The following is a 72,089-nucleotide window of genomic DNA, read 5'->3' as shown; positions in this document are numbered from 1 at the left end:
TTGTGGGAGTTGTGTTTCTTAGATCACTGACGGCAGGACTGACCTGTTCCGCAACTGTGGAACGACTGTGACGGCATGCTCCCCTCTCCTCCTCTTCACTGCTGGCTCACTTCCCTTCTCACCCTTCAAACCCCCACCCGTCCAAAACCCACCCACTCCGCTCTCTAAAAGCAAACCCCCCCCCCCCCGAGGGAGCAGCTCGACCAAACCCAACGGCCTCACCAAAGTTGTGCGGCCGGCAAACTTTTCAGGAGCCAAACGTCTGGCTGATACCACGGAGCTCTGCAGGGTTTCACTGCCACACTCGCCCTCCTCCCCCTTTTTCCTCCTTTTTGTACTTTAGTCCTACGTTCCTCCCTCAGTTCCCTCCCGCGTTTACGCTGACTACTTTCCGAGGCTGATGCACTGTTCATGACTGACCTTTAGACAATGGAAACCTGCAGCTGCAGAAGTTGCCGATTAGGTTCTACAGGTTGCACATGGCAGCGCTGACCTTCACAAAGCAAATCAGCATTGTGGCGTCTGCTAATCCAACAACCCCATTGCTGCTTTTCAGCCTGGTAACACACACATGTCTCGAGTCCCTGAAGAAAAATATACATGTTTTATCCATTACTTTTTGATTAAATGCTTCAAAGAGAACTGATAGGAAAACATATAAAACACTGTTAAACACTTGCAACTTCTTTGTTGCCATTTGTGACAACACAATCTTTTTTTTTCACAGATTAGCAAACTCCTTGTGTCCCGGGACAAATGCTGTGCTGACAAACTACTGTGTTCAACTCCATCACAAATTGGATTGAGCAGAATTTCTCATCTCACTTTTCAACAAAAAGTTAAATGTAATTCTTTGAAAGAGCAAAGCAAAAAAAAAAGCACACAAATCAATACGTTTACACCTCAGTTATCAGGAATGTGCTAATTGTTCTCTGCTTCGCTCTGAAAATTTGCCTCCATTCAGAGCAAACAAAACATCTCACTGAATCAAATGTTTTGTGATCATTATTTGTCACTGAAGTTTTCTATTTTTTGGTGAAAAAACAACCTGACACACACACACACACACACACACACACAAGCTTCATATAAATAAATCGATCGACCTTGTGTTGAGTCTTTTTGTTGCAGCCATTTAGAATAAATGATTCCTATTGATATGTGAGCATGAGGAGAGGCTCACATGTATATATATATATATATATGTTGGAGGTGAACTGTGACGACAGTTTGGATGTAAAGAAGAGTCTGGAGGAATAAAGAGCTGTGATAATGAGAGACAACAGTCATACCAGAGGAGAGAGGGAGATGATGGACAGGAGAAAAGTGCAAGCAGAATAAGGAGTGAGGTGTAAGACGGGGGAAAACAGCACTTTCCAATCAACAACAAACCTGAAATGAAGGAAACTCTGGCAAATGTAGCCATCAGTGATACGGCAACATATTTCCTGAAACAAACTGATACAGGGGATTTTTTTTTTTTTTGTTAAAGACAAAACTGTTGTGGTAGTAACTGCAATTTGTTACTAACAAAAAAGGCACTGATAAAATATTGTTTTTTTTGTTCATTCCTTGTTATGAGTCAGTCAAAACTGGCTGAAAGAGGAAAGAAAAAATGGCTGCATTTAAACACTGTGTTGTGTCTTTGTAGATACAGTGTGAGTGTGAGAGCTGAATATTTAAAATATATATTTTTTCCCTCTTTTAATCCAGAAAACATTTTAATTAATTGTTAGAAGAAAACATAGTCTGTTTAAGAAAAAAAAAAAAAAAAACGCATTGATGCATTGAACTTAAGAAAACCAATAAAAACTAAAATATAAAAAAATGTTAGAAAACTTTTCTCTATTAAATCTGCAGTATCATTGCAGACTGAAAATGACCTAGACTTCAAGATAAACCTCCAATCAAAGCCTCCTCTCTTAATCAACACTTCCCTCACTTTGAAGCTCTTTTCTTTTCATTTCACAAGACTCTGCTTTTCTTTTCCTCTCACCCCCTGACCAGCATTCTGTCAGAAAACAGCTAACACTGCTTAAAAGGCCAACGGCCCACAGTGTAAACACACACTCTACCTTCTCTATCCTCAGGAACATGAGAGCTGGCTCTAATTCACAGGCTGGTAAAGCTGTGGTGGACAGCAATCTTGATCTGGCAGGATTAGGCTACTTTTATTTCCCCGAGAGCCACGGGGAGGAGGTGGAGGGAGGTGGGTGCGAGCATTTGTGTGTGTGTGTGTCGGGGAAGGGGGGGGGGGGTGGGGGCTCAAATCCTTCTACAAATGTCAAACAACGACCGGTGACCAGAGGCCGCAAAGATACACAGTCACACAAAAACACACACCGAGTCTCACACATTCATAAACACTCCCCGAAAAAAAGCCTAAAGTGCCACCCAGAAAAGAAAACTCATCGCTCTCTGTCTCATCACTCTGTGGAAGATGGGAATGTGGGGGCATAAGGAGGAGGCCAAGGAAGGAAGGAGGGAGCAAAAGAGCTAGGGAGGGAGGGAGCGAGGGAGCGAGGGAGCGAGGGGGGGGGATTACACAATTATTCAGATAACAGCTGGGAATAATCTAGTGGCAGATGTCTCTCGGTCAACAATGCCCACCGCACACGGGGTGCACACACACACACTAACAGAGTTTCAATGCACAGCTAGTGGACACAGGAGAGGAAAAAAAAAAAAAACAGCAGCAGCTGACGGGGCAGAGCAACAACACAGACATTTTAGAAATTAGCCTCTGATGCAGATTAATTAGTCTATAAAAATGATCGCACAGCCACCTGTATTCAAAGAGACACACACACAGTTACTGATAAACATAACCTAAAACCTGCAGGATTTTGTCTGAGGAGGAGGGTCAGCCATCAGCCGCTGATTGACAGTTAATTGTAGCTGTGCACACTCACACACGCACACGCACGCACACACACACACACACACACACACACACACGCACACAGAGCGCAGCAGCATCCTTCATGTCACAGAGAGCGATCTCTAAGACTCCCGATAGTGGCTCTCGCAGTCACATCCGTCGCCTCCTCCCTCGCCTCCTCCTTCCCCCTCTTTCCCTCAAAGGCCACTATAGAAGCCATAAGAGTCTGCACCCCACTGGGCAGAGCCTTGTACAGTCTCTTCACCTTGAGAGCCACGGCAGAAGAAGAAAAGAAGACGGGGGAAGGCAGAAATGCACACAGCTCATATTTAAAATGTAATGAAAAAACTATCCCTGAATATTTCCTGATATCGTTTTAGAATTTTTTTTTTTAAATTACCCAAGCTCTTTCTCTTTTTGAACATCAATATGTCTGGTAAGGTTTCATTTTGGTGGAGAAGAGGGAGGAAAAAAGCAGCCAGAGCAAGTGGTGAGACGGAGCTCTGTCAGTCTGTCAACCCAGGCAGCCTATTGTCATTTGGTTTAACACCGGTTAACAGCTCGTCCTGTCAGGGGGATGGATCATCCCACAGCGCCTCACATGCTAATGGCTTAAGTAGGCATCCCATGTCCCCCGGAACTAATACCACAAATACTAATGCCATAAAAGAGCTGCATGTGCACGCCGACGCAGCCGCCTCACTTTCGCCTGCGCTATAACCAACGTCCTGATACTTTACGGATTAGAAAACATAATGAGATGCATTTAAATGCTTATTACCTCACCGGCCTGGGATAGCAAGGAGCAGGCAGTGCAAGAATTCTTATGTCTTATGTTTAACAAAAAAAGAAGTTACTGCAGATTAGAACTCACATCGAGACGAAACGGCGAGCAAAGAAAATATGACATGAATGATTGGTTGCAGTTTACATAAGGATTTCTCAGAGACGTGTAAGATGTAAAACTTATTTGATAGGTGAGTTTATGGAGCTGGAAGTGAATCCCTGTGCACGTCTCCTCCTACACTTCTGTGAATCTCAGCATTTTATCCGAGCGACCGCTCGTCCGCTCGGCAGATTTTAATGCCGCAGCACTATACGGACAAGCGAGCAGGAGCTGTGTGACGCTCCTCTACAGTCAGACGGTTCATGAAATGTGAAAAAATGTGCGTGCGCGTGTGTTTGCGTATCCGTAATGTTGGGAGTCTTGCGCCTCGCAGCTGTCACCTACCCTTCACAGCCATCTTTTCAATACACATTAAAGCAGCGCCGCAGAAAGTTTAGTCACACTGTTGTTCTGAGCGAAGCTTTCCACTGATCTGCTCCCTCGGTTCCCCCCCGCTCGATTGACGGCTGCCCTGTCAGTTTGTCGCAGCACTTTAGAAAACACCAACGGCTCTCTGATGAAGTGCTTACAAAAGGTCATAGGGTGGAGGCGACGGAGGGGAGGGGAGCCGACTACTGAAAGAGGGAGGCAGGAAAAAAAGGAACAGGAGACGGGACGGAGTGAAGGAAAATCCATAACACAAATACAGCTGTCAGAAGCAATGCAGAGTTAGCAGGGGACACAATGACCGATGAGATCTTCTTTTTTTTTCGTGAAGACGTTCGGCTTGAGCACAACAGGCGTCCTCTCAGCTTCCACACACACACACACACACACACACACACACACACACACACGCACTCCCTGCGTCCACTGACCATGTCATGTGCTCAGTACCTGGCTGCGCTGCTGACCTCGTGATCCTCTCTATGTTTTCCCTCCTCAAACTCAACAGCTCCGACTGTCCTTTTATCATGTGTTCTCTTTCTCACACACTCCTCAGCCCTTTTCCTCTATAAGCTCCAGCTCTGTGCTCCAACCATGGCCTCATGTGCCAAACACACTCTGGAGAGGTTGATCTAATGCTTCCTCAGCTATAATGACCCTCGCCTTAAACCATTCCACTGTCATTCCCCTCGCTTCATACACACTTTACTTACTCATATATGCTCTCTGAGCCTCCCTGGCTTCCCTTTCCCCTTCTGCCCATAGGAAACTGTGTCTTCCGCTCTGAGCTGTTCGGTCACTCCTCCCCACATCATCAGCTGTTAATGTGCCGGTGCTCCATAGAGCTGGAGAAACTAAAGCCTAAAACCAGCCTGCCTCCGAGGCACACGCGCACACACACACGGATCACAAAAGTCATCTGAAATGCACAGACATGATAATGACCCCAGGCTAAAACCACTGTGTCAGGCAAAAATGATTACCTTATCAATCAGTGAGAGGAAAGTGCAATCATTTTTAAAACACAATGAGCTTCTTTCAGCACATATTTAATGGCAGCTAATTCAACGATAGAGAAGGCGACAGTGACCCTTCTCTTTTGCAGGTGCCTTCTAACTTCCAGCGTGACACCTCGTCCTGACAAACACGTCTCATCCTTGACAAATGCATGTGGGATTTATTCCATGCACACACACACACTGTAGATAAACACACACACACACACTCACTCACATGAGTGTTCAGCCCTCAGCTTCGCCTAAATAACCGGTTCAATTAGAACCACATGTATAATCAGGCCTCTGTCTAGTTTCACTGGGCCGTCAATCATCTCACTACACATTCTCCCACTTGCTGGCTGACCATGTATAATAACACCTTCATTTAATCCATTAATTTGTCAATTATATTCCATTAATAATTTTCTTTAGGGGATGACAAGCAGTAATTGCTATTGTAATGATATTCAGTGATTGCGTAAATAGCTTTTTAAATCAAATGTTCAAAGTTTCATTGTTTAAAAAAACGAAATATATGATTTTTTCTTCACAGTCTCCGCTCTTTATAACCGGTACAATATTTATCCTATATCCACATGTACAAAAGCCAACATATGTATTCCGTTCAAACGTCCACACCCTTCAGTGACGGCGGCTTCAGCACCAACACTTGAAATCATTCCGTTTAAAAAAAAACACACTTTCACTCTCTTCTTGTTCTTTTTTCTTTACTCAAACTCTATATTAATAGATATTGAAAATTTAACCATTTCAGCTTTTAGGCAGATAATGCACTAAGTGCTCCAACAGAGGTAAACCGGTGAGTATCTATCATGGGGGTCAAATCATACATGTATAGCAGTGTCATTTGCGGGTGCTCTTCAGCATCAATTTGGAGCCAAAAGCCCACTCAGACTTGTGGGTTTGGAAAAGCAGGAGAGCTTTAATGAAGAGAGGGAGAGCGATAGAGAGACACACCATGAAAGCTACCGACGCACGGAACATTTAAAACTTCAAATACTGTCCATTTTCACTCAAGCAGGACAGGTGAATTGAGCAAAAAGGCACTCTGTTGGAGACACATTCCCGCACTCACATACATGCTCTCGTCCACATGTGCTTGTGCTGGAGGTAAGGACTCTCTGAGTGAGTTTATGGACTAACACAATCATGTTGGTGGCTTTTAATCCTGCTGAAGGGGTTTTAAAGTACATGAAAGTCAGAGCCATTATTGCCTGTCACTGCATGGTCACATACAAGAACAATCACACACACACACACACACACACACGGACCGAGCTCACAAATCATCATTTAAGTAATTGTCTGCACAGATCATGAAACTGATAAATAAATAAAAAGAAATCCGCAGCACATGCAGTGATTCTCACAAACAATGAGAGAGAACAAAAAAAGAAGTAGCTGATGAGAGTGAATGGGGAAAAAAAGGAAAAGAGGAGGAAAGTGTTGAAGCAGCTCAACTGAAATATGGAGGCGAACACAAGCACGGAGCTGAGAATGAGACTCTGACACATCTGGCTTCATACAGTGAACACTCTTTTTCACCATATCTGCCGCTCAAACACTCCTTTTCTTTCTCCTTGTCTCCTCTTATAATTTCACGAAAAAGACTGACATTGACGTGCTTCTCAATCAGCAAAGAAATATTAACTCCACATTGACTTTAAACACAGCTGAGAGGTTTGGAAGAGGATAGAGGACAAAAATGATCATTTTCCCTCTCTGGTTTTTTAGTCTTCTTAGAGCAAATTTTTATTTCTCTCCCTGTGTGTGTTTTTTTTTACATTTGAAAGTGATAATGAATGAGAACAATTGAATTATGAATTTTGAAATGGATAAGAATATGAGCAAATCATTTCCACAACTCTAAAAATCACTTCTTGAACTCATATCAACTACTGAGCAGAGGGAAAATAGGCTGAATTTATTATTTTAAAAATTTTAAAAATTCAGATTGTCTTGTGCATATTTGCAATTTATGCAAATAAAAACGGTTTCTAATTGATTATCCTCGGGTTTACAGTTAGTTTATGACAGTGTCATATTAGAGCAACATTTAAGAGTGAACATATAAATAAAACCCTGGCTCTTGTATTTCAGCTAATTAACACACTTTTAAATTATTTTCCATTTTTTTCCATTTATTTTAAATAAACTTCCACATGTCTGTGGAGACATTACAAACACAAATGTGTCCCTTTTAAGAGGAAAATAACCCATTTTAGATTTTATAATCTTTTATAACTTTTTCCTTTTTTTTGTAATAAAGTCATAATATGAATTATTTTGCACATACCGCCACAAAATACCTGCTTTCTGTGTTGACACCGGAAACGTGACAAGGTCATAAAACGTGATGAAGAGCTTTTTCATTCCCGCTGGATCTTCTATTAAAGTGCAATTAAAAGTGTGTCATCGCGTGCAAACGGAAATGCCAGCACAGAGGACGGAGAGTCGTGTGTGTGTGTGTGTGTGTGTGGGGGGGGGGGGGGGGTTGATGGGGAGACACAACAGGAGCGAACGAGAGAGAGAGAGAGAGAGAGAGAGAGAGAGAGAGAGAGAGGACACAGTAAATAAAATTCATTATGCCAAATGCCCCCGCACACATCAATCACGGGGCAATAATGCCTGTGTCACAGTGTTCACTCACGGCCTTGTGTGTTTTTCTCTCAGTGACAACTAACAGCAATTAATTGTCATTTCATCTCTCCTTCTTTTCTCTGTCCTTTTTTTTTTTTTTTTTTTGCTGCCTTCCATCATCACGCGGGATCTGATTCCATCTGACACGGATCTGCTTCACGTCTGGTTTTATTTGAACACAACTGTACTTTTACTGAATCAGTGAGGGGGGGGGGGACTGATAATCTCACCATGATCCGGGTTATTTTTTAAATCACAACAGGTCCAGTAAAAGTGTAATTATTTGTTTAAAATATATATATATATATATATTCTATAGTGACTCGGCCTACGTTTCGGTTTATGCGAAAAAACAAAGGGAAACATCATACAGAGACTTCAGACAATTCTATTTCTTATTTTGTCGGCTTAAAAAAATAATTCAATATAATCCCTGTTATTTCAGAATAATAAAAAAAATAGGTTTCACTAACTGCGGTTAAATCGAGTGACTTTAACTGTGTGAGAAACTTCTCTGTGTAAAAGCATTCACCTGTTTCTACATTTATCTTTTATTTATTTAATCTGCTCACATTATGAGGCGGAAACGCACATAAATCTCCAGTGAGGTTTCACAGCGCGGTTGAAATTAAAAGAAAAAAAAGTCAAGATGGTTTTGAAAAGAGAGTATTGTCTTCTGACCTATTGACCACTAAGCGTTTCCCCTTTCTTTCTTTCTTTCTTTCTTTCTTTCTTTCTTTCTTCTTTAAGACAACGAAGTCTTTTATCCTCAGTGGAGCTGCTGAGGCTTCGTTTATCATTATCATTATTATTAATTTTTGTTTTTCAGAAAATAAATAAACCCTCCAGAGCAATAAATAAATAAAACGGACGTGGAACGACTGGGAGTTTTTAAACAGGTAAGTAGAAAAAGCGAGGGTGTAAAATTATCACCACATAACATGTGTCGGTGTTTATTATCTAATCCCTTAACGAGGCTTATGAACTGCTGCGAGAGTTTGTCGCCTAAATTAAAATCCAAAAACGTGTTAGTCAGTTTAAACCTGTGAGAGACAACAACAACAACAACAACAACAACAAAAGAAAAACTTCGGACAATGACACCACCACACAGCAACTTTCATAAACTGTAAGAGTCATAAAACACAAACGTGCATTATCTCTTTAGACAGAAATAACTAGGAGAATAAAAGCGGGTGAATCGTTAGTGTCAAAGTTGCCGGAAGAAAAATGTGTTTCTGTCGCAAAATAAAAGACAAAGTAAAAGTTCAAAGCGGGTTTTTAAAAAAAACGTGGCTGATGCTGTGAAGTTTCCGCGTTCAACTCCACGAGAGTCACAGTGACACATGGAAGCTCGTGCACCGTGTTCACCTCCGCTCTGCACCTTTATTATCTCACTTAGCGGAGTTTGACGAAACAGAACAAAACGAAAAACAACGCGATGAAAAGTTGCACTTTGTTTCCTGTTGAGAAGTGAAGTCTGTGTGTGTTTGTGCAGCAGAGAGTTTCACAGGGAGAGAAGAAGAAGAAGAAGAAGAAGAAGAGAGGGAAGTTTAAGGAAAAAGCAAAAGTGTAGATAATGCATCAACCTGTTCTCTTGTTTTCTGAAGAAGTCAACTTTCACGCCAGTGGTTGGACCATGTGGACAGCCCCGCTTCTGCTCCTCAAACCCCCGGCGCGTCTCCACTCTCTCACGGCGACAAAGCAGGGGGGGGGGGGACAAACCGACGGACGGGACGAAAAAAAAAAAAAATATATATATGTATATATATATAAAACTATATATATATATAAAGAAGCTGGGAGAAAAGATATAGACAGAGAAATGTGGGATCTAAGAGCGCGCGACCATTACTTTGGACGACAAAGCGTGCTCGATTAGTCCTTTTGCCTTTTTTCCCCTTTTGTGCGTCCGCTCTCCTCGGAGTGGCCTCTTCTCAAGTGAAGTCAGAACAATACTGCCGCTAAAAACTCTGCCACTGTGCGCAAGTTGCCAGGGAGAGAGCGCGCAGCTTCTCGTCTTGTTGTTGTTGCGTCTGCTTCTCCCGGCTTCTCTTCAGCAGACACTTCTTCTGCGCGTAAAACAAAAAAAAACTCTCTCAGTCTCGCTCTCTCCGCCGCCGGTCCTCACTTTTTGGGCATCCCGTCTGTCGCTCGTCTCGCTCTCGCTCGCTGGGAAATCAGGGTTGAATCACTGGAGCTTCTGCGCGCGTGTGTGCGAGTGTGGAGAGAGTGTGTGTGTTGCGCGGGGGGGGGGGGGGGGTGGACAGTTCGCTGCGCTACCGTAATGCCTCTAAAGCAGGTGCGCGTTTTCATCGCTGCCCTATCCTCGCAAAGCTCTGGCGCACAATGGGGGAAAAAAGCAGCATCGCCCTCTTTTTCTCACTCTCTCAGTGTGTGTGTGTGTGTGCGTGTGTGTGTGTGTGTGTGTGTGTGTGTGTGTGTGTGTGTGTGTGTGTGTGTGTGTGTGTGTGGAGGGCACTGATCTATTGACCTCTCTTTACATCCAGGCTGAGTTGTGCTATTGTGGAGCCAGAGAGGAACAGATGTTTTAGACTGAATATAGTTTGAGCTCAGGAAAATATCAGAGATAAAGGCAACGTCAACGTCAAAAATAAATAAAAACACCAGTGTGAAGCACTTCAGTGACACTTTTAGAATTATTGGGAATAAATAATATAAGTAAATAAAACAAATGCACAAATCTTCATGGGGCCCTAAGCTGAATTTGATTTGGGGCCCCTTCCCCACTACCTCCACAATAATTCATACAAATGTAACTCTAAATAAATTGCATTAATCATAGTTTTGTTATTCCCCAAACCATTGGCACTTGTTTTTTAACAGCAGTAAGATCACACACTTTGGTGATACTGAAATAAACAAGTAAACCAAGTTCAATGACCTTGGTTTTTTAAACTTAGACCAAATGTGCATTAAATGAGCAAATCATCAACTGTATTAACTTCAGTGCAACATTTTTTAGATTTCAAAATATAATTTAAAGTAATTGTTTTTATCTTGCATATACCGTGGGCCTGCTGGTTTTACGTCCGCCTGTTATCTCCCTCACTTACAAACTGTATCGCCGCGAATCCTTTGCGTTGGTATCACTGTTAAAAAAGTCAAAGAGGTTATTTTATTGAGCTTCATCTGTTGTCCAGTAGTTACACTGATGGGGAATATTAGGGTGAATTCCAATTCCTTACTTAACCCTCAATCTTAACCCTCAATCTCAAAAATGTTCTCCCTCTAGTCCAAGTGCTGTCCTGATTCTCAGAAAAATTAAGTTGAGGGTCAAGTTTAAGGGCTGTATCACCCTCAATATTGAGATTTTCCAAGACCACCCTTGGGAGCAAGGGCTACCCAGAATGCATTGCGTGTTTTCACATAAGAAAGATGGCGTCGAAAGCAGCGAAGCGAGTGCGATACAAATGAAGTATTTTCTTTGTTAATAGAGATATAAAAATTATGAAAACCATTGTATTATCATAGTTTAGGCCCATATTATGGATTACTGACGTCATTGTTGTGTAACATTTATTTTTATTTGACCATCTTTTGTCAATAGTCGGCCGGTGTGGTTTACTTTTCAATAAGTCGTGGTGTGTGGTAACTGTCAGCTGAATATTTGTATGAGTATCATCTTATAACTAACTGACAACCTAATAACTTGACTGAAATAAAATAATAAATAAATAATCCTGACGTAAATGTGTTCTTCTTCTTCTTCTTTTTTGGAGTTGACAGACTGGACGCAGCTTTCGCGTCATTGTGCCCCCTACAGTCTGAAGACGTATCTGCATTTAAGGGGTGTCCCATTTCTAAGTGACAAAATAACCCTCAACACTTGGTTTTGAGGCCAGTTAAGATAAGGGTTGAGCTTGATGGTTAAGATTGAGGGTCAAGATAGGAATTGGAATTGGCCCTTAAGGCCACATTATACTTCTCCGACTGCGTAATGCGTTATCCGTCTGCGTCTGGAAACGCCTCGAGCCTTTATACTTCTGCGTCGTGGTGACGGACGCGCTGCAATTTCCCGCCCGATCAGTAGGGGTCGCTGCGCAAGGTTGTTGTGCTTCAGGCTACAGTGAGCAATGGCGTCCGAGGGAGAAAGAGAGAGAAAGACTGTTGTTGTTGAAACAGTGGCCGTTTCTCACTTTTCTGTGTCACGGAACGCAGTTTTAAGATAATTTGAGGCGAGAAATTGGTCATTTAGAGTCTAAACATGTGCTGTGTGTGTTAAGATGTGACGTATTTATAGTTTGGCAGCGACGAAGTCGGCGGGGATCAGCTCCGCCCTCTGTGGACGCTCGGTGCTTACTGTGAGCCGGCACAGAGCAGCTTCGCTCGGCCTGTCCTGAGGACCAATCACAGCTCTTACCGTCTCCGTTGTCCCTTGACGGAGTGACGGACACTTGAAAAATATTTCGTGCAGTCGGAGACGACGCAGAAACTCTTTGACAGGTTCTGCGTCGACGCAGAGTCTCTTCGTAACCTACGCAGAGCACTTTACGCAGAAGTATAAATTGGGCTTTAGTCGTTGATTTTGCCGATAAGGGAGATTGATGATGACTCACTAGCTCGTTTTGTATCTGAAATATATCGCAATTTTCACAAATGAAAAAGATAAATTGCAATTTATTTGCATTTTTATTGTGCTGTTATGCGAAAATGTGTTGAATTGTTAGTTAGAGCAGTAGGTCGCACAAAAGTCTGTGTCGCCACAGAAGTTGAAGGACACAAGTTAATGATGTAAATGCACAGAAATTTCTCACGAGACGCAAAACGCGGAACCTGGAGCAATGTTTCAGTCATGGGTTTTCCTTACTTCATAAACTTCTTATCAGTTGAAACTTTAATTCATTTCATCTACTAATGTCACATTTCAAGAGTTTTTTTTCAAAATGTCAGATGTTTACATGTAAAAATCCAAAATGTTTATATAATAAACACCAATTTGGATTTCAATGTGACAACCTATATTTTTTTACAATTCAGAATAGTAGTTTAAAATTATTTATGTCAACCAAAGAAGAAAAATACATGAAAAGATGAAGTTGTAAAATGAGTGTAAGTGAGTTCACTCTTGTTACACAGTTACCTTGTGAAACAGACATTTATATTGTGATTGGACCATTTTTACTGTCTGCCTCACTCACTATGTCCTTTATGTATTTTGGAAGCTTGACAACTGCTTTTACAGAGTTATTACCACCTTTTTATTCTCTCCTCTCAACCACACTCATTTACTAATTGATAGCATAATCAGTGTTGAGATTACTGTCTCTGATGAAATTTGGAAATTACATCATACCTGTCACTGAGGGGGAGAGAGAGAGAGAGAGAGAGAGAGAGAGAGAGAGAGAGAGAGAGAGAGAGAGAGAGAGAGAGAGAGAGAGAGAGAGAGAGCGTGCCATAACTCTTAAGATGATCTTGGAATAATTTTGCCGCTGCCATTAAATGGGATTCTGCCCTCCTGCCTTTTCACTATCGAAGCTTTTACCATTGATGGCAGCTCATCACAGCGTCACCTAACAATGAGCCACTGCAGTAAATCACAATACATTCATCAGGACGATCAATAGCACTAAAACAATTACTGTGTGTGTAACTTTCTTACTTTAACTCACTTCTCCTCTGACAAATTTAGCCAAAAACATGTGATGTCTTTTCAATACGTCTCCTATCTTGGACAGTGTGAACAGTTATGGTGAAGAGTGATGTTTTGCTAATTGGCTATTATGTACAAAATGTATATTCAAGTGTTATTGACAAAAAAAAACCTGACAGTATTAATGAAAGAATCTGGAGCACTGCGTGTTGACTGTCTTTACAACAACAGTCTTCATAATAATGGCTGAAAATATGTGAGAATCATAATAGAGTGCAGAGAGTGAATCATGCTGTTGTTATGTTACTGCTGACATTTTGACAAATGATATCAATCACCTCCTCCTTTCTTTTTTTGTTGTTGCAGAATTTGTTGTTGTTTGTCTGTTCTGGCTCGTGGTTTGGTAAAATCACGAAGATTAAACAGAGCGAAGGAAACTCAGTAGCACTCTGGCTTTACTCAACACGGCCAGAAGAAAGACGAGCCAGGCCAGACTGAAGTGCGCCAAGTATGAAACTGGATTAAAATAGAGTCCGGCATGGACATCTGAAGTCAACATGCTCATTCTTGTTCTTACAAGAAAGGAGGAAAAATGCTGTTTGGCCTCTCTCACCCCTCTTCTATTCCCATTTAGGAACCTTTTCCTCCCTGTTAATCAGGGGGAATAATTATCAAAGTGGACAGGTAATTAAATTAAAACATAAGTGGCTACATGAGCTGGGTTGGCTGTACTACAAGGTTTTTCCTGGCTTAATTAAAGAGAAATATGGGAGTGCTAACCCACAGTGTCACAGAGCTGGAAAAAATGAGGAAAAAAAAAGCTCCTGCCACCAACTTGAATAACTCAATCTGATGTTTTCAACAAAGGACTTTAAACGGAGAAAAAGGAGAACGTAAGAAAAGAGATTGTCGTTCATTCTCCTTCTTCTTCACCGTTCATTCCTGAACCAATCAGCTCCACAGACTGTGTTGTTTGTTTGCACACGAGAGCGAAAGCATGTGTGTGACAGCAAAAAGTGAGGCAAGGGAGTGCAGAGTGTGTGTGTGTGTGTGTGTGTGTGTGTGTGTGTGTGTGTGTGTGTGTGTGTTAGACACATTAAAAAAACTGCCAGCTTGTAAGCACCCATCTGGGAATAATGTCGTAAAATACAGCTAACAATAAAATATAAAGAAGTTACTGCTGTTGATGTTTACAAACAAGCTCCACAAAATCAATCCACAACGCCTTGAGAGTAAAACCCAAAGAGAGGCCTCAAATACACACACGCACACACACACGCAATCGCACACACACACACACACACAGTGTATGTGCATATACAAATAAACAATAAACAGACCCAGAGCGGGAATCCAGTGCACAGACCAATTTATCCAAACATTCACAAACACACTCACATGCGCCCACACCCACTTTGGTACATGTTTACAAATAAAGACAAAGTGGGAAGGCTACACACACACACACACACACACACACACACACACACACACACACACACACACACACACACACACACACACACACACACACACACACACACACACACACACACACACACACACACACACACACACACACACACACACACACAAACACACAGAGACACAGACACACACACACAAACATACCACTGCCGCCTCCTCTGTGGTTATGCAAAGACAACAGCAGACTGTGGCTTAAACTGCTATATCAGGGAACTGCGATGATAAATAAGCTGAGTGCATCCATTTAAAGCTTCTTTTTTGTCTGCTTGGACGGCCACTATATTAGGTACCCCATCTTCAGCTGCTGGCTGATGCAAATATCTGATCGGCCAATCACACGGCAGCAACACAATGTCTTTAGGCGTGTAGACATAGTCAAGACGACCTGTTGAGCTTCAAACTGAGCAGTAAAATGAGGAAAAAGGATGATTTTCAGTGCATGGTTTGTGGTGAATGGTGAGCTGTCCAGTAATTGCTGATCTACTGGGATTTTTCACACACAAACATGTCTTCAGCTTGTACCACACCAGAGGATAATTGGCCAGATTTTGCTCCCAATCTGGTTCTTTGTGAGTGCCTTCCAATTGGAGGCTGGTTTGAACAGATTATGTGGCCAAATGATCCTGTAGTGAGGGTTAACACTGAGGGAGTGAGTTGACTGGGAGACGGATGTTGCATACTTTTTTTTTTGTTATCGTTTGTTGAATCATAACTTGCACAAGCCAAGTTGATTCTGTCTTCTCAGCCATGACTTCATTCACAGTTGTGTGTGTTTCTCAGCACAAAACGTCGCACACACACAACAGCTACAAACGCCTCCGTGTCAAAATCACGTGAGATCCTGTCAGATCCCATATCGTTGGAATCTCCTCCCTGAAATGGATTGATTACATGATTAAACATCTGTGGCCGTGCGTCTTCACTGGGTCGTCTAGTCTGTGCTTTCTCAGGATTAAAACGTTGAAAATCAGTCATTGTGTGTGTGGTCTGCAACGTTTTTAAAATCAAGTCAGATTTGCAAGTTTTACCTGACTTGACCCTATGTGGCGGGCAAAGAATGGTACAAAAATACTATTATCCAGCGAGTAGCAGTTCTCTGGATGGAAAAGCCTTGATGATGACCTGAAAGAATTGAAATGATTAAAAAAAAGGGGGAAAACAATTCTGATAAGAACCCCAACGTAAGCAGAAGGTAAGACCACACCATGGGCCACTACTGCCACTTTATTGTGTACCGTGTGTACCCAATAAAGTGGCCGCTGAGTTCATGTACACCAATCGCTGGGAGAATCACAGGCATCGCCACCTGCTTTCTATTAGTCACTTTATAATCATGTTTACTGTCACAGCTGCTCCACATCATGTGTATTCACACGTGTGAACAGAGATAAATACTGTAGATACTAAAATGTGTTTATCGCTTCTCCTTATTGTGGCCCTGAGTTGGAAGAGGATAATTAGGGATTCCAAGTCAAAGCAGTATTGTATGTGTGAACAAGCTGTTTTAACACACTCGCACACTCATTCCCGTACTCAGATGCCAAAGACTGAGAGAAAAGATCTCATCTCATGCCTCGAGGGCTCACTTTTTTCTTTTTTTATTAAGCTCTTGTGACCCAGCAGTGGACTCCAGAAGTGACAATCCACCAGGTGAGTAAATCTGACAGGCACACACACTCACATCGACAAGGCGAGGAAAATTGAAGAACTAAATTAAAGAACATATTCTCTTTGGAAGAAAAGTGACTTTCTTTACTTAAGAGATGGGAGACATGTCCTTATGGATGAAGGATTAACCAGAGAAGAAGCTGTTCAGTCAGAGCGGGAGAACGACTTTTGACTGTAATGCATTTTTAAACAGATTTTAACTTTCTTGAGAAGGTGAAAGCTATAAAATAAGCACCATATCTGACTGAATAAAAGTTATTTAACGCTTGCACTTTCTATAATTTTAGCAGAATAGATGTAGAAATATGAAGTGATCCATGAAGAATCAAGATGGAGGGAAGAAAACTGCTATTTTGTGAGTGTTATTTTTTATACTGCTCATTTGCTCATGTTTGTGCTTCAGTACAATGGGATATTTTGATTTTACAGATCATTTTCCTGCATCATTTCTACCTTTTCTTTAATATGTCATGCATATTTGGCCGTACTTTATTTACATGAGTCCTTTTATCTGATTTTTTATATTAAAAATCTGTTTGCCAAGAATTACAAATAGAGAATGATAAAATATGAAAAAACACACCATGAAATGAAGAGTATTCATCATTAAAACGGGGAAATAATCAGAATAATGTGCCTCCATCTTATTCAACGTTAATTTAAAAACACTCTTGTGAGACAAACTATTTAAGATTCACCTTAGTTTTTTTTTTTCTGTAAATTATTCCAAGCTGATGGAGCAGCATCAATGAGCGTCTTTATTCCCAATTCAGTGATGCCCTGTGGGACATTTAATTAAATTATGTCCTGTGACATAAATTAAAGACATCATTGCCACCACTTTCAGGAACTAGATATAAATAAAAGGTCAATTCATATTTTTATAATGTGGCGTTAAAACTTTTAGTTAAAGGGCCAGTATGCAAAGTTTAGGTGAAGTTGTTTTTTATTTAGCAGAAATTGAAGATAAATTAAAATTAATTATACTTAATTTTTCAATGTACAGTGACTTGACTGTATGCATTGTTGTTTTTCATTACTGGAGAATTAACCTTTTATATTTATATCAGGATCCAGGTCAGTGCTACAGATATTTTATTAGCCCATAATGGGCAAACTACACATCATGTGTATTCACACACACACACAATTTTTATTAAAATTATATTAATTTTGTAATATTTGTTGATTGTTGGGTGGAAATTAAATCAGTATTTTAGTCAGACTAAGACAATAATTAAATTTTCTTAATCTCATTTAATGTTAATCCACCGAAAATCGAGCTACTCTTAGTCAGACTAACATACCTTGATAATGTGATTCATAGTGATTCAACTACTCCTGCATGTATGCGTTTAGTCGGACTTGGTGTTCTGCGCATGCATCCAAGTTTCCTCCCGGGTCTTTGACCCATAAGTAGAAGGAGACGACGTGAAAACTGCAGTGCTGTTGTTGGCAAAGAACAAACAACAGGATGGTGTGTCTGCGAGAACAAAAGCTACAGAGAAGAACCACTTTTTTTATGTACAGCAGGTATGGAACATACAGAAGCACATTTGCCATTTGTTTTTCTGTGACGTAAAGGTCGACACCAAACTGATTCAATGAATGGTATCTCCTCGGACTCTACAAGTTATCCGTTTGCCTGTCTTAGTGGGACTACGGCCTTAGCTGGATTAAACTGTGCATGTAAATGCTGACTGGTGACACATGAATCCAGTCATGGCCTCCATGATGCTGCAACTGTGCCACTGTGCCTGTTTCAATATAACTTAATACAAACTCTGAAAATCCCCTGAAATCCTGACTCTTTGATTTGCTCACGTTCAGGGGCAGACTGTCAAAAAAAGAAGACGCTCACACAAACACACACACTTGTGCATGTGCAGAGCTTTCCAGTCTCTCCCTTGGTGAGATACTGTATCAAAGCAAACAAATGACACACTGTCTTCTCCTCTCTCTCTCCTCTCTCTCTCCTCTCTCTCTCCTCTCTCTCTCCTCTCTCTCTCCCCCACTGTCTTTTTTGATGTGTGGTTGTGTAAAATGACACTCCGTATCTCTCCAGCTGACATTATCACTCGCCGCGAGCTCACATCTTCCGGCCGCACGCCTTTCCCACAGGACTCCCTACAGCCGGGCTCTTTGTCTCCGAAAGCATCACACACACACACACACACACACACACAGAGACAGAGAGAGAGAGAGAGAGAGAGAGAGAGAGAGAGAGAGAGGGAGGTGGAGAAGCTTCTGTGATTTTACGTTGCATTGTGTGCCATCAGTGACTGATTCAAGGAATAAGAGAGAGCAGAGGATGCAAGGAAGGACAGGATAGGACACTTTTTTCTTTTTCTTTCTTTTTAGCAGAATGTGTGTGTGTGTGTGTGTGTGTGTGTGTGTGTGTGTGTGTGTGTGTGTGTGCGTGTTCTTGTTTTTATATTCCGGTGGGGACCTTAACATGACTGCACACAGACCGGTGGGGACCTGTCGACCCGTGGGGACCTAAATTGAGGTCCCCACGGGCAAAGGCCTTTAATCAGATGCAAAACAGTGTTAAGACACGCCCTATGCAATTTTCTCGCAAGTCCCCATGGGCTCAATTTCAAGACATAATCTGTGTGTGTGTATCTTTAGGCGCCCCTGAAGTTCACACACGGTATTGCAGTCCTCACCAGGCGGCCTGTTCCGGAAGTGTGCGTCGGCGTATGTTCACTCGCTAGCGGCCCCATAGGTCAACCATAGTATTACATTTTGAGAATATATATTAATATTTGTCATTTTGACCAAATCTACAGCCTACAGACATGAATGATTAATAAATTAAATAAACAAATAATTATATTTATTAATATTAAATATACAAAGTATAATAAATAAAATATATGTATTAATATATTAATTATACCTTTTAAATGTACATTCATAAAGCTATAATTAATAATGATTATTATTTTATATTATTTAATAATGTAATAAAATGTGATTGATAATGCTTAATAATTAATGTTGACAAGCAGTCAGTCCTTTTTTAAATAATTCACTGTCTCTCAATTTTACACACTGTCTCTTTGGCTGCTACACAGTGACCTTTGACCCCAGGGCCCCCAGACTCAGAACAGAGGATCCTCCTGAGCCACTGAACAATAATCCGGACAAAAAAAAAGAATAAGTTCTGTAGAATTTTTTTGTATCTGTGTCAAAAACTGAAAATCAGATCCTGTCAGACTCTATACAGTCTCACACCCTTTGGTCAGAGTGGATGTTTTGGAGGAAATCTATTTCTAAAAGTCACAGGAGTCTGATTTTTTTATATGTTGTTTGTGGTCCTTAGACGAGCTGATAGACGTCAGTCTTGTGCCGCTCAGACCTGTACTTTTCGATGGGCGGAGCTTTGAAAAGTCGCTTTTTCCTGGCTTTGAGTGCTCGTCGTTGCCACAAAAATGAACTGAACGGCGTGAAACTTGACCTGTGGACCTGACCTAAGACCCTTATCAGTCTACCAGAGTCCTAACTCTGTAGACCCTCAGCAAAGCTAACTAGCTCTGTGGGGGTCCTATTGAAATGGGACAAAATAATCCTGACAGGAGGCTCTGTGGTGAACGACATAGTCAAAAATCATAACCCTACCTCGATGTCTTTATGAATTATCACAAAAACACACACCTCAACGGCTGACCTTTGACCTTTCCAAGGTTGCACGATTCTGAAACTCCGCACCCTCGATCAGTCTTAGTTCTTGATGCATATTCTCTAATTTCAGCCCCCCAGCTCAAATCCTTTTAGAATTATTGAATTAAAAAATTTCCCTCCTTTTTAGGTTTGAATTTTACACACTGTCTCTTTGGCTGCTACACAGTGACCTTTGACCCCAGGGCCCCCAGACTCAGAACAGAGGATCCTCCGGAGCCACTGAACAATAATCCGGACAAAAAAAAAGAAAAAGTTCTTTAGAATTTTTATGTATCTGTGTCAAAAACTGAAAATCAGATCCTGTCAGACTCTATACAGTCTCACACCCTTTGGTCAGAGTGGAGGTTTTGAAGGAAATCTATTTCTAAAGGTCACAGGAGTCTGATTTTTTTATATGTTGTTTGTGGTCCTTAGACGAGCTTATAGACGTCAGTCTTGTGCCGCTCAGACCTGAGCGGCACAGGTCTGAGCCGCTCAGGTCTGAGAGGCTCAGACCTGTACTTTTCGATGGGCGGAGCTTTTTAAAGTTGCTTTTTCCTGGCTTTGAGTGCTCGTCTTTGCCACAAAATTGAACTGAACGGCGTGAAACTTGACCTGTGGACCTGACCTAAGACCCTTATCAGTCTACCAGAGTCCTAACTCTGTAGACCCTCAGCAAAGCTAACTAGCTCTGTGGGGGTCCTATCGAAACGGAACAAAACAATCCTAACAGGAGGCTCTGTGGTGAACGACATAGTCAAAAATCACACTCCTGTCTCAATGCATTTATGAAATATTACACAAAAACTACACCTGAATGGCTGACCTTTGACCTTTTGAAGGTCGGACGATTCCGAAACTCAGCACTCTGGATCATCCTAACTTTCTGATACACATACTGAAATTTCAGCTCCCGAGCTCCAGGGACTTTTGAATTATGGAAGAAAAGACAGTTTTCCTGCACTTTTTAGGTTTAAATTTTACACACTGTGTATTTGGCTGCTACACAGTGACCTTTAACCCCAGGGCCTCCAAGCTCAGAACAGAGGATCAGCTTAAGCCCCTAATACACACACTGAAAAATCAGAACCCTGTCTCAATGCATTTATGAATTATTACAAAGAAACTACACCTGAACAGCTGACCTATGACCTTTCCAAAGGTCGTATGGGTCTGAAACTGAGCATTCTGGATCAGCCTACGGTCCTGATACACATACTGAAAATTTTGCTCCCGAGCTCCAGGCACCTTTGAATTATTACAAAAAACACACCACAATTGCTGAACTTTGACCTCCATGAAGGTCATGTGATCCTGATACTCTGACCCCTGGATCAGCCTAACTTCCTGATACACATACTGACATTTCAGCCTCATAGTTCCAGACACTTTTGAATTACAGTTTTCCAGTTTTCCCTCCTTTTTTTGTTTGAATTGTTGACAGTTGACACACTGTGTCGTTGGTGCTACGCAGTGACCTTTGACCCCAGGGCCCCCAGACTCAGAACAGAGGATCCTCCGGAGCCACTGAACAATAATCCGGACAAAAAAAAGGCCAAAGTTCTGTATAATTTTTTTGTATCTGTGTCAAAAACTGAAAATCAGATCCTGTCAGACTCTATACAGTCTCATACCCTTTGGTCAGAGTGGAGGTTTTGAAGGAAATCTATTTCTAAAGGTCACAGGAGTCTGATTTTTTTATATGTTGTTTGTGGTCCTTAGACGAGCTGATAGACGTCAGTCTTGTGCCGCTCAGACCTGTACTTTTCGATGGGCGGAGCTTTGAAAAGTAGCTTTTTCCTGGCTTTGAGTGCTCGTCTTTGCCACAAAATTGAACTGAACGGCGTGAAACTTGACCTGTGGACCTGACCTAAGACCCTTATCAGTCTACCAGAGTCCTAACTCTGTAGACCCTCAGCAAAGCTAACTAGCTCTGTGGGGGTCCTATTGAAATGGGACAAAATAATCCTGACAGGAGGCTCTGTGGTGCATGACATAGTCAAAAATCACACTCCTGTCTCAATGCATTTATGAATTATTACACAAAACTACACCTGAACGGCTGACCTTTGACCTTTTGAAGGTCGCATGGGTCTGAAACTCGGCATTCTGGATCAGCCTACGGTCCTGATACACAGGAACTGAACATTCCAAACCCAGCAGTGAAGTTAGAACAACCCTCTGCACCTCACCACCTCTTATAACCCTATAGAAGAGGAGAGGAGGAGCCTGTTACTCCAGCTCAGATCTGCTCGGCCTGCTACTGAACTAAGTGCTAAGACCCAGACCAGGTGGTCATATCCCATCATGATGGTATTGTGAAGGCAGTGTGCTAGCTGCTGCGCTAACAGAGCTGCAACATATGCCCATAACACAGAGTTAATGTGTTGTCCTTCATCACTGTATGCCTCTTATGTAACAAGTCACAGCATGTAAACAAATCAGCCTGATGATTGTGATGAGGTGGAGGTGAGCAGACATGTAGCTGAAACAAGACTGAGAGGATGCTCTTATAACCAAGTGAGACTTGTCAGGTTCACCAGTGATGGCCTGAATCAGCCACAGAATAAAGAACCAGACCCAAATAAATAATATTAAATGTATATAGCACTTTACTAAATGAATGCTTCACTAAAAGGAAATAATAATAAAGGCTGAGGGGCATAGTCATGGTGGGGACATTAAAAGTCAGGATTTGTGTAATATATCACTGAGTTCAGTCTTTTCACCCAGTCTCAGTATGTATCACACACATCCTGACATTTAAAGTCCCCACCATGACCATCTCCCTCAGTCACCTCTAATGAACATATAAAATACTTTTAATAATTGCATATTGTTATTATTTTCACATTTTAAATATTTAACCTAATTTATGAATTTATTTGTATTAAAATATACAGTACCAAGTGGAAGATAGATACATTCCAGCAGTGTAGAGTTATATATGTTTATGTGTATATATATATATATATATATATATGTATATGTATATGTATATGTATATATATATATATATATGTATATATATATACATATATATATACATATATATATACATATATATATACATATATATACATATATATATATATATATATATACATATATATATATATATATATATATATATATATATATATACATATACAATGACAGTACGACTTTAATGTTAATCTAAAATTCAAAGTTAAAATAAATAAAACATTAATAATATACAAACTGTCAGGTCAAAACCTTTACATTAAAAACAAAACATGTCAACAACAAATCTATCGATCACTAAGTATGTAATGACGGAGCCGTCTGGGTCAGCGGATTATTTCATCAGGACAGGCCGAGGTAACGCTGCTCTGTGCCGGCCACTGTGAGCCACGCCCCCCCACAACAATAATCACGTGATCGTTTCACAGCCAAGTTGCGCGAGCGCCTACGTGATGGCTGCGTGACCTTGCGTTTGTTTTCTAACACGGGCGGGCCGTCAGTGTCTGTGTTGTTCTTTAGCGCTAACAGTCACCTGCGGAGTTACTCCGGTGTGTGTGGTGTCATAAATCCAGCGCTCCCGAGAAGAGACCGACAGCGATGCTAGACGCGCGGACTCCTGACTCACCGAACAGCGCGGGAAATGGTATGTTTTGATTTATTTAAGTCATTATGTTCACAATATAATATTGCGCTGTTTGCTTGAAAACTGTTTGTTTCACTAAATGTGAGGGAGCTTATTACGAGCCATGGTGTAAGTTAATGTAGAACTTCACCAGGCTAACTGATGTTAGCTAACGCTTCGCTAGCACGGAGGCTAAGCTAGGTGCAGCTAAACATAAACCAGACTGAAGCTACAGTTAATTACAGAGTTATCATTTACACACTGCAGACTTTAATTCGCAGTATAACCCTTTTTCTATTCTATTATTTTATTAGTCCCTTTCTGCACAGAATGTCATATTTTTATGTAAGCAGATATTGTAATTCAAATAATTTTGATTAACTGCCATATAATATTTCCCATATTACTCTACTGCTAAACTCATAAACTTTTTTTAAAAATCAATACCTATTAATGTTATTGTATGTTGGGGATGATGACTGGTGCTTTCATAAGTTATTCACATATACAATATTGAGAAATTATACTTTTTATTGTGTATAATCTGATAATGAGGATAGTCTAATAAACACTATCGTACAGTCTTTAGGGCCAGAAAATGGCATTTAGTTTCAGTAAAAATATTATGCTAACCAGTATCCCAGACGATATCTAGATAATGTCTACATTCATGTCGCAGTGTTACATCAACATTTTGTCAAATTGTACGATTGCGACTTGAAACAATGTCATGTGATGAAGTGTGTCGTGATTTAATTTTTATTCTCACAGGAGAATGGACCGATATTCGGATCCACTGGTGGCAGCTCTGAAGGCACAGGTGAGAAAACTTTTGTTTTTACCAAATGGGGCATTGTTTCTGGGTTTAGGTCTAGAACTATTTTAGCAGGAAACCAAACCTAAATGAACAAATATTGAAGACCCTAAATTTCACATTGTTAGGTCATCTTGAACCAAATTAACATGTACGTCTTATGTCATTTATTCGCAGTTTCTGGTGGGACAGAGAGCTTTGGCTCTGAACAGAAAACAGATGTTTCAACAGACGAAAAGGTAGGATACATCATATTCTTTTGGTTCTTTAAGTCAACAGTTAAATCAGTCTCGTATATGCACGACCAGAAATCTCTACACTGTCTACTCCAATAAATCAGAAATGCCAAACAATATCTTTAAACAATTCAGGGATTATCAGCATAATGTTGAACATTTAAAAAATAAAAATGTGTTTTGCAGGCTCACAGTCGTCACTTACGTCGCCTTCAGAAATTGAAAGCGCACCATGATAGTTGTGAGGACCGGTACAAGAAGGCAAACACAAAGAGGTTAAATGACGAGAGGGAGAGGACCATGTGCTTACATGACAAGCTGAATACAATGGTCAGTTGTACCACACTCTTTTATAATGTACATCAGACTGACAGAAGAGAGAGAACTGTTTCCCTGTCATTACTTTTACTGTTTCACTTGTTCTGGGTGAGAAAAGTGAATATGTCAGGGTGTACAGCTGTACAATGCAGCTGCAGGAGGAGAGAGCAGTTCATATTTGGTTTGCATTGGGCAGGCTAGTCTGTCCATCCTAAAGGAAATGTAAACACCAGACTCTGGTGAGAGATTTATTATGAACACAGTATCTTCTATCTGTCTTAGGAAAACAAAATCCCATTGTGATTTTTGATCAGGACTTTTTTAACACAGCAAATGTGAAATGGAGTACAATTGTGATATTGTTAGAGCAACACAACAAATCACTACAGCACAAGTCTTTGCACGTCTGTAAAGTAGCAAAACAATTTATGTTTTCATTTAGATTGGACTTGAGATGTTTTCTCTGGTCAAGCTGATTTTCTGACGTTGCTTTTTCAGAGCGCGATGAAGAATGACAGTGACAGTGACAGTGACAGTACTGTTATACTTTACCTCACTCCAGCAGATGATGAAGAGGACGAAACTGCACCTCTGCTCACAAGAACAGACAGTGTAATTGTACGTTTACTTAAAAACCACAATTTCACATATTTTAGTTTTACCATTACATTATTCATTTAAAAAATACACAGGTTGGGCTAACCCTAACCCTAGAAACAAATCTAAAATGTTATTAAAAATAATCAAATTCATCACATCAAAATACTGAGTGAAATTAAGGAAACATTAAGAACTCAGTCAGTATGAGTCCTTCCTCTCGTCCTCTGTCCTACAACACCTTAGCAACCACCTGATAAAATCCTAGAAACAATGAAGAACACCTGAGAAACCAACTTGCAGAAGTCTGGCCACAGTTTGGTGCATGGAAGTTAATGCATGTACCATTGTGGTTGGCAAAGTATGCACATTGTATGTATTATACTATTATCCAGTTTATTATTGTACTTGAGGCAAGATCTCACAATGTCTTAGCCTTAACCTAGTGTAGCCTTTTTTCTTTCTTCTAACACTATGCTTTTTGTTTTTTTAGCTGACGAGACAAATGCTTGCATATACACCAGAAGGATCTCTATCAAGCCCTGATCTCAGTGAGGATGAATATGTTCCTCAATCTGTTGAAGAGACAGAAAGTGACAGTCCATCAGAAGAAGTCAAAAAGGGTAAGAAGAGAAAAGTTCAGCAAACAACTTCAGCTAACTCTCAGGGAGCAGACGTCCAACCATGTAAGACCAGACGTATGGCACAATCTTGTTCCCTTACTGCAAATGATGAAGAAAGTCCTTCAGCTTCAAGTTCTGATGTTACAGTAAAAACACTTAAGAAGAAACGAAATGGCAACAGACTGTACGACAAAAAATTCTACTGCGCATTTTGTTCAAAGCCGTTCAGCAAAATGGCACGCCATTTGGAATCAAAACACAAAGATAAACCAGAAGTGGCAAGAGCACTTGTATTTCAGAAGGGGTCCAAAGAGCGAAGAATACAGTTGAGTTTGTTAAGAAATAGAGGAAACCGTGCCCATAATAATCAGGTGCTGAAGGAAGGAAAAGGGATGGTGATACCCCGTCAGCAGTCCAGTGCACCTGTTATAGCCAAAGATTACATGCACTGTGTCAACTGTGAGGGTTACTTTAAGAGGAAGTCACTGTGGAGGCACATGCAGAGATGTCATCTCAACAAGAAAGTCCAAGGTTTAAAGCCTGGAAAAACCAGAGTCCAGACCATTTGTGCATATGCTCAGCCAGTTCCAGACGGTGTCAGTGCTCAATTTTGGAAACTGGTGCTGAACATGCATGAAGATAACGTAACAGATGTTGTCCGCAAAGAGAGAAGCATAATGAAATTCGGGGAGCACCTCTTCATCAAGCATGGACATGATGTCACAAAACATGAATATGTGAGACAGAAGATGCGTGAGACGGGCCGCCTTCTTGTCCAAGGACAAAAAAATGGAAAGTTGAAGACGATGCCAGATTTCTTCGTACCGGCAAATTTCCCTCATGTCATAGAGGCAGTTAAGAATGTGGCTGGCTTGAATGAGGAAACACACACATACAAGACACCATCTTTGGCCTTGAAGTTAGGCCACAACCTCAAGAAAATAGCAAGCATTGTTGAATGTGAAGCAATGATCTCAGGTGATGAGAATAGCATCAACAATGTGCGGGCATTTAAACAAATCTGTGACACTAAATGGAATGAGTGTGTGTCGTCCCAGGCCCTCAGGAATTTGTGTGAGGCAAAGTGGAATGTTCCACAACTTCTTCCCTTTACTGAAGATGTGAGAAAGATGCACCAGTTTCTCAGTGTACAAAGAACTGAGTGCTGTAGGAAGCTCGAAGAACAACCTAGTAAGAAGCCCTGGGCAGATCTTGCAAAAATTACACTTTGTGACGTGATCCTCTTCAATAGAAGAAGAGAAGGAGAAGTATCCAAGATGTCGCTGAGTGCTTTTACATTGAGAGATACCTCCTTGATTCATCCAGATGTAGAGCTTGCTTTGTCTGACCTTGAGAAGAAGCTTTGTAAGCATTTTGAGCGAATAGAGATAAGAGGCAAACGTGGTCGAAAGGTCCCCATTCTCCTCACACCTGATATGCTGGCATCAATGGACTTACTTGTCAAAAATCGCCAGATCTGTGATGTGTCTGATGATAACCAGTTCATGTTTGGGAGACCAGAAGCACTCACTTACTTCAGAGGATCAGATGTTATTCGTTGGGTGGCTCGAAGTTGTGGGGCAAACCACCCAGAAGCATTGTCCTCCACCAAATTGAGGAAGCACATGGCTACTATGTCCAAAGTCCTCAACTTAAAGGACAATGAAATGGACGACCTTGCTGACTTCCTTGGCCATGACATCAGAGTGCATCGCCAGTATTATAGGCTGCCTGAAGGCACATTACAGCTGGCGAAGATAAGCAAAGTTTTGATGGCCCTGGAACGAGGACAGCTGGCTGAATTTAAAGGAAGGAATCTTGATGAGATCGACATTGATCCAGAAGGTAATATTGGCCTTTGTAAGAAATAATTATACGTACACACAGTGGTTTCCCTCTGTTGAGAATAATTTGGTAGCTGCAAAAGAAATGTTATCATTTGCTGAAATTGTCAAGATACCATTAGACTGAATTCTCCAATTCAGTCGTACTCCTCTCCCTCTGCCCTGTTGTGTAGTGTTGCTTTCAAAAAATAGTTTATGTACTATGTAATAATTTTATCTATGTGATTGCTGTGTTTCTCAGAGAAAGTAGTGGTGGACAGTGAAGCATCAGACGCAGAAGATGAGGATGCTGCACCATCATCTTCACAATCATCAGGTATTGTAATATAATAATATCACAATACAGCAATTCTGCAAAAATTGATATATCGCTGCAAATATAAACTGTTAGAAAACAGCATAATTCTGTAGCATGTCTGTAAATTAAAACCACAGAACTATAAAGCAATAATTATAAAAAACATTTCTTTATAAAAGAAAATTGCTGTGTACCACCTCACTCTAATATGTACATCATATTATATTTTGACTGTTCAGTGACAACATTGTGCTGTCCTTTCTCCACCCAGTGATAGTTGTATTTTTAGGCCACTGGGAATTGGCACTGGGAGTTAGAGTTTTGACCCTTTGGGGTTGCTATAGTTCTATATTTTATTTTTAAATGCAGTCTTCACCTACAGAAAATAAGAAAATATTGAACTGAACTATTTTCAATATTTGCTAGCTGGCTAGCTCAGTGTTCTGAAAGTAGGAGGACACTTTAGTAAGAAGGGAATTTGTATTTCTTTTCTATGACAGCTGACATTTTACTTGTGATTAAACATCAACGTTATGGCTGACTGAAGTAACATGACTACCCCTTATAGCCTCACTTTTCTGTGACTGCAGGATCATGCTGGTTCTTCTCTCACACACCCGAGAGACTCTCTTCCCACAAAAAACACGCTCGTCTCAATCACACACAGGTTACCTGTCTTTAAGAGGAGGCTCAGCTGCTAACACAGCAGAGTTAAGCTATGGGTCTGCCAACCTAACCAGTCATAGAACATAATAAGTGTTTTATAGTTATTAAGAGTATTAAGTTTTCAAAATGGTTGATCTAATGATTATTGTAATTATTAAATTATCCTGAAAAAAACAGACACAACGCATATTGTGGCATATTTTAAATTCCAAAAGATTGTTGTGAGACACAAATTAATGTAATCACGGTATGTCAAACTTAAAACCTTAAAATGGCTCTGACATGGATTAATTTAATCACTGAAGTAATATGCCGTAAGATAATCGCAGTAACATGTATATATAATAATATAATGGCCGAACATTAGATGACATATGGTGTAACGTTACGATATCATGGCAGTAAACATGTTGTCTGGTATGTTTTTGCTTCAAGTCTTCATGCACAGCAGTTGTGCTGGTGTGCAAAGCCATTTTCAATTGACAGAGCTCACTGAAGATCATGTTTTTGGCTCTGTCTAAAATACTCCCTTTCAGTTAATTCTATGTGCAGTAGACCATATTGCATTTATTGAAAGTCCTTTCTTCTCCATTTTGCTCATGTGTTTTAATAGGCAGGTTAGATGAAAACATGCCACTGGTTGGGGAGGTCTCTGATGAAGCAAACACTACAGAAGGTAAGCTGTTTTCTGTCCTGCATGTGGACAAGGCTTGTTAATGTAGCCTATGGAAAAGATACCAATGTGGTAGCTAACAAGATACAAGACATCACTGTCGCTTTACCTGGTCCGTGCTTGTAAAATAATTGACGTGTCCTCATCTTGTAACGTAAAGATAACAACTCTGTGTTTCTCTGCAAATGCTAAAACGGGTCGCCAAATATATCTGGACGCCGTTTTAAACTTTAGTTAATGTCACTGAAGCAAGCATACTAATGACTGTTGTTGTGTTTACAGATGCATCTGGCGTGGTAAAGAAATCCACTACTGATGAGATACATGAAAATGATCTTTATCCAGCCCAAGGTAATAATATTTCTAGTAACTGAAAAGAAAATTGCGCCTAGTTAGCGCAGTGGGTAGAGCAGGCGTCACTTTAGACTAATGGAAACAAATTGCTCCACATTTGCTTTGTACCATTACATCATTTCTTGCAGGCTAAAATAAACACATTGACATCGGTGGTAATTGTTCTGCTAGTAACTTTAGTATTGCTTGTACGGCTGCTGATGTTATAGCCTCATTACAGGCTGGCCATGTCACCCTGCAATGCAAATTTATGTTCATATTTTTAAAGAATATTTCTTACATCTTTTTTTTATTCAGTGTCATCAAAATCAAAAAAAAGGAAATGGGGAGATGAAGAAATTCAGGCTGTGGAGGCAACACTCTTGGACTATATCCGATCATGGAAGGTTCCTGGAAAAGCAGCGTGTCTCAAATGCATTGAGTCTTCTCCACTGGCACTTAGCGGGAGGAGGTGGGAGGCAGTGAAATTTTATGTAAAAAATCGTATTGATGCTTTAAAGCGAGATTCTGTTAAAGAAAAGAGGTAAGCTGACATTTGTTGCTGTCATAGAAGATTACACAGGTCATTTTGTTGTTGTTTTTTTGTACATTTTGCCTGTAGTCTTAACAGCCTATCGTCTGTAACAGCCATAGGGTTATGTTTGAGAGCGCTGAGGTTTTGTTTCATTTTAAACGTTACAGTTTTAAAAAATTGTAGGTCTGAAAAATAATGTAATTATTATTTTAATTGAGCGCTTTTGTACTGTTGGAATACCCCCAGCCAGAGTCTGTGGGATATTTGCTGCCACTTGTTTCCCAACTTTTGTTTGTGATATCACATTCTACAGTATTCTCAAAAAAGTTGTTGCCCTGTTTAAATGGGCAGAATGTGAGATAATGTTGTGGTTGATGGCAAGCATTTGTCAGTAAAACATTTATATACATGTGGAATAGAAATGCATTGTTTTGAATTGCATTGGACAAAAATATAGTGCCTGTAGAGGTCTAAAACAGAAATAAAACACTGGTGTTGCCACATTTGAGACCTGAAGCCAAGTTTTTATTTATTTCTGTTCTCACTGGGTATTTCATATCTACTTTCATGCAGGGATTGAACCACCAACCTTCTAAAAAATGGACCGCTCTACCCCCTCAGCCACTGCTGCCCAAAAAAGAGTTTTAATCATTTTTATTAGTGGCTTAGTGGAGTCCAGTATGCATAGATCATTAATATGCGTTAATATACAAATGTTAAAGAGTTAATGGTGAATATACAAATTGAATTAACAAAAATACCAATGTGATATAGATACCATTCTGTATTTTAATTGATTCTAAAAATGTACCCTCCATTGTTTACCTTAAAAGCTTGTAAAAAGAAATTCAACATAGTGCCATCTAGTGGTGATTGTGATATGACACATTAGGAGCGTCCCCACCGGAATAGAAAAACCAGACAAAAATTAGCTTCATAAATTTGAGAAATGTTGATGAGCACGTTGATTTCTGGGATCCAAAAAATCCCACAAAATTTTGTGAGTTGAAATCATGCTGTTTATTTCAACAAAAAATTGGTGTCCCCACGGGGGACCTGCACTTGGACGTCCTCACCATGTAATAAAAACAGGTATGCGTGTGTGTGTGTGTGTGTGTGTGTGTGTGTGTGTGTGTGTGTGTGTGTGTGTGTGTGTGTGTGTGTGTGTGTGTGTGTGTGAGGACCATACAACCCTATAAACCAAGTGAGGACATTTTGGCTGGTCTTATGTTTGATCACCCCATAAAAGTGCTTTTGACTTGGTTTAAGGGTTAGGCTTAGGCATCTATTTGTGATGGTTAAGGTGAGGGTAAGGGGCTCAGGAATGCATTATGTCTATGAATGTGTGTGTGTCCTTACTACAAACGATGTTCTTCTCCGTGTGCTGATTCTCTGCCGTGCTGGAGATTTTTAACGCAGCGCAGACAGAGATGTTACCCCGAGAGCTCTGTCACATTAGTGTGGCCGTCAGTGTTAAGCTGACATACATAACAAACCCCTGATACAATAACCAGTGCGTGACTTTATCTCGCATGTAGCAACAGACTAACAAGTGCTCGGAGGAAGTGTGTGTTTTACAGAGGGGAAAAGAGATTAAACGTAGGGAAAAATGTATAAAAAGAAACAAAACAAATGAAGTGTATGTGGTCGTGGTTGTTATTAGAAATCGGACAAACTAGATGTATAGCTGCGATAAAACTTAGACGACTAATATCAATAATTGCAGAAACGTTAACGAATGAAGTGCCACCAGGCTACAAAAGCTACATATGTAGAACTCATTGCCCTTTGACACACTGTGCTTCTAACAGCTGTACCTTACATGAAAGCACTATAGTGCGTTTGACATTGAAAAATACATACAGTAGATTCCTTTGTTATTGTTTTAAAAAAAAAAGTAACCTTTCCCTAAAGTAAAGTTATTCAAGAATGCATTTGTTTTATTGTATCCTCCTGTGTCATAATAATAATTAAAAAACACGTTCTATCCTCAGTGGATGCAAAGTTCATCCATTGAAGGCAAATAAAAAAAAAACACCTTTTGTTTTATTGAAGTTTTTATAATCCCTGAGGTTTTCACATCACTGAATGTATTATGTTACTACTGAGAAGTTTTGACGTGGCTTTCAAAAATGACTTGTTATTGACATTCACCGATCTCTTAGTGTGTGTGAGGTGTACTTGTGAACAGCTCAATTACTTTCTTTTTTTCCTTACCTATGCATCTTGGTTCTCCAGATCCATCTTCTTTTCTTAAACTCCTCTTGTCTCCCTGAGAGAAAACAAACAGAAAGAAGGAGTTAGACCCTCATTTCCAAGGCTGTCCAAATGAATGGAAGTCAATTCAGTGTCCTCAGAAGAATAGCCGCACAAACCTGTGAGTGTGTGAGAAAGAGAAGGGCATCAGAGGTCGTGGAAATTGCTACATTGCTTTTTCTCCTGTCAAAAGCTCATGTGATTCAGACTTGCGTGAATTTCAATAATCACTCTGAAGGACTTTTCTTCTTGGACCACATTGTGTTAAATGTACCTCTCTCCTTCTAATTCCCCTTCACAATATGTCTGACTCTGACTCCTCATCATGTCATTGGTCCCTTTTTTATTCCCCTGTGTTTGATTCTGACAAATACATGGATTATCAGCCAGGGGGATTTTTTTTAAATATATGGCTAATGTGAGCTTTCATGCCTGTGCTTTAATCTGCTGAGTATATAAAACCAATCTTAAGGACGCTAGAGAAAATGCAGAGGTCAGGCTTTTTTTTCTCTCCATGCCCGGCGCTGCAGAAAAGAGAGAGAATGAGATTGTGAATTGGAGATGGAGGGAAAATGAAAGTGAGAAAAGGGAAGTAAGAGGAAGACAATCATTCTTTTTCTCTCTATTGAAATTCTAACAAGGATTAACTGTGGAATTGCAGGTATCAAACTCCATCTAGCTAAAGAGAACTCCCACAAAGAAAAAGTTGTGAGTGTGTGAACGATAGAAAGTAAAGAACAAGAGAGAAAGGCTCAGGGGTATGAGGGTTTCTCAGGAAATTGGACCTAAAATGAGCAGACGTTTGGATGAAAGCTCCGTCATGTGTCTGTCCGGTTGCTCTGCCGTTGGAGTGGCGTCTCTTCATTTACAATTCAGACACTCTCTCCGCTCGTCACAATGTCTTTCTTCCACCTTTCCTTTCATCTTCCTTCACGTTTCTCCTCCGCCGTCCTCTCCTCTCGATTGTCTCTCGCGTGTCCGTGTGAAAGGCAGACAGAGGTTTGTGGGGAAGCGTTTGGCAGCCGCTCAAATGGGATCGAGTGTGTGCGCGTCTGTGTCAGGCTAAAGAGCAAAAAGGTGATTTGCGACAGCATCTCTGCAGCTTTAACCTGCATCAAGCAACGTACAGAGCCTTTTTATGGCTGTAATATGCAACATGAGGTACTTAACATATCACTGTCATAAAAGTGCAACAGACGCAGGGTGGAGGAGGCATACACATGTTACTGAGGAGAGTTGATGGTGGAGTTGGAGACAGATGTATGTAGAAGCGGAAATAAGCTTCTTTTTTTTTCTTTTTTTTTTTTAATAATGGTACAGACTCACCCAGGACAGTAAAGTAGGCCAAGGCTGATATAATCTAATACACTTGTTTGCTCGCCAACCGTAAAGTCACAGTCTTTCTCATGCAGAGGAAGCATTCAAACTGCTTTTTGAACATCAATGCGGCATGCAAATAACATTCACCACGCCTTTTAACCCAGATAAGATAACCGCGATGCCTCGTCTGGCAGCGCAGACACGTGTGTCGCATCCTAAGGCTGTTCTCCCGTTACAAAACACCACAAATGAGCCTTCTCAGCAAATTCCCCGCAGGAAAAAAAACACGAAGCAGAAGTTAGTGAGCATGTATGTGCAGCGTGAGAGTCTGCATGTATGTGTTCAAATGTGTAAATGCACGCACACACAACAGGGGTGGAGAGAGGATTAGAAAGGAGGGGTAGAGGGGTTCCTTTAATTTGGAAAGTTTGATGTGAGTGACGCACATCTGGCCCCTGAAGATGATGGATTCTACCACACATGCAATATGGGAAAGTCATCCATCTTTTCTGTTACTTTTCTATCTTCTCTCTCCTCATTTTTTTTGCATTTCCCAACCTCATAACACGGCTGCCCATATCATCAACACACAACTATTACTTTTTCTGACTTCACTTCCTGACTCCCTCTGTCAGTGCTCATGTGTACTGAGCTGCACCACAAACTCTGGGCCGGACTCTGTGGATCTGGTTCATTTTCAAGTAGCATAAATAATGTTCAAAGTAACAAACAACCTACTTCCTGGTAGTAATAGTTTTTTTTTTCTTCCTTCATAGAGATGAGGGCTATAACTTAAGAGAGGGAGTTCAATTTAAAACATCTTTGTGTCTGTACAACATTAAAAACCTTCTGTATCTCAATATGTAGAGTGAAGCTGTGGATCAGACTGAATACGCAGCTAAAGCAAATGTTCCAAGTATGACGGACTTATACAAAAACATAGAAAAATATGGTTTTCAACAGGTACAACAGGTTCTTTTACATCTCATATTATTCATGCATATACAAATATGTGTATTTCTTCCTTTTTTGAGTGGGATTTGAACACTCAAAAAATATGAAATATGATGTGAATATGAAGTTAACTTGTTAATACTGTAAATAGTAGAGAAAGGAGGTTTTTTCCAACTCATTTTCGGACATGTTTGTTCAATTTCTATTTTCTTTCTTCACTTTCTTTTTTGTGTTTGTTTGTTTGAGTATTATGTTCACGTCACAGTAAAACCACAGCGTTGTTCAACGCACCACTTCTGTGGACACAAGAATTTGCTAACGGACAATTTACAAGTATTAAAAAAAAATGCAAGACATGGAGACCAAAACCTAATTTCTGAGGAACTGGTTAAGTTAAAAGCTATTGTTTGAATTGAGATTAAGGTAAGGTTAGGTTATGGAGTATGTTAGGGATAACACTTCATTTAGTCTGTCCACATGAATGGAAGTCAGTGCAGAATATTGTGTGAATAAATCCTGGAACACTTCTGAGCTTGGAAATTATATTGATGGAAATTGTTTACATGTACATATATTTTTTGTTGTAGTTAATGTTTTCTACCCATGTGTTTTATGAATTGATTCAGCTTATATTATTAGCAGATTATTCTTTCTTATTATTTTATGTATTCATTCTCATGGACTTTTATTCAAATCTCGGGCCGCCAGGCTTTACTTAAAGTAAATTACTTTACTACTGTCCCCACGTTTTACTCAGTTACAGTCGAATTTCTAACACTGATTTTTTTTTTTTGCATCGAAATTAGACTTTGCATTTTAAAAACCATCAAATTTCAAGCACTGTTTTTTTTTTTGCCATTGATTTTTTTTCAACATTGAAATAAAGTCTGTGTAAAAAAAATGCAATGTCTCAAAAAATTCAGTTGCAAAATATTCGATGTCTCAAAAAATTCACTTGCAAAAAATTCAGTCGCAAAAAATTCACTTGCAAAAACATCAGTTAATATCCAGGTCACCAGAGAGAAGCAATCAATCCCTGTCTCAATTCATCCAACACCAATCGACGTACGCTCCGTTGGCCATACATGAATTACAGTTTAATACTAAACCTCATAACTTGATTTGCGGCGCCACCACTGGCTGCTTCTTGTTGTGTCGAATTCAAACTCAGATGGCACAGATTTACTTCCATAGTTTTGCCATTCACCCATTCACTCACACTTATACAGCACATTTTCTATCATACAAACATTATAACCATTCACAAATATCTTTTTGTATTACAATAATTGAAACTACAAAAGAAGTTTCCAGGAACACATCAGCATATAGACTAGTGGACCTGGGTATTGAACCCACAACCGTAGGATATGTCCAGGTGATACAGAGGAATTTATTTTTATCCCATGCTACATTCCCAGTGAATGTTGTTTTCATTTACTTCCATCAGCCTCATTGCAACAACTAATTATATTTCCTGTGATCTGTGTGTCAAAATAATTGAAACTACAAAATCGATTTTAAATCACATTTCTGAAGGTTCAGGAGGAGCTTGTTTTTAACTCAGGCCCTGATTACAAACACTAAAATTAAAATTTATGACAACATAAAGTCAACTTAATGAACAGTACTGATCAGTTTGTGTTGTTGTTGAAGTTTGGTGACGAGACTTCTTATCATACACAAAGTCTTTGGACTTAAGCCTCTCATTGTTGTAGCTTGTATAACAGGTCTGACAGGTTGATTTATAGTTCGTTTCTTCTGTTTTCCTTTGCGTGCGTAAGAGACACATATGAAAGCCTGCTGTTGTGCGTGGAGATGCCTGTTCAAATCTCACAGACAAAAACAAATCAAACATCTGTCCATGAGCAAATTATCTGTGTTGGTTGTTGTGATATCATTTCAGTGGGTGTCAGAGTGCAGTTTGTATGAGGAACTTCATTAAAGGTATTTGTATCAGTTAATCAAAGCAAACCCACATACATGTCACCAGAGACAGAAATAAATATGATTACATGGGTTTGGATGTGCATTTGATTTGCACACACACACACACGCACACACAGACACAGACACACACACACACACACACACACACTTCTGTGCGGCCACAGCTTTGTCACAGTCAACATCTGTGGCTCAGATGCTGATGATGTGTCTCTAATCCATTGGTCGGACTTTTTGCAACTGTGCTGTTGGAACAACATGATGCACTGAGACTCTGTAATTAGAAGCACTCAAAAATAATTAATGTCACATTTAAGATTTATGTATCTTAAATCGCATTAAGCACTTAAACCCATTTGGATTTTAGAGTTTTACCCCTCTAAGCTTCAACTTAATAAAAGAAGTGTGTTTTAAATACACAATAAACGCTGGTTTATCTTTCACAAAACTGCTTATTAAGCATTTTAAACAGATGGGATTTATTGGCGCAATTACTTTAGCACTTGTTTCATTAATGTTTGACTTGACACATATGCATCATGAAGATTCATAGAGTGACAGACAGTAGTAAAAATGACTTTCACTCATGGAGTGCAGTTTCCTCTGCTCATGTACAACAACACACTCTTTTAATCTTATTTTGTCTTATGTCCTGAAGGTGACACAGTCTGGTGTTAACTGCTGCTGTGGTTCCAGAAAATGTCAATGAAGTTTTAAAAGAGCACACTAACAAATGATGTGCTGACTCAACGTAAAAAAATGTATGTAACAATTTGCATGGGTATTTTTTAACAGTAAGTTATTTCAACTTAGCTAGTATTGAGTACATGCCACAAACCTTCTCTAGCTCAATTACTTTAGTACAAGCAACCTCTTGTACTAAAGTAATTTGCCTCTTCCTCTACAAGCTCATCATTTTAATTGCGTTAAAATTACTCCCTTTAGTTATTCTAACTTATTTCTTTTTCTTTCATTCTACTCAGAAATGTCCATGCAAATTGTTACCTTAAATTTTTTTTAGTACAATCACTTATTTATCCAAGTCAGAATAAATCACACATTTAAATTCCAGTTTTATGATCTAACTGTTTATTCAAACACCAGTCAGCATATTGTTACAGTAACTGAACTGAGTGTATATTGGCATTTTAATAGTAAACAAAAATGTAGCCTTCATAAAATAAATCAAATGACAATCGACTCAAGTTCACCCACAGTCCCAGGGAAGACATGAGGTCAAGTGAATTTCATGATCCTGAAGAATGATCCTGTTCTGTAAGAGAAAAGACATCATTTTAGTTTGACTTACAGAATACATTCTGCTTAACATTATGTATCAGAGGGGAACATTGACATTGACAATAACCAGTGATATGCTTGAGACTTTTCATCAACTTTGCAATATTAACTTGTATGGGATAAAGAATTACACTGGTTATTATGTCTCTAATCATTAGATTTCACATCGTATACATTGTATTTCATGTGTTTGTCAAAACTAGACACCTGCAAATCTGAGCATCCATAATCTTCTTTTAGTTTGACTGAATGTTTGAATCCTTTATTTCTAACAAAGTAAAACCTGCCACCATAAAACAAAAGTTAACAAACACTACATTACCACTGCTGACCAAGAAAAAGCATCTTGTGTTGTGTAAAACCATTTCCTGTAACGTCTGCTGATGCAGTTATTAGCTGTTGTGAATGAAACAAGTCAAAATTGTACTCACCAAGATGTAAAAGTCTGCAAACCGTGTCTCTCCAACAGGCTTCATGGTCTGTTTGTGCCAAACATGTCCGAGCAGATCAGCCTTGTACTCAGCTTTTAAAAAACATGGACACGGATTCTTTAAGTTGTGCTAACTCAATACACTCTATGTTAAGTTAAGGCAGAAATATCTGTTGAAAATTCATGTTTTTTTTAGTTAAAACTATTTTATTTATTTTCAATTAGACCAACGTATTTAATTAAGTTATGAACTCCTTATAATGTATACACATAACAAACAAACAAAGCAGAAAAAGCTCTTGATTTTGAGCTTTACTAACTAACCCATGAATCATTCAATCAAAAAAGCAAACTTTTTTTACTTGACCTTAATTATTTATTCAAACTCTTTTTGTTAGGACCCAGCACACATTATGTTATTATATTCTTTTACTGAAATTTACTGAAATTAGTATTCGATCATAGTTTATCTTATCCATGTATTTATTTACTTTTACATATCGATTTTCTTATCTATTACATTTTATCTGTTGCTATTTATGTTTTAAAGTGTCTTTTACCTCCTGTTTTTAGGAGTTTTTAGTGGACAGTGTGAGAGCGTTTCCTCTCATCACTACTCTTCTCTCGTTAGTCGTTACTGTTTATGATAACACCAGCCATATGTGTTTTTAATCCTGTGAAGCACTTTGAGTTACATTGCCTTGTATGAAAAGTGCTCTCTATATTATATATTTCTATAATAGTTCTATTGGTTGATTCATTGATAATATATCTTACTTAAAAATAAATGTCCTTAAATTAAATTGCAAAACATCTTTACTCACAAGTACAAATCATTTGTCTTTTTTGTTGATGTCCTGTTGTGTTGCCTCACATTTAAGAGGATGCAATTTTATTCATGAATTCATCTGTATTTGTTTTGAATAACAAGTACAGAATGTGATATACACTAATGTACATTATGTGCAGAAGAAAACCACGGGATGTGTTGCAGCATGTCCTCAAGAAGAATTTAATTTTTCACTGAAATGCTGCCAAACACCGTTCTCTCTCTCACTCTCCGTGTTCTTAAGCACGATTCCCGAGTCACGTGAGTTAAAATGAAAAAAAAAAGGCTCTAAGATTCACCAGATATGCAATATGACCTTATGACCTTGTTAATAAAAACAGCCCATTCTGTGACTTCATTCAACGCAAACATGTTGACGAGGTTCAGAGCAGCAATAGGTGTTATGACTACACCACATACACAAATACATACATCCATAATGAGCAGAGACGGACGTTGTATTGTGAGAAATACAAGAAATACTTATTGACTTGTCCTAACTGCCAATTGGAGTTGAATAGGTTTATTATTTGTATTTGTCCACAGTGCTGGAGCCTTCAAACTGGGAGAAAAACAAAAACATGTTGTTCATATACTTCATTCTATTAAAGTGGGACTTTTGCAAGTCTGGTTGCTTTTTCTCCTTTTTCTCTACCGACACTTTCAGAGAATGTCTTTTTAAGACACCACCGTAAACATCCATCCATCATCTCCTACTTCATCCTCACTGTCACTGTAAAAACTCATCACTGACAGTGCCATGAAGTTAATTGTGTTTCTTGTGAGACCTGATTCTGAGGACTGTGCTAACAGACAGTAGTGCAGTATCTCAGTGTCTACACAGTGAATATTAACCCATTGATGCCGGGAGAGCGGCTGTGCGTTTTATTCTCTCATAGACACAACGGTAAAGCGGTTTTCGGGGGAATAATGGTTCCTTGCGACATTGTTTTGAAATGACTTCTCACAAACATGGAGGACTTTGACAGCGGAGAGATTTCTGAGGGCAGTGATTTTGAGGAGTTTCATCTTCAATGACATCATCGCTGATAACTTCAAACGCGCTGAACAAACCGACCGAGGTCTGTGATAATGGCGATAAAAACCACCGTAATCGACGGAGTGTTTACAACCGTGTAGCAGGGCTGACAGTGGATTTACCTGCAGATGCCACAGCGCTGTGAGCATCATCACCGTCACATGTGAAGCAGACTGTTACAGTCATTACATGCTGTTCTTGTTCTTCACTCCATCAGGACTAAATCAAGGCACTGACACAAGTTGATATTCCTCTATTTTCTTACTGTTTTTTAATTGAAAATAGTTATTCACTCTAATTTTTAATTTTTGTATCTAAATAAACTAAATTTCACAGGAAAGCCACAGGTGTGAGCTCTCAAATACTTTTTGAATTGTGTTCCTATATCTGCTACAGAGGCTGAGAAATCACTCATTTCGTCGGCATTGAAGCTCAGGTTTTAGAGACATTTTTTCCAGGCACTTCAGGCCTTAATGGGTTAAACTAATACTGTGTAAATCCTGGTTACTCACTGCCTGTACTGCATATACTGTTCTATTTTTTTTTCTATACTATATATTCATATATGTTAAAATTAGGGCTGTCAAAAGATGAAATGTTTTAATCAGATTAATCACAGGGTAGCTGTGGATTAATCTGATTAATCACGATTAATTACCATTCGTAAATATGCCAAGAAAATTATAATTTTCTCTTTATATTGTTGTAGGAACGGAGAGATAAATAAAGTATGTGAAAATATAAATGTAAAGAACAAAAAAATACTGTAAATAACTTGTAAAAACCTATACAAACTTAGTAAAAAATAAACATTAGATTGTAAAAAACCCACATTATAAGACAATATAAATAAATAGAAAAAATAAAATGCTGTAAATAACTTTTAAAAAAAAACTATATATTGCACTGTAAATAACTCACATTATAAACTAAATATAAAGTATAGAAGTTAAATAGTTTTCTTACTAAACTCACAGCAGGAAATTCCTCATCAGCACTTTGAAGCACCTGCTTCTACTAGTTAGCGTTAGCATTAGCGTCAGCTAGCATACTGACGCTAATGTTAGCTGCTGTCTGTGTCCCCGTTAGTTAGACAGTGACTGTTAATGTTATGATTATATCATTATTTGCGCCAGTAGCGTCACTTACAACTGTGTGTCTTTCTTTCTTTTTTCTTCCTCCTCTCTTTTTTCTTCCTCTTCTAACTTCCTGATTGATAATTCCTCTTCATTTTCCTTCAGCTTCACACAGGTTAACGTGAGGTGACGTGGGGTCCTAAGCAGTTGCCCGCCGCCTTGCCTGTTCATAAACTGCACGTCTACCCGTATCAAGTGCGTTAATGCGTAAAAAAAAATTAACGCGTAAATTCCACAAATTAATCATCCTGCGTAATTTTGACAGCCCTAGTTAAAATGCATGTTTATAATTTATAACCTTTACATTTGACTGACTTTGCTGCTGTATCACTGCAAATTGAAAGGATTGTCTTATCTTACATATAACTGACAGAGCACCAGGCCTCCATCAGTAAGTTATAATGTGTGTTATTTTATTATTCACATTTCCATAAGTAACACTAACTTACCAAACGAGACAGCAGAAAACCAGCAACTCATTCTCGACAATATTCATCCTTTAAGCTACAGTTTGAAGTATGTGTGTGTAAGTAAGTAAGTCTGTCTGTAGCAGATTTCTTTTTTTTTTTTCTTTTTTTTTAAATCTTATGTATCTTTTTGAGGATTAAGCAGGGATATATTATGGAAAATGTAACAGGTTATTATCCTGCAAGATCAAAGCTATTCTTCCAAACCTCTGTGATTATATTTAACATATACAAACACAGAAAAAAATGACCACCATGCTTTAATTCCTCAGGATATTTATGCCAACTCACCTGTAATATAATGATCAGATAATTAGATTACTTCAAAGTCACTTTTGATATTTGTGAGCTCGGCTTTTCTTATTGTCATACTCAAATTAAATTCAATGATCAGAACACTAATATAGTTGCATCAATACATCAGGAATCCAAGTTATTTTTATGGATTTCAATGTGTGAGTGTGACAATACAAAATCTATAGCATCTTGTGGCCCAAGGCATAAGAAAACTGAGAAAAAAAACATTTTAACATATTAAAGACCTCTAGATATCTTTAGATTATATTTAGATCTATAAATAGTGTTGAGCCTAACTTATATGTTTTTATTTTGGCATTGAAGTTGTTAATTTAGTGCATATTAAAAACCAAAGTCATTAAACTGGTTTATTTGCTGAATTCAAGTTCAGAATCACCACATTTACTGCTTTACTTTGAATATGAAAATATAATATTTCAGTGATTTTACTGCTCTGTAAGGTAAAAAAAAAAAAAAGCAGTGTTCTGTTTTCCTGTTTCATTTTGAAATAATAACCATTGCCTCTCGTTTCAGAGTCTGATTCCTGTAAAGTTTCCCTCCTCTATGTTTTTGTTTGAGATCAGTAAAAAGTGTTGTTGAGTTGCACTTTTGAGTCCACGTCCAGTGTTTGTTCAGCCTGATAGTTTGGTGTAAATCACAGACCTATAATTAATCAAATGTATAGTGTTTTGTATCAATAATAGTAGTTTAGCACTGGCTACTCAGTGAAGGTGGAAGGGGGGGGGGGGTTCCACAACCAATTCAGATCAGGGGCCCATAAAGGCGTTGGCTGGCACTGATCTGTACAATAAATGCTGTGGGGAAGTTTCAGATTCTGTCTATTTCATTCTAACAGACACTACAAAAAATGTTTTTCAATTGCATTTCTCCACAACTCCTGACCCACTTATGATAAAATAACAACACACACACACACACAACACTGTGCCCACTGAGAGTAACTCAGCACTGAAAATAATGAATTGTTCATCTTGTCCACGTTAACCCTTGGTGCCTCTCGCCGCTGGAGTCAGCGTGATGTCCATGAGCTTTTCAGTCAATCTACAGATGCTTGGCCTCTCAGTCATGTGTCCATTTGGAATGGCGCTCACATACTGATGGATTTGTAAACATTAGGACCAACACGTCCACGCACACTTCTACACACACACACACACACCTGTGTCCAGGTGATTATGAGGCCATAAGTTGCCCTCTGACTCCATCAGCACAAAGGTAATACTGTTGCTCCAAAGAAGAATCACCAGGCCCATTTTTCTGCTTTCTCACTCAAACATATGGCATTTTGACTTAATATCTTCAATCTCCTCCTCAGTCACCCACCTTTCACTGTCTCCTTTCTCTGTGTCTGGCCAGAACACCACCACAATAACTTTATTTTATTTTTGTGTCTCGCTCCAATGCACAGCATTCAACCCTTACCTTCTCTTTTCTCTTTTTAATGTCTTTTTTGTCCTGTGCCGCCTTTCTTCTCTCTTTTTTTTCTGACTTCCAAGGTCAGACAGGACAAACAATGCCACTGGTGTCTGTCTGAATGTGGTTTGCTACCCACAACCACTGCCACAGTTGCCTTGGCAACGCACTAACCATTAATTTTCAATTAAAGCAGACAAAGAGATGACAGCTCAGGGTCCATGGAAGATGTCAAGAAGCAGTATTAATATACGACAAGTGAGCATAATTGTGTGTCCATTTTCCTCAGCTCTCATCTATGCTATCAGTGAAATGTGAAAGCGGCAGATAATTTGAGGGTTTGGAAGACGCTGGCCACTGTCGTCTTTTAACCAAGACGCCTCTGATGTATCTCTCCGGAAAATACGGCATTCATCATTACCTTTATGAATATTTTGTCAGGGATGTTATTATTTTTCATTATCACTCTATCACAAAGATGTTATTTTACGTGCGATTCAAATGCTGACATGCACACACACACACAAATACACACACCTGTGGTGTGAGGACACGACACTGACTATACTCTGTAGGTTGTTATTTGATTTTCATTATCAAACCATTACAATGAGACCTCCAACTCATGCAAATGTGCGAGCTTCTCTCCATCTCTTTGTCTGATGCTGCAGATCCAGTACACAATATTGCACAAACACAAATTCACACAAAAACACACAAGGACTTACGGCCTTGGTCAATACGCTCGATACGTGTTCAGCCTCACAAAATATGGTGAAATATTTTATCACTGATAAAGGAAAAGTAAGGCAGAGATGAGTCGTGGCATAAGTGAAGAAAAGAACATGTTCTGAAAATGACTAAAGAAAACAATCAAACAGTGCAGAACACGAGCTGCTGCTGCTGCATAAAGGCCTGCAGGCTTTAACTGGCTCTCACACAAAACCACAAAACACATGCTTGTGAAACAACCATGACATTGGCTTTATTTGTGTGTTTGTGAGCGTGCATGTGCAAATAAGTTGTGGAGTTACTCACGGCCACTTTACATTTACATTGTTCATCTGCTGACAAACACAAATATTTCACTGCGTTTTAGTCTCGGTCAAGACGACCTGCTCGGATTCAAAATGAGCAACAGAATGTGGGAGAAATGTGATTTGAGTAACTTTGTCATGGTTAAGTATTTCAAAATTAAAAAATGATGATCTACGGGGATTTTCACACAACAATCTCAGAGAATGACCCAAAATAAGAGCGAAAAAAAAAAAAAAGGAAAGAGTAACTGAAACAATTGTGTTTGAAGTGGGAAAAAATAAGCCCAAGTACTCCTCTTATCGAGGTGTGTATGTCTGTATCATTAATCATTATACATGGCAATTTTCTGTAAACAAAAGATACCAGAAGATGTTAGTGATGTACACATCCATCTATAGAGTTAGTGGTCAGTGGTAAATTCCCTTGTAAGTCTCTTTAGATACAAGTGTCTGCTAAATGACATGTAATATAATGTAATGTAATATTTATTTAAAGCTCACATAGAGTGGTCCTATCGCACATATATGTGAGTTATGGAGGTCGACTTACATACATGAACTTGTTGCTGCAAAATGAGCTGATAGAAATCTCTCCTTACTGAAGCTCTCAGCCGTCAGTCGTGCTGTTTCAGACTGGAATCTCACCCCCAGAAGACAGACTGTGTTGTGATTGGCCAGCCAACGAGAGCTTTCCCAACTGTCTTGTGATTGGCCAATACCTGGAGGTGACGTAATTAGCACACCAACTCTCAGAAGTGCAGCTCCCCCCTCTGGAACGGTGGATGCACTGCTACTCATTATCAAGAAATTGTTTTAACGATGTTTATAAATGGCTTCACGCCGACCCAGAGTCCTCAGGCATCAAGACACTGTCACAAGTGAAACACCTCCATAATGGATTCTCTTCTTCTTCTGTGGTTCAATGTACGCAACCGGATGTATCCGGACTAGTGCCCGGAGCAGGAGGATCTGCTGTTCAGGAGAACTGCTGTTTACGTAACCGGACCGGGTTTTTTCAGAGATCTCGCTGAGCCCGAGATTACAATAAAACACAGCGTTCTCAGCAGTGACTGAACTGTTTGTTTCGAATATTCAGGGCTTCATAAACAAGGTAATGACGCAGATACATGCTAGAAAAAACAGCGTTAATTGGAACTTCTGTTCTATGGGAGCTTTAAATCTCAAACTTCAAGCACACAGTCCAGTTTCTTGTTGTCCTGTGAGTGTTCATACCAGCCCACCTCAAGCACCTACTATTAAAATCAAGATCATTTCTGATTGGACAAAAATAGCAAAACTTAGAAGCAGATGTGCAACAGAGACTGATTACCACTGCTGCCACTATATTACCTGTGTACCTAATAAAGAGGACAGTGAGTGTACGAGTGCCTCAGTACAGTTAAGTAATTAGTCACATGGCAGTTAAAATAATGCGCATCACATAACGTGTGTACCTGAGGTGATTGTGGTTTGTTTTCTGTGTGACATTTACACAAATTAAGTCTGTTTAATGTCAGTGCAACTGAACTGACAACTCACACGTGTGCAGAGGAGGCGTCAACTGAAACACGTTCACATTGAACTGACAAACTGTACTTAGGGAACATTGCTTCTCTTTGCTTGAGTCAGAAGTTGAAGTCCAGCTTCACAAGCATTAGCATAAGTGCTAACCAATCACATTACATTTGTGAATGAAGCTCTAGGACAAGGTTGTTTTCCCTGTTGCTGATCTTTATTATTGTGGAAAAACATTGATGAAAGATACTGTAAAAATTTGTATTTATTTTACAAATATATCTGTTTGTGACTCTTGTATAGCATATTATGCTATACTTATTGCCACGATGCGCTCTGTGCAAGTGCTGTGTGTGACTACTCCCTATGTATTTTACTTTATAGAGTTAATTTGTGGAATGAAAATCATCATAGAAACGTTTTTATTTTGAAAAATATAAAGTGTAAGCTATGTTTATCTGTCAGCATTAGGGCAAAGGCTTTCTAGTAGTAGTAAGTAAAATGCAGAAGAATGGCTCGATCTTTGTTGAAAGGATGTGGTGCTATGTAAGACTGGCTGAGTGGGTATTGTATTGGAGGAAAAAAAGTTAAAACTACTAAAAAAAACCCTCTGATAATAACTTAAACGAGAGATGACATACAATGTGTATTATATTTTCGAAGAATAGCTCGGATCTAAAATGAAAAGATATTATAAAAATGTCTGTTTTATGAGAAGAACTACGAAAACAAAATGTTAAATACAGACGTTTATTTTTCAAGGAATAACTTGTAAAACAAAATACTAAATCGAAATGTGTATTTATTTCAAAAAAATGACATCTAAGAACATAATATAACATGAACCTGCCGTAAACTGTTTAGGAGAAATCATACAGAACAAATGGGGTAAACCTGCGATGGCTACGTCCACCAGCACCAGCCAATTTCAGACAATTTCATGTATCATGCACGTGTTCACCCTAACAAAATGATGGCTCAATATGATCCAAAACCTCTGTACAAACAGGTCTAGTTTTGTTTCTAACACAAACCCTCACTCACCATTTCTTTTCTCCTCATCCTCAAACAAAAACCCCTCTTTTATTCTCTCTCTCATCCCTGACTGTCTCTCTCTTTTGCTCCCTCTCTCTCTCCATTGCTGACAGTGCCCCTTAAATCACACAGTCCCTAAACTGCCCCATAAAAGATGGCAGGTTCTCCCCTGCCTCCCCCACCACCTCCCCCACCACCTCCCCCCCCTCCTCCCCTCTGTCTCCACACATTACTGCTTTAATTAAGGTAATTACTTTCAGAGTAGTACTAATCGTATCCTCTTCTCTCCTGGCACACAGGCAAACACAGGCACGGGCACATTTTATGCATACCCACTTTCATCACTTGGAATTGTACTGTATATACACTTCCAAATCCAGCGATGTGTGTGTAAACTGAACCCTGACCTACTTTTTAAGTGTAAGGTTGGACCGTAACTAATCACAGAAGTGTAAGGAGACGCTCGTCTCGACACCTGTGATAAGCAGAAACATGCCAATCATCAAACGTTCCAGTGTAGATTAAAAACAACAAGTATAATTACCCACCTCCAGGTGTGCAGATCTTTCCTGAATACTTTGCCTTATTAAACAAAGACAAGCTCATTCACACTCTGTGTCAAATTAAACCTGTCGCAGCTGCCTTTAATATAATATAAAATCATATCATTTGACGTGTGTGCTACACACAAAATCCTCTATCCTGCTTTATTTCTTTTCAAGCATCAAACATTGTCACAGCAGTCCTGTAACATCTATGCATTATGAGTGCAATGGGAAATCTTGTTGTGTTAACTGTTATGTGCCTAAATATGTAGAACCAGTTGAACTGGAGCCAGGTATAGTATGTAATCATGTAAGAGCTAAACACAAGATCAAAACATTGCTCATCCTGGAAGAAAACACTAGAACGGTTCGCATTAGTACAACATGGTACGTAGTTTTTTATAATACCATTAGGAATAGGAGCAGAAAAACCAACCCAAACCGTTCTATATTTTGGCACCCTTCCCTTGGGGTACCAACATATAATGGTACTGTACAGTCAGTTGATTGGGCAGCAGAAAAACATCTTGGCACCAAATAGATTTTACAAATGCACCCAAATCTGTAATACTTGTAATGCATGTTTGATGCTGTGAAGTAACAGGTATGAAGCATTATACATTGTACAATGTATACCAGACATAGATGTTGGACGGTCCCCCAAAATCTCTTGAGCAGTGGTTCCACAATTGTCCTATAAGAGGGCTTCATTTTGGGCCGTCCCACAGTGTGTGTGTACTGCTACAACCTACTGTGCTTCAAATACAAATAAAAATGCAACATGAAGTGATGTATTGATCAGCAGCAATGCGACACAGTGAAATACAAGTTTGGCCAGTCTTTCTAAACGATCTAATGTTGTACAAAAATTACTAATTTATTAAACGTTATTTTTTAAAAAGTAACTAATATTTGCCACCAACTGTTGCCAGTGTCTTAAAAAATATCCAAGTCAGTGACAAAAACCCACATTTGTGTCAAAAAAGTCAAAAATTCTCTCAACAAACAAAATTTTCCTTTTTTCTTTTACTGTTAATAATTATTGTGCATCATTTAAATTTTGACGTGATGCTTGATATGATAAAGGCAAAGTGATGCTGCTGTGCCAGTTGCTGACCACTGTGATAGAGGCAGAAAGTAACTCATTATGTTGCCAACTTGCATCTCAGCTGATGACCTTTATGGCAAAGTAGGATTAAATAGATGTCAGCATCGCACTGATGTCTTAGCCAGGTTTATTACATCCATGTCATACAGTCTGATTTTAAATGATCTTAGAAAATTGCTGAAATCCCATAGTCTGTTGGAGTCATTAGGGATCATGAGATCTCATTTCCGATATAGCTACAAGAATATGAGCTGTGCGCGTTCAGTAAAAGTATCGTAAAAGAGCTTGTATTTTGTCCAACAATGGCTGAGATGATGATTGTCCTAATTATTGCACAGTTGACGGAATTTAAACATAAGCAGACTGTGATAAAAGACTGATGAGAGCAACAACCCAAGCACACACAAAAACAAGCACTTGTGGATTCAGATATTTTAGGTGTATTTTTTTTCCATTGGTACAAGCAGACGCCAACTTCCTGCAAAGTTGAATTCCGTCATATCTGTGTCTGTACAACTGGACTGTCACAGGAGACACTGTATTCCTCTCCTTCACCATCCCCCGCTTGGTTTCCCCCAAAGGCACCTTGAGTGATAATGAGAGAGGGAATGCAGGTACGGCTGAGACTCAGGGGGGGGTTTCAATTAACGCCCTGCAGATTAATGAAGAGTAATAAGGTGCCCTGCATTTATGTGTGCGTGTGTGCATGTATTTTTGGTTGTGCGAGTGTGTGAGTGTGTGTGTATGTGACCACGTGTGGCGGAAAAAACTGCTGTCGCTCAGCGTGATGGAGAGAACGGAAATAGAAAAGGCCTGTTAAAAGGCTGTGGCAGAATGTGGAGAAGACCCCCAGAGAAAAACTGCGATTGGGTATTTGCCCAAGATTTTTAATTGGTCATCTGCTTCGTGTCACCACAGTATGATTAACAGCAGGAGATCCTGGGGTCATTATCACTCCATGTGCACAAAGACCATAACTACATCAGGGAAACCGAGACCCACATCTTCCAAAACCACAAGTTTCATATTTAAATGACAAAGTTTCAGTGATATGTTTACCTTTAAACAGCGGAACTATGCAGGATTTTTACCATAATTGTACAGTTTTGTAGTCGTTGCGACGTTAAATGGCTTGTTGCGGGATGATTGAGGACTGTCTCCACTCTCCCTTCCATCTGGAAAAACCAGGCTTGTAAGATCAGGACACACCGACCCTGAGTCAGGAGGTCTTGCAAAGTCTATGGTCTCACGAGAAACATGTATAGCTTCACACAACTACCTCTGACTGACTTTTTTCAAATGGTCAAGGTGGTGACAGTCAATAGATGGATGTTTATGGTGGTGTTGTAAAAATATGTACTCCTAAACTGTAGGGGGAGCTCCATAAAGAAAAAAAAAGCGACCGGGCTTGCAATGTTTGAAAAGTGTAGGATAGAAGTAGCAGTTAGCCATCAGGGGGAAGAAATAACTTGAATTTAATTTAGCACATTTCTCACTTGATTTATTGGGGTGAATTCCAATTCCTTGCTTAATCCTCAATCTTAACACTCAATCTCAAAAATGTTCTCCCTCTAGTGCAAGTTCTGTCCTGATTCTCAGAAAAATTAAGTTGAGGGTCAAGTTTAAGGGCTGTATCACCCTCAATATTGAGATTTTCCAAGACCACCCTTGGGAGCAAGGGCTACCCAGAATGCATTGTGTGTTTTCACATAAGAAAGATGGCGTCGAAAGCAGCGACACGAGTGCGATACAAATGAAATATTTTCTTTGTTAATAGAGATATAAAAATGATGAAAACCATTGTATTATCTTAGTTTAGGCCCATATTATGGATTACTGACGTCATTGTTGTGTAACATTTATTTTTATTTTACCATCTTTTGTCAATAGTCGGCCGGTGTGGTTTACTTTTCAATAAGTCGTGGTGTGTGGTAACTGTCAGCTGAATATTTGTATGAGTATCATCTTATAACTAACTGACAACCTAATAACTTGACTGAAATAAAATGATAAATAAATAATCCTGATGTAAATGTGTTCTTCTTCTTCTTCTTTTTTTGAGTTGACAGACTGGACGCAGCTTTCACGTTATTCTGCCCCCTACAGTCTGAAGACGTATCTGCATTTAAGGGGTGTCCCATTTCTAAGTGACAAAATAACCCTCAACACTTTTTTGAGGACCAGTTAAGATAAGGGTTGAGCTTGAGGGTTAAGATAGGAATTGGAATTGGAATTGGCCCTTGGTCTCGTTGGTCTCAGTCACTAGTTTCAGGTTTCTTCAGTAGTAGCTGATGCCAATTTTGCAGTACTGTCCAATTTGTGACTGGCTGCATCAGACATTTGCGGGGGTAAAAATTGACATGACATCACCGAAATGACAAATCTTGAGGCTTCAAAACAGTTTTGCTACCATTTGTATATAAAATCTGTTTAATCCAGTGTTAGTAAGTCTGTAAGACACTCTGCAAACTGTATCGTTCTACTGCAGCTACACATTAGATGAAGAGATGAATTTGAAAAAAAAAAGAATGCGTTCGTCAAGTCAACGCTGACAGAAGTCAAAGAAGGCATCTTTACAAACAAGAAAACTTCTTTCATGTTTTTTTTCTACGACACAAGACAGAGCAGTCACATTGCAGAGTCATGTGGTTTAAGTCAGAGGCAAGTGAAAGGATGCACACCTGCAGTATTATCTTGTCAACAAGACAAACGAATGTTGCGTAACAGCTGTTACACAAACACTCACTCACTCAAGACTCTTCCACACTAAAATAAGCAGGTTTACCAACTGGAATGGAAGTGAGTCTACGGCTTGGGTTTGCTGGCTCTGTTGTAACAAATGCACATGGTCAGGAGAGTGGAAGGGAGCGAGAGCATCAGAGGTGTGTTTTACTACTCTGAAACTGTAGGGGGAGCTCTGTAGAGAATTTTTTTTTAAAGTGACCAGACATGCAAAGTTCAGTTTTAAGACACAGATTTAACACATTCCCACTGATGATGAAAAACCCACTTGCACAAACGGTGGGAATGTGGGAGTGTTAGTAACATTTATCAATATTAATTGTTTACTGACTTCTTCAGTAATCCAATGTGAAAATATTAAGACAGTGAGCCTTTAAACAGAGGCCTGTCTGTGTGCCTGGGTATGATGTTGTGTTTGTCTAGTGACACTCCCTGTTGCATTTCCCATGGTGCTTCATAAGGCCTGAATAAACACATATACAAACAGACCCAAACACACCCTGTTGCCTATCACTAAACTGTGTTTGTTTTGCATAGATGATTCATCAGAGCTCAACTAGTTTCAGTCTGACCCTCAAGCCTCTGTTTCTCTCCTTCTTTCTCCTTCTCTCTCATGTTGTTGCCTCTGTCTTTCTCTGTACTGTGGGTGTGGAGTCTTTAACCCGTCAAAGGACATTTGAATTTTTACAACATCCTTTGTGGGCCACGACAAGGACTACTTTATTTGTTTAAGTATAGTATATCACCATCTTTTCAGATCTGGGTCAGCCAGTCAATATTACATGACATAAAACAACTAACTCTGTTCAACTAAAACATGACTTTTAAAGTGTAACCTTTCAATAAAAACTAATGTCTGTTATATTCAAACCACTGTCAAATGACTTCACACAATGCCACACGACTCTCCCTGTGCTTCTCAGTATAGCATTTTTTTGTGTTTTCATGTGTAAAGCGAGATGGCAGCTAAGTTAAGGGGAATTGATCCCACTTCTCTGAAACATGAGTGAGGTAGTGAGAGACCAAAATGAATGCTGAAAGAGAACAGTGTGAGTCGTCCTTTCAGAAAGCTCTGCAGACTCACCTGAGGCGTGGGCTAGCGACACTAGCATTGTTTTTGCGAAACACAGGTGAGACACTGGAGCTTTAAAACACATGTAAACATGATGCATTGTACTAAAATTGTACTAAATTGAGTTTCTCAAAGTCACACCGGGAGTTTACACCCTCATCCACAGTTTTGAGCCAGTAATTACAGAACCCGGTATACAGAAAAAAGACAACAGCAAGAAAAACAATCCAGATTTAAAGTTAACTGATGGTAAGAATGACACTCTACGCACGCTATGCTACTACCTGGCAGTCAGATTCATTTGTTTTAGGTCTGTGATACAATAGGTCACAGAAAAACACCTAATACTGACAAGCTGAAAAGGGGAATAACACCACAATCAATTCTCAGCAAGTGCTTGTAACGAGGACAGTATTCCCAGGAAACTCCATGTATCAGGCTATGAAATATTTGACTGAAAGTAGAACTGAAAGCAGACCTTTGCAAATCTGCACACTTTTTCGCTCTTTTTCCTCTATGGAGCTCCCCCTGGAGTTTCGGAGTACATATTTTTACGACACCGCCACAAACATCCATCGTCTGACAATTTTTCCTCATTGTTCTAAATACTCACTGCTGATGGTCGCCCCTCCCTTCCCCTCTCCTGGCCATGTATTTGTTTATAGTGGAGTTGGAGCCACGTCGGCATCCATTTTGCATGCTTTTGTGTTTTTGAATTCTCGCCATTCGACAGTCCCTTCCTCTTCCTCGCTACCGATGTTTCTGCTTCTTTTTGTCCAGCTCTGTCATGATTTATGTTTAAAATAACCCTATCACTGCCTTGACCTTATGTGTGTGTAGTGCCACGAGTTAATTCATGCTTCTCACAAGACCCAAGACTAAAGGCGTGTTTCCTCTAACGCAGCTCGACTCGCCTTGCCTCGGCACAGCATGATTATTTAGCACTTGCACTAGTGATAGTACCTGGTACCTGGTACTTTTTCAGTACCTGCTCTGGTGAGATTCCAATCTATCTGTGGTGATATTATGTGTGACGTTGCCAGACTGACAGCCACTGATTTGTCAGAGTGGCGTCACAGGAAGAGGCATGAGCAAGATGTCCGACACAAGAATCAAGCCAAACAATGCTGAACTGTAGATCAGTTAAAAAGACTTAATAGTTCTAAAAACCTGGGTTAATGGAGGAAGTAGTGAACAAATATTTTTAATTAACTGATTCTAATGAACTGTCCAGGGTGTACCCCGCCTATCGCCCTATGTCAGCACAAGCCATTTAACCATCACAGTGGTTCTAAAGCTGTTAAATGTATAGTAAAAGTCCTGCATAGTTCTGCTTTAAGCTGTGAAGAAAATGCTTTTAAAGTCACTTTTTTGTGTGTTTATGGTTCATATATTGCCCCAAGGTTCCCCACCCATGATCTGTACAGTACAGTGCAGGAATGCACCTACAGCTACTGTACCTACAGTATGTTTAAGTTTCCATGTTGGACTCATAACTCATACATGGGTTGAAAGTGAAGTTTTTTTTCTGTTGTTTTCTTTTGTAATCCCTTATTGTGTTTGTGACTTTTGCAAAAGCAGTGTTACTGGTTTCACTCAATCACACAGGTTGACTAAGCGCTGTCAAAACCTGAAGACTTTTGTTTCAAACACATAGCATGCTCTGGATATCTTAAACTCTGCAGGATAAATATTTACATTAGCTACGGGTGGATGTGAGGAATGTTTTTATTGGTAGATGTGATGGCATTTGTTGTATTTGTGTCTAGGCGTGAGCATTTTTACATGTGTGTGTGTGTGGATCAGAGAAACTGTACACAGTGTACAGACCTGCAGATCTAGATCACAGATAACACCTGACGGGTGTGTTTGTGTGTGTGAGTATATCTCTTTAGGACGTTTTCTGGCAGAAAGACTGACCTTGTTAGGACCAGTAGTACTCATTAGTCCAAAGCCTGGTCCTAATGAGGCAGAACCTCATTTCTGAGGAATTGGTTAAGTTTAGTCTTGAACTCTGGTTAAGGTTGAGGTGAGGGTTTCACATTACCTGGTTAAGGTTAAGGATTTGTTCAGGCTGTCCAAATTAATAGAAGTTGATGCAATGTCCTTAGAAGAAAAGCTGCGTAAACCTGTCTGTCTGTGTGTGTGTGAGCGGCTGTGTATGACTTTGCCATGTTATAACCTTGATTTACACCATAGTGTGTGTGTGTGTGTGTGTTTTTTGCTGCCTCACGTCTATGAGTGAGTGTTTAGGGGTGAAAAGGACACTTTCAAACACCCTGCAGGCCTCAGGGACAAGCAGCTGCAAGAATGATTGAGTGACACACAGTTCTACCCAGATGCGTTTCACGCTGACATATATAGGAACGAGGAATGCATTTAGAGCTGTTTAAATGTCAACAAATACCATATAGCATTTTAACAAGAAAAGCTGTGAGGACGACTCAAATAACAAAGTGCGATGTGGTGCAGGGATACTACTCGTCAATCAAGCAGAGACAAGATAACTGACTTGACGGGACGGACCTCAGCAACTCCATCTACAGTGTGACTATAGAAGCAGAGGAAAATCTACTTTTATTTGTTTTAGAGTCTGTACACACCAAAACGAATCCGCAACTTGTGAGCAGTAAAACGCTATTATTGGAAAACGGATCCCGGAGTGAGAAAATCTCAAAACGCCACCCGTGTTTTTTGTGTGAAAACAACCAATACGCTACTTTGGGAAAGCGTTGACGTCAAAGCTCCACCTCTCTCGCTTGCGCTTGAATTCACTGTATTTGGTTTGGTCTATTTACTTTGATGTTAACTCGGGCTGCAACAGGTCAACAAGCCCTCGGTTCGGTTTTTATTGCAGTTTTGGGTCTCTGTTTACTCAGGAATACTTCCACCAGTTTCCACAATATAAAGTGCATAGTAAATTCAGCCAGTTGTGACATTACATGTAAATACCAAAAGCCAATTAATTTACTGTTTCATACCAAACAAAACACTGAATTTCTTTTCTTCCCTTGGTCACCCTAGTTTGCTTCATTCTGTCTCTGTTTCTGTGATTATATACATTGTAATGTATACTTATTCGAATGAAGCTTTTTATTTTTTACATTTTTTTAAAGTTACACAACACGCAAGCTGTATGCGCATGCTCAAATAATTCTTCTCCACTTTTCGTGTATTTCTGTAGCAGCTACACTGTCATGTACAGGCCTGACACCACTGTTAATGTTCATGATTTTCTTTTATAAATCATTGGTTGTTTGGATAAGAAATTTCAGTTAAATATATCATATAAGAGACAAACACAGTGATATTTGAGCAGTGAAATAAAGTTTATATGATTTACACAAAGTGTGCAAGAATTATTTAAACAAAATTAGGCATGTGCATAAGTTTAGGCACCACAAAAGAAATATTTTGTGCTTCCTCCAGAAATAACAGCCTCTAAACGCTTCCTATAGCTTCCAATTAGAGTCTGGATTCTGGCTGAAGGTATTTTGGACCATTCTTCTTCACAAAACATCTCCAGTTCAGTCAGGTTTGATGGTTTCCGAGCATGAACAGTCCGCTTTAAATCACACCACAAATGACCGGATTCCCTCCGTTACATCTGTCTATGACTCACTCTTGACGTATCCTGAGGGAGATCACTGGCCAGAGTGTTTGAATTACGAGAGCCGCTGCAGAGATTTCTCTCAGAAAAGAAGTCAGCGCTGGGAGAACATTTCAGTGACAAGGAGTGCGTCGCAAAACTCGCTTACTTGTTTGAAGTATTCAGCCTACACACCTACACACATACACAAAAATAAGTAAATTAACCAATGGCCAAGACCTCAGACCTCACTCACTCGCACTCTTTACTCTCTCTGCTCATACTGATTTTGATGAACAACAAACAAATGCTGATCAACAGTTTTGTGCAAGTGATTTAAGATCCTGACTCTTGTCCCAAATATGACAGACTTCATTCAGTGATTGAAACAAATATATCAACATTAATGAAACGTTTACATGCAGATCGCTCATCGCAAAGCTGTTTTGTGTATCTCATTTTGAAGGTAGGTTTAAGAGTTACCATAGCGACCAGAGAGCATTAGAGGGCCCGTACGTGAAAATATTTCCTGACATTAAACTGGTCTGTGGAGCAAAAAAGGTTGGAGACCGCTGTCCTATATGATATATTTAACTGACATTTCTTATTCAAACAACCAATGATTTATAAAGGAAAATCATGAAAATTTACAGCGATGCCCAAACTTTTGCAAACCACTGTATGTACTACAGCCTTTAGAATGGCTCTGGGGGATATCATACAGATGAAGACATTTCTTAAAATCATGTCATGTCTATAAAGAAAATGATCGTAGATGGAAATTCCTGTTTGTGTGTGTGGATAAGACCTATGTGAAGAAATCACAGTAAAACAATAGAGGAAAAAAACAAGGAGAACAAAACACAACAGGCCAGAGTGTGAAAGAGAGAGAATCAATCAGTGCTCAAGGGTCTGTTGATTAGACATTCTACAGCCTTCTCCTTCTTCGTTAGGCTTTAATTAATTCATAATACTGAAACAAATTACCTTTGCATGGATGAAAATTACACCTAAATGTGGCGTGGCAGTTTGGCATTTGGTGATTAAATTATCTCTGGAGATTGTGGGAGTTTGATAGAGCAGTGTTGTCTTGATGGAGTCGTGTAACATTATTAAGTTTGAAATAACAATCCTCTCATTTCCTACGTGAGGCCATTTATAACAGAGAGGAGAGACAGTGTCGTCAATTGTGTCTCTCTACTAAAGGTCTATTACATTTAAACTTGGTGGCTTTAGATAATAGGGAAAACTTTTTTTTTTATCTCTATTTAAAGACTTCATGGTATTTGGCCTTTATTCTGCTGTCTGCAACTTCCTGAGACTGAATAGATTGTAGCATATACAGTCTCTTTAATCCACTTTTCACCCAAGACTGACTTATCACACAGGATGTGCAGATAGAGCTCCATCAAGCTCAAAATGTGTGTCTTTATCAAACCCACCTTATTGCTCTTTGTTCACCAGACCACCACTGTGGGAACAATGACATATTATTATAATAATAATAATAATAAAAAGAAAAATACATATAATAAGAAAAATTCCACCTGACGATACAATAAAAACAGCTTTCAAGCGGAAAAGAAAGAAGGACAGCTCAACTTTGAAGAATGATAAGAGAGTTAAGGAACAGAATGGTCAGGAGTCTTTTCTTCTCTTTTAATAGGTGATAGATTATGGTAAGCAGATAGCTGCACAGCTTTCTATCTTTGTCTGGATTCTCTGTTGCCGCTCGAGTTGGGAGCTTAGACGTAGATATGCAACAGCTCCTGTATAGTCTCATCTCAAACAGCCTTTGTCCAGGTCTGCACGCAAGAAAACTGCCAATGACGTGCATCGATGCAACCTAAGCATAATGTCCACTGTTTGTGAAGAAACAGTACATTTATTATGTTTTTATAATATAGACTATAAGCAACTACATTTGGTTTGTTACAATTTCAATAACCTATAGGTGGAAATCAAGCAATTTATAAGATTGTTAGTTGCTAACTTGCTTGTTTAGGGTTAGGGTTACTACCAAAAAAACAACATATGGACAATTTAATTATAGCCAAATATCTACGAATGTATCAAATACTTTTTTAAGCTTTTCATTCATATCAGTCATGTGATACTGTAGAAGTTCACATTCATATACATATTTTCATCTAATTTACTGGTTTTCACTCTAACATATAAAGACAGTATAAACCATAAACAAATCATGTTTGAGTAAAAGCCACTTTAATTATTAGCTGTTATTTAGTTCATTCAGCAATAAAAATGTAACCAATTAAAAATGTATAAATAAGTGAGCCAAAAATGTCTGTTTCATTTCAGTGGCACATTATTTCTCTGTACCTCACATGCTGCATAATTAATAATAATAATAATAATAATAATAAAAAAAAAAACGAGAGGGTTTATATAAACCACAGTACAAACATAACTAGCAGAATAATCTAAGTCTAAGAATAAGAGTGCGAGACGAGATTAAGCAGCCACAGAGCTGCACACGGGTCGGGTTGTAGCACAGCTACAGCAAGGACTCCAGCAGAGGACAGTGTGGTGATAGACACTATTTTGATAGTTGTCACTAATTAATAAAACAATCAATGGACTAACTCAGGGAAGTCAAAATGAAATGACCTGGAGCCAATGAATGTCTAGTCTGGTGGAGAGTGAGCTGTGGTGGAAATAAAGTGTGGAAAAACAACTGTTCAGTAGTGGGTTAGGGTAATATGACTTTAAAATAACTAGCCTACGCTGTCGGGGGCCGACAGCAAGGGGTATATCCGCAAACTTGTCCAATCCTCAACTTTCCAATATACCCAAAGTATACGCACTCACACCTGCCACTAACTGTTTTAATTAATTATGAATAAATTCAACAAAATAACTGTTAAATATTATGATATAATGCTGACTACACTTGTTACATGTTCAAAGTATCCATATAAACTCCATATTGAACACAGAATACCTGAACTCATACATTTCTCCCTAGTTTTTAATAAAACTAGTTAACCTATTATACCTTGTTAAATATTATGAATATTAAAATGCTAACCACACCTGCCATATCTTCAAAGTGTCCAAATGTCATGAAAAAGCAAACACTATGTTTATTACTTTTCATGAAAAAGCTACAATATGTTCAAACTTTGCATTTAATGCATTAATAAAGAAATGGAGGCTTAACTATTTTTTATATGATAATTAATACATTTATATTATAATGTAATAAATATTATGAATAAGTGCTAAATAAACCCATGATATCCTCAATGTGTCCAAATGAGCTCAATAATAAAGAAAAAATGCCTTAGCTATTTTTTCTGTGTTCACTAATAAGTTAACCAGTTAACTTATTATGTAACTATTACCAATCATAGCCAAAGTAATAATGATTGTACTTGTAGATAGTTGTTACATGAATCATTGTACAATATTTGAAGGCAATATCTCCATCAGTCTGGAAGACAAAGCCCAAAATGTGTTTTTAGCATAATAAATTAATTAGTTTGCTAATTAATAATAAAGCTACAAAGATAGGGATAATTCTCAGGTGGTATGTGATGCCCATGAACAATTTGAAGCCAATACCTGCAATACTTTGGAAGATACAGGCCAAAATATGGTTTTTATATCATTAATTCATTAATTAACTAATTAATAATAATGGTAGACAGCTCAAAATCAATAGGGATCATCTACAGGGGGTATGTGACCCATAAAAAAAATAAGAACATTTAATCTCAAACGCCTTTACAGTTATCGCGTTAACGGCTAAAATCCGTGGACGATGACGCGGACGATGACGCGGACGAGGACCGATTCCATAATATCAGCGCGCGTTTCTTGCGGATATAATAACACCATGATAATATCGCATTAAAGATTTTCATGATGATATTTCACATAACTGTCAAGGTAAAAGTGTTTGTTTTGATAAGGAATGATTGACAATAATAACTTTTTTATGATACAAAATAAAGATTTATTATTGAATAAATCTAAAACTAAGTTGACAATAATGTGGACATGTGTAATTAAAACAAGCTCCAATTGCAAATGAATGTCTTGTTACAACTATTATATTAAACAAGTAGCATGTGGAAGTATTTCTGTTTCTATACAATAGATTGGCAAATGAACACACAACTAACAAGTAAAAGAAATATAAATAGAAAAGAAAAGTAAGTAAAATGTGTCCTTTCTGCTCGTTCAGAGGTGACTCCATCAATCTATATATCTATACATAATATTAATAATAAGACATTTGGCTGAAATTGTCCTGTTTTGGACACATTGACATATTTCCCATTATTAAATGTAATGGGATGTATCACATCAGCATTACATTACATATATAAACTTGTTTAATTACAGTTCTTTTAGATGTATTTCTCTGTTTGCTATATGAATAGATTTATTTAGCATCACATGTTATTATTACAGGGATACAGTGTTCTGCAGGCTCACTCAACAACAAGGCTCTAGAGCCTCATACAGTCATTTAATAGGCTTTTCATTTTGTTGGTGATTTGTTACAAGAATGTCACATAACTAATGCACCACTAATGTATATTAATTACCATTTAAAACGAGACAGAGATGTGTGTTTCTAATAATGTTAGTGTAAATGATTAACAAACAGCTTGTTATTAACCTGTTTGACGCTTGGTTAAGTCAATGCGTGAAATTTGGAATCACGGTATTGATTTTAAACTGTCAAATGGGTTTGTGCATGAACCTGATCAAACATTAATCAGTGTTGTCACATCATTAAAAAATCATAGCAATTCAGTAGTTCTCCATTCTAGGATTGTATGATAAGGCCATCACAATAAAAAAAAATAATCAGTAACTCAGAAAATATGGATAATTATTCAAATAAATGTCAATTAAAGACTTATTTTTCTCTCCTGCGTGAAAGTTAAAGAAACCACTAAACTGTGGGTAACAACTTCTTAATTGGCAGAAAACAACAAACACTTTTCAAATTTAAGGGCAAAACATTCAAAGCAATTACATGTTAAATGTCAGAGAGTGTTTTTGCAATGCATAGACCAGCAGTATGGGTAGACTTTTTTTTGTATGGACCAAACAACAACACATTGCCTACATATATACACAAGATATAATGCTGTCTATTAAGGCTGTAGAGGCTGCAGAAGCAGTGTGTTGGCTCTACAGTGCAAGGAACGCAGCAAATAAACATAAACCTAAATAGCAAAGTGCTAACTAACCTGCTCCATGAGATACATCAGATAACATCCCTGCGTCATTGCTTCAGTATCATGGAGAACTCGTGAATAACAGCAGCTGTTATTCATGACTTGCAATAATAAAAAAAAAGCATGTGTGATATCCCTTGTGGCTGAGTGCATTCATTACAGCCACTGCAGCTTCAGTACATTTGACAGATCATGAACAACAGCAAATGTGCACACGCAGCTGCTTTGATGGTGGTTCATCAATTGCAGATAAATTAGCAGGTAAACCCACAGCAATTCTTGTGAGCTAACGTGTCTGAACTGGGCTGGGTCATCTCAGTCGATGGAGGTGTTGGGGGGTGACCGTGTATCTTCTTCCTCTACTCTTGTTCTGTAACGCGTTAAGGAACTTTGTTTAGGCATCGTGGCATTTAGGGATGGGACTTTTTTGTCGACAAATCGATCGACAATCGACACGTGCGCACCTCGACAAAAAAATTTATAGTAAAAAAAGTCGAAGTGTCACAAACACGACCATGGAGGTTTAAGAAGCTGTGCACGAAAAGGTGATCCTGCTGTCCAGGCTCTCTGAGCTCTCACATGATGGTGCGTCACCAGCTCGTTCTCTCGAGTGGCTGTGTGGTCCAAGCGTGTGTGTGTGTGTGTGTGTGCAGTGTGAACAAGGTTGCGCTTAAGTTTAGGACGTGAGTGGGTGACATGACACAAGAGCTACACAAATGAAGACTGTATCTCACCCAGTCAGGATCACTGTACTGAGATCACTGAGAGTCCATTTTTTTTCTCTTTTGTTTTGCCCCTCATTTTTATTATGGCTGTTCTGATGGTCAATAATGGACATTACAGCCATGTTTTTGAGCCTAAAATGAAGTAGTACAGTGTAGAATAGTTTACACCCCCGCATTGCTGCTGTTACTGCTGATGTAAAAAAAATAAAATAAAAAATTTGACACGTGGACCTCGACAATCGACTCTAAAAATTTGTGAAATTCCCATCCCTAGTGGCATTATCACTGAAATGCCAACTACTTGTGTGCCTGTGAACCAAAGCAACACCATTACATTCCCCAGGTGACCAACCATTCGTTTCAATGGTTCCATTTAATTTAAACACAGAACAGTTAATAAAACATTTTATATTCACAGTTTATATTCATCCCTTTCTAACATTTCATTTATGTAACAAAATGTTTCTTTGACTCGAGATGTCTGGGTGAGTCAGTGAGTAATGTGGAAAGCACTGGTCCACTAACATAGATATTATGATGTATATGATAAACACTGAACATGTGTTATATTGCTCCTGATTAGGGTCTGCATTGTGGTGCAGTGGCTCACAGTCCTGCCTCACGGCATGAAGGTCTGGGTTTGCGACCCAGTGTTTCTGGGAGTTTGGGCCTTTCTAAGTCATGTTCTCCCTGTTTGCTCCAGGTTGTTTGGTTTCCTCCCACAGTCCAAAAACATGCAAATTAGGTTAAGTGGACACTTTAACTTGCCCATAGGTGTGAATGGTCTCTATATATTGACTCTACACTGTCCACAGTGTCCCCCACTGTTTTCTCTATGTCAGATGGAATTGGTTTTAGCTCCTCACTGCCATCATATGGAGGATAAATTGGTAGGTAATGAATGAATGAATGCTACTAATGAAAACCATATTCTTTAATTCTTGCTATTAAATTATCACACTGTCTGATTTAATATTGCCTGACTTGTGATTACTTCAGCCGCTAGAATTCTGCAGATTTTTTTTTTCCCTTCTAACCTTGATTTCTTAATAATTAAATTACTTTCTGTGACATATCTTCATAATAACACCTCAAACAGTATTTGTTTTTTGGATTTATAAACTTCTGTCTCTAAAATCCTTCATTTGGCAAAATAAGCCAGCGAAAGGCTTTAAGTTAAGTATGAAGTTAAGGGTAACGTTGAAGTTAAGCAGTCGGCACAAAACAGTGCAAACCTGTTTGTGTTCTTGTATCTTTATCAGCACCAAAAAAAGAGCGTTACTTAAAAGAATTGTATTCATTGTTAAATTGTAAATTTACTTCCTAGGGTTAGGGTTAAGTTTTTTGTTTGGGTTACTAACTCTAACTCTTCCATTGTTAAAAATGATGGTTAGGCTTAGGGATAACACTTTTCACAAACATGTCTGTTCTGGTATCTTTGTGAGGTCCAAAAATATATAAAACATAGGGAGTGAGCGCATTTTGGGAAAATAAGGATGTTTCCTCTGTTCCTCACACATTTAAAAGGCTTTTGTGAGGTTTAGACCTGGTTTTAGGGTTAGACATTTTAATGAACTAGGGAATGCATTGTGTCTATAAATGTCCTCACTAAACATGCTACGTGTGAATGTGTGTGTGTACTGTACATGTGTTTACAAGTGTGTGTGTCTTTGTGCATATCTCCTTGTTTGCTAACGGCATTGAAGAGGGAAAAAACCTCCTCCGCAGGCAGAAGGAACCTCCGTGTCAATTATTCTGCCCTGAACCTGCGATCTCCACTCTTTTCTCCTTCTTTACTCGCTGCCTCACAGCATCCTTAGCTCCTCTAATAGGGCGTCTCTCAGGATGATGAGAGGACATGTTCTCCTCTGAAGGCAGCGCAGCACAGATCACGATGCTCCGCGTCAGGGTAAGATTAAGACAGGGCAGAGGGAAAAACATTCCCATCAGTGTGTGTGTGTGTGTGTGTGTGTGTGTGTGTGTGTGTGTGTGTGTGGAGTGCACTGACAGGTATTAGAGGTATCAGGTATTGTTACTTGCTCAAAGGGAATATGCCAAACACAGGGGAGAGATACTAATAAAGACAGACATGAATACAAGCCTCTTTACTACGAAGTGAACACACACGGGACGGATGAATGGAAGGAGTGAGGGAATGCAGAAGAGAGAGAGAGAGAGAGAGACATAGAAAAGGAGGGAGAAAGAGGGAGAGAGATGTATAAACTGTCAACACTGTCATGGAAAATGGTCCTCAAATTAAGCCGAGCGTGTGGTTCTACAAGGGACTCTGGGAAATTGCCTTTTATCGCAGCTCAAACAATGGGCCGTCTGACAGCATTGCATTTGATAACACACACACACGCACACACACACGCGCACACACACACGTCTGACAGTGCTATGCCTGATAACTCAGCCGCTATTTACATTATTCCACCAGCGAGTCTTCCTCCCTCTCTCTCTCTTCTTCAGCGACTTTTACTGTCCTCGGCAGCCGCACACGCTTTCATGTGGTTAATATCATGCAAAATAACAGCTTCTTATTTTCCTGCCTCCCCCCCGCACATACACACACACACACACACTCCACCACCCAACCAGCCCTCCGCCTCCCACCTTTAATGGGGGCTAAGCACTGTAAGCTGCTGAGCGCGAGAGCCTCTTATACACACACACACACACTACTGTGGTTATCTCTCTCTCTTCTGTTTATCATTGTTATTATTATTATTATTATTATTAATGTTCTGCTGTAACCACAGAGCCCAAGATGACAGAGAGAGGGAGAGGAAGGAGAGAGGGATGAAGGGGAGGAAGAAGAAGAAGAAGTAGAAGACACAGAGCGGTGGAGGGTGAGAGCGCCCCCTGTGATGTGATACTTGTTAAATAAACTGCTATTTACCACCGTGACAGAGAGATTATTTACAAACACACACCATTACAAACCCTTCACCTCTGGCTCCTCCTTCTTTCCCTCTGTTTCCGAGTCATGCGTTTGATGCTCCATGAGAAATGAGCCGGTCGGAGGATTACGACTGGTGACACTGTAATGAAACGTTATCCTGCTGTACTGTAAATGGATGACAGAGGCCTGAACATGCTCTGGAGGGATCTGAATGGCACTGAAGTTAAAGGCAAGTGTCCATCAGAGTCAAAAAGCGCTGTAAAATGTGTAATCTCACACATGCACAACTCCAATAAAGCAACTGCTTGATGCAGTCGTCTTGTTTGCTCAATAACCCGGCAATACTCACTTAACCAGTGGGCCACACACAAAGAGATCAGCTTTTCAAAGAACTGTGGGTAGTTTTCTTTAATGCCACATATGAGCAGATATCTTCTCTTTTCCAAAATAGAAATGCACTATGAAATTATAGTGTTACAGAGTTAAATGGGCAACTTGACAGAGAAGAAAGGCTGAGGTTATGTTCGGTGGAGGGAACAAAAAGTTCTAGCACTTTTTTCCCCAAAAAATATTTCAAGCTGAAAATCCTTTTCAGTTTTTTATTTTTAGGATTTATTTTATTTTATTTTTTAAAAGTGCACCTTTGTATTTGTTGTTCAGCAGGTCTCTGTGCTCCACTGATTTTTATTGTACTCATTTGTTGGTGACAATAAATAAATATTGCACATCACTGCTGCTGATAAATTACATTTAACCAATCGTAGTGTCAAGCCACAGATCAGCCTTCTCTTTAAAGATAAAATGTAAGTAACTAAAGCCTTTAATAGGAAAAACCAGACAAGACTGGGATGTTAACAGCTGATCAATTAACACAGAACTATGCAGGATTTTACCCCAATTCAACAGCTTCGGAGTTATTTTAATGCATAATGTAATGGTCTTGTTGTGGGATTAGTGGAGTCTGTCTCCATTCCCCTAACATCTGATAGTGGAAAACCAGGACCACTTAGACCCAGAGTCCTTAAAATCAGGAGGTCTTGAGAAGTCTTGGGCCTCAAACATGAAGTGCTTTACTACAATACACATACACAAGACCCTAACCAGGTAAGAGCTACAAGATCAAGGCAGCGATAGCAAGATTTTAAATATTAATTAAAAACCGACGCATAACACTTAAGTATGTAAAACAGATGCCAACCTGGCGTTCTTCTAGTTATTTGTATCGCTAGGATAAACTCACTATTCTCTATGTGATGCTAGCTCAGTGGTAGAGTGTTTCAACTGGAGGGTTGTTTGATTGGTTGGTTTGAACACTGGGGAGTAAACCTAAAAGGAATGTGCACTTCCACATAATTGATTGATTATGCTGCATGATCAATCAATCAACTCACACACCTCACTTAAATTAATAAGGGGGCTGCATTTTGTTTTCACACGATAATCCATGAAACAACATTCCTCCAGTTTGTCAACCTTCTGACAGAACAGACGGACATGTCAGTGGCAACACCTGTGCTGCAACATGTTACATCAAAAAACGCAGAAATAGTCAGAGAACACCTGCTACATTTGTGTTAAAGCTGTTTTTATCAGTTTGCTATAAATTATATGTCAGTGTAAAAATCACCCACTGTGTGCATAAAGGTATAGCTGACATCTCTTTGCCAATAACACAATACATTTACCTTATTAAGCCCAAAAACTCTGTGGTTGCAAAAACAAGTGTATGACACTTACAAGCAGTGCTGTATTTCTGTCACAATTTCTTCAGTAAATAAATAAACAGGGTCAGAACCAGGGCCTTTGTCCATGGAGTTTGCATGTTCTCCCTGTGTGTGAGAGTTTCTTTAATGTTTTCTCTGAAACATTACTGTCCTGCTGCCTTTGTTTTGCTGTATGTATTCACTTAATATTGTCACGGCTGCACATCTTTGAGTCTGGTTCTGTCACTTATTCCTGTTAAAAGGGAGATTTTTTTCTCTGCACTGATGCCTGGTGCTTACTCATTGTGTGAATTATTGGTTTTCTCTGCTCTGCATGATGTTGTCGATTTACAGTGCCTTGAGATAATGTATGTTGTGATTTGGCACTAAGAAAATACAATTGAATTGAATTGTCAGAATTAAAACTAAATCATTCACTTAACTGCTTTAACCACAGAATATCCATCCATCCATCTTCTCCCGCTTATCGCGGGGGTAGCAGCTTGAGCAGAGAAGACCAGACTTCCGTCTCCCCGGGCTCTTTAATCGAGCTCTTCTGGGGGAATCCAGAGGCTTTTCCAGAGAGTCTCTCCAGCGAGTCCTGGGTGGGACGTGCCCGGAACACCTCACCAGGGAGGCGTCCAGGAGGCATCCTAACCAGGTGCCTGAGTCACCTCATCTGGCTTCTCGCAATGCGGAGGAGCAGCAGTTCTACTCTGAACCTCTCCCGGATGACCGAGCTTCTCACCCTATCTCTAAGGGAGAGCCCAGACACCCTGCGGAGGAAACCCATTTGGGCCGCTTGTATCCGCAATCTCGTTCTTTCAGTCATTACCCACAGCTTGTGACCATAGATGAGGATAGGAGCGTAACGGTAAATTGAGAGCTTCACCTTTCGTCTCACCTCCTTCTTCACCAAGACAGATCAATGCAGAGCCTGCATTACTGCAGACGACGCACCGATCCATCTGTCGATCTGTCGCTCCATTTTTCCTTCATTCGTGAAAACCCAGAGATACTTAAACTCCTCCACTTGGCAGGTAGTTAGGGGATCGGCAGTGTTCATTTAAGTTTACTGAATCACTAGAATCCGTTCATTAAAATGATTTGTTCAAAAGATTTGTTCACCGAATCGTTCAGTGCTAAGCAGGAGCCCAGTGCCCTACTACGTGACTCACGTCCTCCCTGAGTGCAGTACGTTAGCGCCGCGGGTCATAGAGTAAGTGACAGCGCGAACAAAATTCATGTCCTCAGCGACAGGTCTCCAGTTCTCTGTGTGTCAGTTCGTTCGCAATACGAACAAGATTCACGTCCACAGCCACAGTTCAGTGTGTGTCAGTACGTGGGCGGGTCAGTGAGTTAGTGACAGCACGAATGAGATTCATGTCCTCAGTTCTCCAGTTCTCTGTGTGTCAGTTCGTTCGTGAATCATGAGTGAGTCAGTGACTGACAGCGTGAACGAATCACAGCAGCACGGCAGACACAGTTCTTCTAACTAGTCACTCCCCCCCCCCCCCACCCCCCGCTCGCCGCATGTTGGCTGGCATCATTTGCCGAAGATTCACGAGTGAGTGACGGCGTCGGTGAACGACTTCATCAGGGATTCACAGAACGCGGCAGTTCCACTCCCAGCCGAACAAATCATTCATGGCCGACACAACACTAGGGGCAGGATCTCGAAGAGAGTACTACACCCTTTTCCGATTGAGGACCATGGTCTTGGATTTGGAGGTGTTGATTCTCAACCGAGCCGCTTCGTACCCAGCTGCAAACTGCTCCAGTGAGAGCTGAAGACCACTGTCTGATGAAGCAAACAGGACTACATCATCGGCAAAAAGCAAAAAACCGGACTCCCTCAATGCCTGTGTCTAGAAATTCTGTCCATAAAGGTTATGAACGGAATCTGTGACAAAAGGCAACTTTGGCGGAGTCCAACTCTCACCGTAAACTGATACGACTTACTGCCGGAAATGAGTCCCAAGCTCTGGCACCAGTCGTACAGGGACCGAAAGGTCCGTAAGAGGATATACTTTTAAATGTATGTTGACACTGATTATTATAAATTCCATTTGCGTCGCAATTCAGAACTGCAAGTGATGTCACCTCTGCGTTGATCGTGTTTCAATTGAGAATACGCAAACATGGGCTAACCATTGTGAGCAATACCAGTTGATAACACTTTACACTGTATTTTGCGCACACAAAAAGCAAAGCAACATACAAATGTATCCTGAGTTAACAGTGTCAGAGTGTTTTTACTGTTCACGTGAGTGGCAGCCATCTGTAAATCCAACTTAAAGGCGAATTCCAGTTGGAATTCTAACTGTAATTGACAATTACATCCACATTTTCCCATTTTGTGTATGTGTATACATTCATTCCTTATGTGAGTGAAAGTCAGGCCTGGGCGATATATCGATTTTATCGATTAATTTTGATTTTTTAAAATAAAAATATTGATTATTTTCTCCTCTTACTATGGCGCACTTTTTTAATGTTCGCACTGGGGAAATGTTCCGGGGGAACGATCATTCGTGGCACCACCCGTGCATCTCCTCACACTCTCCAACACTCACACAGTCAGGGTTTCCCCCTGTGCATATTGCTTGTTTATTTACTTTATATACACTTTTTTTTATATACACCACGGATTTTTCTAAGCCCGCATGTAACCGGCGAGCGTCCCCTTGTCCAGGTGCCGATTAAAACTCAAGTCACACTATCAAATACGCCATTATTACGGTTATATTGTTATTGTAAATAAAGATGTTATATTTAGGAATGCCCTGATAATTCAGCTGCCGAAACACAGCGGGTAAACTGTGGAAAAGCAACTATTAAATGCTGGAAAGTCTCTTTGCGCAAAAGTGAAACGTATGAACTCCCTGCGACATTCACTTCACACCAGAGAACATTCTCTCTCTTTGAGCAGTTAACTAAAGAGTCCAGCTCATCTGATGCATTTGTTATTCCCTTAATTGCAGAGTTGTATGGTTTAAACTGCGTGTAGAGAAATTATTCAGTTGGATACGGAGAAGCGCAGGAGAAGGAGAGGGAGAACAGTACAGAGCAGGGGCGGTGCGCAGAAATCTGTCTGCACCAGATGAGGGGGCACTACCACTTTTTTATTCAGGTTAATTATTTTACTTTTAAATGTGACCAGCATTGCATGACTTTGTTTTAAGATTCACTGGCATTTATACTTAATTAGGATTTAACTTAAATGAAAACAATAGAAAGTCAGTGGATCCAAGAATAAAGTTGCATTTCATTAATGGACATTTTATTCACTGACACAAAAAGCACACACTCTATGGTGGTAAAGTAAGTATAAAAGGTAAAAAAACAGAATTAAAAGAAAAAGAAAACGGAAAAAAAGGAATTCTAAAAAATTAAAAGTCTTAAGTAGTATTAAGAGTCTGTGCTATGGTCATGTAGGATGTATTTAAAATATTTTTATTAACTCACACTGAAACACTGTGTGTGTGTGTAGAACGTCATGCATTTACACATAGGACATCATATGAATAATTATTTTGTCTTTAGTAGTTTAGTAGGCCATATCGCTCAGCCCTAGTGAAGGTATAATGAAGAACCCTCACCAATGCAGCCCTATAGAAATCCTTGTTTGCAAGAGGCTGGAGATGCCTTGGCCAGGCAGCTCCAACAGTCATGTGCCTCCTATTTATCATCATAGAGATCTCACAAGCCTCCTATGGGAGGACAGGAGGGTGTTGGCCATTAGACATTATTTAATATCCATCACCCCCTTCATTCACACACTTCTGCCCATTCAGAGGTTGGAAAGAGGCTCAAGTGAGATGTTTCCCTTTGAAAACTCCCCTCCGAACAATATGGCTCCCACCACCAAACCGCTCTCATGCTCCTGTCCCTTAGGGGTCCTTTAAAGAGGATGTGTGTGTGTGTGTGCGTGTGTGTGTGTGTGTGTGTGTGTGTGCGTGTGTGTGTGCGTGCACTACTCATCCGTGTGTTACGGAGAAAGAGAGAGCAATAGAGTCTCAAGGGCCTTTTCTTGACACTGGAGGGGATGAAATGAAGAGGGTGGAAGGGGTGAAGTGAGGAGGTAAAGGGCAGTATAAAAAACAACAACTGGGTGATTGGATAATGCTGACAGCTTTATATGACCTCCTGAGCCTGTGTATTGTTCACACAAACACACACATGCACAAACTTATGCAGATAGACGCAATGCAAACTTCTGTAATACTCATCGAGGAATTCACTGCTGGGAAATCTATTTTTGCACAAATGAGGCAAAAGTGTTTACATGTGCATTTGCTTGTATGTGTGTCATATGAGTTGCTGCACTAACAGGACGACCCGTTTACCCTGTGGCTTGTAACGCACACCTTGTGGGTAACGTGACCCTCAAGGAAATCAGGTGAAAGGAGAGAAGTCTGATCTCAAAATCACTACACTAAATCCCACACCTCTTTAAAAGACACACACACACAATGGCTCATTATCTTGTGCGTGTGTCACCGTGGTTTTATGATCTCTTCAGAGGTCGTATTCAGAGTGTTTAAAAGCCTGAAGCTGACTGGTGTACAGTTCTTTACACTCCTTTTCTCTCCTAAACCCTCCCTCCTTCCCTCCCTGCCTCGTCTTATAAGAGACCTGCATGTTTATCAGGCCTAATGTGGTGTTACCATATACAGCTTTTGCCGGT

This window comes from Microchirus variegatus (assembly GCF_963457635.1).
Source record: "Microchirus variegatus genome assembly, chromosome: 4".
NCBI classification, from domain to species: Eukaryota; Metazoa; Chordata; class Actinopteri; order Pleuronectiformes; family Soleidae; genus Microchirus; species Microchirus variegatus.
Note: the sequence above shows the minus strand (reverse complement) of the source record.